We start from the raw sequence: 72,089 nt of genomic DNA, 5'->3' as shown, positions 1-72,089 counted from the left end.
CAATGCCATCCTGGCATTGGGGAGACAATTCCATGATCCCCCGAGCCTCTAGCACAGACCCACTGCCAAACTGCCTTTCCCGGGGTTTCACTGCAGCTGCTGCTGCTGCCAACCCCTCAGACAGGTTTCGGCCCTCCTGGGGTCCAGCCAGGCTTGGCCCAGGAAGGCAGAACAAAGGACTTCCTCAGAGAGAGGGTGTTACACCCTCTCCCTTTGGAAAAAGGTGTCAGGGCTGGGGAGGAGTAGCCTCCCCCAGCCTCTGGAAATGCTTTGATGGGCACAGATGGTGCCCATCTCTGCATAAGCCAGTCTACACCGGTTCAGGGATCCCCCAGCACTGCTCTGGCGCGAAACTGGACAAAGGAAAGGGGAGTGACCACTCCACTGACCTGCACCTCCCAGGGGAGGTGCCCAGAGCTCCTCCATTGTGCTCCAGACCTCTGCCATCTTGGAAACAGAGGTGCTGCTGGCACACTGGACTGCTCGGAGTGGCCAGTGCCAGCAGGTGACATCAGAGACTCCTCCTGATAGGCTCTTACCTGTGTTACTAGCCTATCCTCCTTCCTAGGTAGCCAAACCTCCTTTTCTGGCTATTTAGGGTCTCTGCTTTGGAGAATTATTTAGATAACGAATGCAAGAGCTCATCAGAGTTCCTCTGCATCTCTCTCTTCACCTTCTGCCAAAGGATCGACCGCTGTCTGCTCAGGACGCCTGCAAAACCGCAACAAAGTAGCAAAGACGACTACTGCAACCTTGTATCGCTGATCCTGCCGCCTTCTCGACTGTTTTCCTGGTGGTGCACGCTGTGGGGGTAGTCTGCCTCCTCTCTGCACTAGGAGCTCTGAAGAAATCTCCCATGGGTCGACGGAATCTTCCCCCTGCAACCGCAGGCAACAAAAGACTGCATCACCGGTCCTCTGGGTCCCCTCTCAGCACGACGAGCGTGGTCCCTGGAACTCAGCAACTCTGTCCAAGTGACTCCCACAGTCCAGTGACTCTTCAGTCCAAGGTTGGTGGAGGTAAGTCCTTGCCTCCCCACGCTAGACTGCATTGCTGGGTACCGCGTGATTTGCAGCTGCTCCGGCTCCTGTGCACTCTTCCAGGATTTCCTTCGTGCACAGCCAAGCCTGGGTCCCCGACACTCTAACCTGCAGTACACAACCTCCTGAGTTGTCCTCCGGCGTCGTGGGACTCCCTTTTGTGTCTTCGGGTGAGCTCCAGTTCACTCCTCTTCCAAGTGCCTGTTCCAGTACTTCTGCGCGTGCTGCCTGCTTCTGTGAGGGCTCCCTGTCTTGCTGGGTGCCCCCTCTGTCTCCTCACGCAAGTGGCGACATCCTGGTCCCTCCTGGGCCACAGCAGCATCCAAAAACCCTAACCGCGACCCTTGCAGCTAGCAAGGCTTGTTTGCAGTCTTTCTGCGTGGGAACACCTCTGCAAGCTTCTACACGACGTGGGACATCCATCCTCCAAAGGGGAAGTTTCTAGCCCTCTTCGTTCTTGCAGAATCCACAGCTTCTACCATCCGATGGCAGCTCCTTTGCACCCTCAGCTGGTATTTCGTGGGCATCTGCCCACTCTCGACTTTGTCGCGACTCTTGGACTTGGTCCCCTTGTTCCACAGGTACTCTCGTCCAGAAATCCACTTTGGTTGCATTGCTGGTGTTGGTCTTCCTTGCAGAATTCCCCTATCACGACTTCTGTGCTCTCTGGGGAATATAGCTGCACTTTACACCTACTTTTCAGGGTCTTGGGGTGGGCTATTTTTCTAACCCTCACTGTTTTCTTACGGTCCCAGCGACCCTCTACAAGCTCACATAGGTTTGAGGTCCATACGTTATTCGCATTCCACTTTTCGAGTATATGGTTTGTGTTGCCCCTGTACCTATGTGCTCTTATTGCAATACATTGTAACTTTACACTGCTTGCATTACTTCCTTTTGCTATTACTGCCTATTTTTGGTATTGTGTACATATATCTTGTGTATATTTGGCATCCTCATACTGAGGGTACTCACTGAGATACTTTTGGCATATTGTCATAAAAATAAAGTACCTTTATTTTTTGTATATCTGTGTATTGTGTTTCCTTATGATATTGTGCATATGACACCAGTAGTATAGTAGGAGCTTTGCATGTCTCCTAGTTCAGCCTAAGCTGCTCTGCTATAACTACCTTCTATCAGCCTAAGCTGTTAAAACACCTCTTATACACTAATAAGGGATAACTGACCTGGTACAGAGTGTAAGTACCCCTTGGTACCCACTACAAGCCAGGCCAGCCTCCTACATTGGTCGTGCAGCGGTGGGATAAGTACTTGTAACTACTTACCACTTTGTCATATTGTACTTTTCATAAGAGAAAAATATACAAAACAAGTTCAGTGTATGTAAACCTAACCAAAAAGTTTTGCTTTTCTTCTCTTACTCTAATTGCTAAGTGCTGAAAAGTACCTCTAAACTTTCAAAAAGTTTCTAAAAAGTTTAAAACGTTTTTTTTCTGTTTCCTTAAAAAGTCCAGAAACTTTTTTCTTTCTTTTATCTGTCCCTAAACCTTTTTCTATCATGTCTGGTACAGGTCCTACTCTTGATCTGGCCAGCACTGCTTATGATAACCTTAGCTGGAAAGGGTTGAGGAGTCTCTGCATTGATAGAGGTTTAGGGGTAGGTAAGAATCCCTCTAGAGAATTGTTAAATAACATGCTCATTGAAAATGATACGGCCTTAGCTGGCACATCAGTTGAGAAGTTAGGAGATGGTTCACACTCTGACTCTGGGGCACCCCTAGGGAGAGTGTTAGATGGTATCCTTCCCAACCTGCCCCTTAGTAGACCACCTAGCATAACTGGTACTAATGTGAGCTCTCATCACAGTAGGGATGTCATTCCTGCAGGCCAGGTTGTTAGAGTGCCAACTGTTAGGGACAATTCACCCTCTGTTCCTTCACACCATTCTTCTGTGTCAAAGCATGCCCAACCCACCCACCCTGATGACAGAATGTTAGAAAGGGAGCTCAATAGATTGAGAGTGGAAGAGTCCAGGCTGAAGCTTAAACAGCAACAGCTGGCTCTAGACAGGGAATCTTTAGACTTAGAAAAAGAAAGACAGAGGTTGGGGCTAGGACCCCATGGTGGCAGCAGCAGTATTACAGATAGTAATCCTGTGAAAGAGCATGATTCTAGGAATCTGCACAAGATAGTTCCTCCTTACAAGGAGGGGGATGACATTAACAAGTGGTTTGCTGCACTTGAGAGGGCCTGTGTTGTACAGGGGGTCCCTCAAAGGCAGTGGGCTGCTATCCTATGGCTATCTTTCAGTGGAAAGGGTAGGGATAGGCTCCTTACTGTGAAGGAAAGTGATGCCAATAATTTTACAGTTTTGAAGAATGCACTCTTGGATGGATTTGGCTTAACCACTGAACAATACAGGATTAAGTTCAGAGAAACCAGAAAAGAGTCCTCACAAGACTGGGTAGACTTTGTTGACTATTCAGTGAAGGCCTTGGAGGGGTGGTTACATGGCAGTAAAGTTTCTGACTATGAAAGCTTGTATAATCTGATCCTGAGAGAGCATATTCTGAATAACTGTGTGTCTGATTTGTTACACCAATATCTAGTGGACTCAGATCTGACCTCTCCCCAAGAATTGGGAAAGAAGGCAGACAAATGGGTCAGAACAAGAGTGAACAGAAATGTTCATACAGGGGGTGACAAGGATGTCAAGAAGAAGGATGGTAAGTCTTCAGACAAGGGTGGGGACAAATCTAAAAATGAGTCTTCATCAGGCCCACAAAAACACTCTGGTGGAGGTGGTGGGTCCAAATCCTCTTCTAATCAAGTAAAGAAACCATGGTGCTATTTATGTAAAGTAAAAGGCCATTGGACAACTGATGCCCGTTGTCCAAAGAAAAGCATCAAGCCTCCCACTACCACAACCCCTACTGCTACACCTAGTGCCCCTAGTAATAGCAGTGGTGGTGGAAGCAAACCTACTAATAGCCAATCCAAGGGAGTAGCTGGGCTCACTTTTGGTAATTTAGTTGGGGTTGGTCTTGTTAGGGAGACCACAGAGGCTGTGCTAGTCTCTGAGGGTGCCATTGATTTGGCCACCTTGGTTGCTTGTCCCCTTAATATGGATAAGTACAAGCAACTTCCCCTAATAAATGGTGTTGAGGTTCAGACCTACAGGGACACAGGTGCCAGTGTTACCATGGTAATAGAGAAGCTGGTACACCCTGAACAACACCTACTTGGTCACCAGTACCAAGTGACTGATGCTCATAACAACACTCTTAGCCACCCCATGGCTGTTGTAAATCTCAACGGGGGGGGGTTACTGGTCCAAAGAAAGTTGTGGTTGCCTCAGATTTACCTGTAGACTGTCTACTAGGGAACGATTTAGAGACATCAGCTTGGGCAGAAGTGGAGTTGGAGGCTCATGCAGCAATGCTGGGCATTCCTGGGCATATTTTTGCTTTGACAAGGGCTCAGGCCAAAAAGCAAAAAGGACAGGGTGACTTGGATCCTGGAACAATGGACCAACTGCTCCCTAAAGCTAGGGTTAGTAAAGGTAAATCCCTACCTACTATCCCTCCCTCTACAGATGATTCAACTTCTGAGAAATAAGAATTTCCCCCCTGTGCAGAACCTTCACCAGAGGAGCTTGAAGCAGACACTGCTGAGCTTTTGGGTGGAGGGGGGCCTGCCAGGGAGGAGCTGAGTGTGGCACAGCAAACCTGTCCCACATTAGAGGGTTTAAGACAGCAAGCTGTCAAACAGCAAAATGGGGATGTCAGTGACTCACATAGAGTTTACTGGGAGGACAACCTTTTGTATACAGAGGCAAGGGACCCTAAACCTGGAGCCGCCAGGAGATTGGTCATTCCCCTGCAATACAGAGAGTTCCTCCTAACTCTAGCCCACGACATTCCCTTGGCTGGACATTTAGGGCAAATTAAAACATGGGAAATGCTTGTCCCCCTGTTTCATTGGCCTAGAATGTCAGAGGACACAAAAGATTTTTGTAAGTCCTGTGTCACCTGTCGAGCCAGTGGCAAGACTGGTGGCACCCCAAAGGCTCCCCTTATTCCACTGCCTGTGGTTGGGGTCCCCTTTGAAAGGGTAGGGGTTGACATAGTTGGCCCCCTTGACCCTCCTACTGCTTCAGGCAATAGGTTTATCTTGGTGGTAGTGGACCATGCCACAAGATATCCTGAAGCAATTCCTCTAAGGACCACTACAGCTCCTGCAGTGGCAAAAGCCCTCCTGGGAATCTTTTCCAGGGTGGGCTTCCCAAAAGAGGTGGTATCAGACAGGGGTAGCAACTTTATGTCTGCATACTTGAAGGCCATGTGGAAGGAATGTGGTGTAACATACAAATTCACCACATCTTATCATCCACAAACAAATGGACTGGTAGAGAGGTTTAATAAAACTCTCAAAGGAATGATAATGGGACTCCCTGAAAAACTCAGGAGGAGATGGGATGTCCTATTACCTTGCCTCCTTTTTGCTTACAGCGAGGTACCCCAGAAAGGAGTGGGTTTCAGCCCCTTTGAACTCCTATTTGGACACCCTGTAAGAGGTCCTCTAACACTTGTAAAGGAGGGTTGGGAACAACCTTTAAAAGCTCCTAAGCAAGACATAGTGGACTATGTACTCGGCCTAAGATCCAGAATGGCTAAGTACATGAAAAAGGCCAGTAAAAACCTTCAGGCCAGCCAAGAGCTCCAAAAGCAATGGCATGACCAGAAGGCTGTTCTGATTCAGTACCAACCAGGACAGAAGGTGTGGGTCAAGAGCACTCCAAGACAAATGGAGTGGACCCCACATCATTGTTGAAAAGAAGGGAGAAGTCACCTACTTGGTTGACTTGGGCACTGCCAGGAGTCCCCTTAGGGTGCTCCATGTCAATTGCCTAAAACCCTACTATGACAGGGCTGATCTCACCCTGCTCATGGCAACAGATGAAGGACAGGAAGAAGAGAGTGACCCTCTCCCTGATCTCTTCTCTTCCACAGAACAAGATGCTCTAGTGGAAGGTGTAGTTTTAGCAGACTGTCTTACTGCTGAGCAGAAAGATCACTGCAAAAATCTCCTGGGTCAGTTTTCTGAACTCTTTTCTACTGTGCCAGGCACCACTTCTTGGTGTGAGCACACTATAGATACTGGAGACAGCATGCCTGTCAAAAGTAAGATCTATAGGCATCCTGACCATGTCAGGGACTGCATAAAACAAGAAGTTCAGAAAATGCTTGAACTGGGAGTGGTTGAGCACTCTGAAAGCCCATGGGCCTCTCCTGTGGTGCTTGTACCAAAGCCTCACTCTAAAGATGGGAAAAGAGAAATGAGGTTTTGTGTAGATTACAGAGGTCTCAACCAGGTAACTAAAACTGATGCTCACCCTATACCCAGGGCAGATGAGCTCAAAGATACACTGGCATCTGCCAAGTATCTAAGCACCTTTGATTTGACTGCAGGGTATTGGCAGATCAAGTTATCAAAGGATGCTAAAGCAAAAACTGCATTTTCGACTATTGGAGGGCACTACCAATTCACAGTAATGCCCTTTGGTTTGAAAAATGCACCTGCCACTTTTCAGAGGTTGGTGAATACAGTCCTGCAAGGGTTGGAGGCTTTTAGTGCAGCATATCTAGATGATATAGCTGTCTTTAGCTCCACCTGGGATGATCACCTGGTCCACCTGTGGAAAGTTTTGGAGGCCCTGCAAAAGGCAGGCCTCACTATCAAGGCTTCAAAGTGCCAGATAGGGCAGGGGAAAGTGGTTTATCTGGGACACCTGGTAGGTGGAGACCAGATTGCACCACCACAGGGGAAAATCCAAACTATTATAGATTGGGTTCCCCCTACAACTCAGACCCAGGTGAGAACCTTCTTAGGCCTCACTGGGTATTACAGGAGGTTCATAAAGAACTATGGCTCCATAGCAGCCCCTCTTAATGAACTCACCTCTAAGAAAATTCCAAAAAAGGTATTGTGGACAGCAAGCTGCCAGAAAGCTTTTGAGGAGCTGAAACAGGCCATGTGCACTGCACCTGTCCTAAAAATCCCACGTTACTCCAAGAAATTCATTGTTCAAACTGATGCATCTGAATTAGGGGTAGGGGCAGTCTTATCACAACTCAGTTCTGAGGGCCAGGATCAACCTGTTGCTTTTATCAGCAGGAGGTTGACCCCTAGAGAAAAGCGTTGGTCTGCCATAGAGAGGGAGGCCTTTGCTGTGGTCTGGGCACTGAAGAAGTTGAGGCCATACCTGTTTGGCACTCACTTCATTGCTCAGACAGACCACAAACCTCTACTTTGGCTAAAACAAATGAAAGGTGAAAACCCTAAATTGTTGAGGTGGTCCATATCTCTACAGGAAATGGACTATACAGTGGAACATAGACCTGGGAGTACCCACTCCAATGCAGATGGACTCTCCAGATATTTCCACTTAGACAATGAAAACTCATCAGGTCATGGCTAGCCTTATTGTCCTTCGTTTGGGGGGGGGTGGGGTTGTGTAGGAAATTATCATCTTGCCTGGCATGTTACCCCCATATTTCACTGTATATATGTTGTTTTAGTGTATGTGTCACTGGGACCCTGCCAGCCAGGGCCCCAGTGCTCATAAGTGTGCCCTGTATGTGCTCCCTTTGTGATGACTAACTGTCTCACTGAGGCTCTGATAACCAGAACCTCAGTGGTTATGCTCTCTCTGCTTTCTAAATTGTCACTAACAGGCTAGTGATCAATTTCACCTATTCACATTGGCATACTGGAACCCCCCTATCATTCCCTAGTATATGGTACTAAGGTACCCAGGGTATTGGGGTTCCAGGAGATACCTATGGGCTGCAGCATTTATTTTGCCACCCATAGGGAGCTCTGACAATTCTTACACAGGCCTGCCACAGCTGCCTGAGTGAAATAACATCCACGTTATTTCACAGCCATTTACCACTGCACTTAAGTAACTTATAAGTCACCTATATGTCTAACCTTTACCTGGTAAAGGTTGGGTGCTAAGTTACTTAATGTGTGGGCACCCTGGCACTAGCCAAGGTGCCCCCACATTGTTCAGGGCAAATTCCCCGGACTTTGTGAGTGCGGGGACACCATTACACGCGTGCACTGTACATAGGTCACTACCTATGTACAGCGTCACAATGGTAACTCCGAACATGGCCATGTAACATGTCTAAGATCATGGAATTGTCACCCCAATGCCATCCTGGCATTGGGGAGACAATTCCATGATCCCCCGAGTCTCTAGCACAGACCCGGGTACTGCCAAACTGCCTTTCCCGGGGTTTCACTGCAGCTGCTGCCAACCCCTCAGACAGGTTTCTGCCCTCCTGGGGTCCCTTTGGAAAAAGGTGTCAGGGCTGGGGAGGAGTAGCGTCCCCCAGCCTCTGGAAATGCTTTGATGGGCACAGATGGTGCCCATCTCTGCATAAGCCAGTCTACACCGGTTCAGGGATCCCCCAGCCCTGCTCTGGCACGAAACTGGACAAAGGAAAGGGGAGTGACCACTCCCCTGACCTGCACCTCCCAGGGGAGGTGCCCAGAGCTCCTCCAGTGTGCTCCAGACCTCTGCCATCTTGGAAACAGAGGTGATGCTGGCACACTGGACTGCTCTGAGTGGCCAGTGCCAGCAGGTGACGTCAGAGACTCCTCCTGATAGGCTCTTACCTGTGTTGCTAGCCTATCCTCCTTCCTAGGTAGCCAAACCTCCTTTTCTGGCTATTTAGGGTCTCTGCTTTGGGGAATTCTTTAGATAACGAATGCAAGAGCTCATCAGAGTTCCTCTGCATCTCTCTCTTCACCTTCTGCCAAAGGATCGACCGCTGACTGCTCAGGACGCCTGCAAAACCGCAACAAAGTAGCAAAGACGACTACTGCAACCTTGTATCGCTGATCCTGCCGCCTTCTCAACTGTTTTCCTGGTGGTGCACTCTGTGGGGGTAGTCTGCCTCCTCTCTGCACTAGGGGCTCTGAAGAAATCTCCCGTGGGTCGACGGAATCTTCCCCCTGCAACCGCAGGCAACAAAAGACTGCATCACCGGTCCTCTGGGTCCCCTCTCAGCACGACAAGCGTGGTCCCTGGAACTCAGCAACTCTGTCCAAGTGACTCCCACAGTCCAGTGACTCTTCAGTCCAAGTTTGGTGGAGGTAAGTTCTTGCCTCCCCACGCTAGACTGCATTGCTGGGTACCGCGTGATTTGCAGCTGCTCCGGCTCCTGTGCACTCTTCCAGGATTTCCTTCGTGCACAGCCAAGCCTGGGTCCCCAACACTCTAACCTGCAGTGCACAACCTCCTGAGTTGTCCTCCGGCGTCGTGGGACTCCCTTTTGTCTCTTCGGGTGAGCTCCGGTTCACTCCTCTTCCAAGTGCCTTTTCCGGTACTTCTGCAGGTGCTGCCTGCTTCTTTGAGGGCTCCCTGTCTTGCTGGGCGCCCCCTCTGTCTCCTCACGCAAGTGGCGACATCCTGGTCCCTCCTGGGCCACAGCAGCATCCAAAAACCCTAACCGCGACCCTTGCAGCTAGCACGGCTTGTTTGCGGTCTTTCTGCGTGGGAACACCTCTGCAAGCTTCTACACGACGTGGGACATCCATCCTCCATAGGGGAAGTTTCTAGCCCTCTTCGTTCTTGCAGAATCCACAGCTTCTACCATCTGGTGGCAGCTCCTTTGCACCCTCAGCTGGCATTTCGTGGGCATCTGCCCACTCTCGACTTTGTCGCGACTCTTGGACTTGGTCCCCTTGTTCCACAGGTACTCTCGTCCAGAAATCCACTTTGGTTGCATTGCTGGTGTTGGTCTTCCTTGCAGAATTCCCCTATCACGACTTCTGTGCTCTCTGGGGAATATAGGTGCACTTTACACCTACTTTTCAGGGTCTTGGGGTGGGCTATTTTTCTAACCCTCACTGTTTTCCTACGGTCCCAGCGACCCTCTTCAAGCTCACATAGGTTTGGGGTCCATACATTATTCGCATTCCACTTTTGGAGTATATGGTTTGTGTTGCCCCTATACCTATGTGCTCCTATTGCAATACATTGTAACTTTACACTGCTTGCATTACTTCCTTTTGCTATTACTGCATATTTTTGGTATTGTGTACATATATCTTGTGTATATTTGGCATCCTCATACTGAGGGTACTCACTGAGATACTTTTGACATATTGTCATAAAAATAAAGTACCTTTATTTTTAGTATATCTGTGTATTGTGTTTCCTTATGATATTGTGCATATGACACCAGTAGTATAGTAGGAGCTTTGCATGTCTCCTAGTTCAGCCTAAGCTGCTCTGCTATAGCTACCTTCTATCAGCCTAAGCTGCTAGAAACACCTCTTCTACACTAATAAGGGATAACTGGACCTGGTACAGAGTGTAAGTACCCCTTGGTACCCACTACAAGCCAGGTCAGCCTCCTACAGGCACCCTGTATCTTCAGGGGGGCAGATCGTTGTTGACAGAGTGATAGTAGAGTTAGTGCACTCAACCTCCTTGAAACTGAATCTCTTTTTCTGATATGGGCACAGGAGTGGTAGAAAAACACCGGGGTGCTCCAGCACTTTTCTTGGATAATAATAACTGTTGGCACAATTACTAACACTACTTTACCAAAAAACCAAACTGAGTACCATAACAATAAGTACTGCGACACTAGGGCTGGCTTCACAGAGATTCACTGTTGCACACTACAGTTAGAACTGTGGTTGCACTTATCATGCACAAGAAAGACAAACAAGGGCATTCATTATATCACGAATAGCTTTCCTGCATGCATAGGGTTAAACTAAAAGGAACAAAAACAATCCAAGAAATACAAATGTCCACTCTGTGTTTAAACAGTTAGGGTGGCACAGTTTGGTTTGGTTTGGTTTCACTGTGTGTGTAAAAAACCCTTCAAAAGCAAATTCCTCAAACCTGAAACACAGGCATGAATGACACAATTTAAATCCAAGAGTTATTCTATTAGAGAAAGAAAAGTCATGTAAACGCTCTTTTAAAATTGCATTGCCACTTTTTGTAGTACTTGAGCTCAAGCAGATTTCCTGAAGCACATTTAGGCAAGTCACTACAATAATAATGTAGAATGTTCAGGACTGCATTTGTCTCTTCAAGATAAGCACTCTGCCAAAATACGAGATCTGAAATGCACCAGCTGTTCTAGGAAAGCGCATCGCTCAAAGAACAAACTCCCCAGAGAATACCAGTCACTTAGCTGCAGTCTTTTACGGAGTGCTGAAGGAATGCCTGGTGTCAGCTGGTACAGGACGAAGAAAATAATTGCCTCAAAAGTCCTGAATACGAGGATGACAGCAGTTGCTGGACTGCCAAATCAGATACTGAGCACAGGAAGCAAAACAAAGCCAAACAGGGAGGCATGATTCACTCTGCTATTTATAGCCAATCTGGAAAGCAGTTGAGTTTCCACATGTGGATGAGTCACCACACCCAATTAGAAGCACATGTCTACACCACACCCAGTTAGAAGCACATGTCTACACCTTCTCACATTATCAACAAGCATTGGTAAAACAAGCACTGATAAAACCAATTGTGTAACACAGCATATTATGGCCCTCATTCTGACCTTGGCGGTCTTTTCGCGAGACCGCCGAGTTACCGCCGCGGTGAAGCCCGCCGACCGCGGCGGTATGCCGCTGTGCGCATTCCGACCGCTGGGAGCGTTCCGCCGGGAAACCGCCAGCAGCCACACTGGCGGTCGGCGGAAAAGTGGAGACTGGTCAACCTCCACCGCCACGCCAGCAGAACACCGCCCACAGAATTATGACCCACATATCTGTGTGGCGGTCTTCTGTTGGCGGTGTTCTGTTGGCGGTCACCTCCCCATGGCTCCCGTCGCCTCCCGGAGGACCAACGCACAAGGTAAGTTGACCGTCCGTGAGGGGAGGGGGAGGGGGGGTGTTGTGTGATGTGGGCGTGCATGGGGGTGTGCGTGTGAGTGTGTAGAGGGGGTGTGTGAGTGCGTGTATGCGGGCGGGGGTGCTGCTGTGTCTATGGGTAATGTGTGCTGTTCGGCAGGTGCGCATGTCTGCATGTATGTGTGCGGGTATGTGTCCCCGTTGTGTATGTGTGTGTAGGGGGTGTGTATATGTGCATGTTGGGGGTGTGTGCATGTCGGGGTGCATGTATGTGCATGTCGGGGTGGGGGTGGGGAGGGGGTTCGTACCACCTCTGGGGGGTGGCAGGGGGGTGGAGGGTGTGGGGGGAGGACTCGGGTGGGTAGTGGGGGGTGGGGGAGACCCCTATCAGTGCCAGGGAAGGAATTCGCATGGCGGTTCCCGACCACCAGAAACCGCGGCGGTAGGCAGGGTCATGATACCGTTGGCGGTCTTGGGACGACCACCGGGCCAGAGTGCGCAAACTCCAGCCCGGCGGTCATGACCGCCGTGGCGGTCGGAAGGGGAAAGTGGCGGTCGATCGCGGCGGTGACCGCCGTGGTCAGAATGCCATTTTTCTGACCGCCGGTCTGTTCGCGGTCCGACCGCCGCCTCTCCGCCGACCGCCAAGGTCAGAATGAGGGCCTATGTTTACTTAGAAACATGAAGGTTTAACGAAGAACAGAGATATGATTTAACCCTAATCCCTGGGGATGCTGACAGATAACTCAGGAGGCTCCTACCAGGTACCACAGCAGGTAGGAGCCAAACACTGCCAGCTACACACCAACTGGGACCAGTCAAGCTCTGTCTGACATGGGAAGCCACCTACCTAGCTATCTAATACATGCTTTCCACCCTATTAACCTGAGCTGGACCACACAGCAATATCTGAACTGGCATATTGGGGCATCCACTGACTAGTACCCTGCACCCAAATCCTATGCCAGGCAACAGAGATGGTTGACAAATACACTGTACTCACCCCCTTGTGGCTGCTGTGATGCCCTCAAGCGCTCATCCAGCTCTGGGTAGGCCACCACCAGTATGCCATCAGGGAGGGCATGTTCCGATAGGCACCCCTCCCTCATTGGGCCCAGCTGGGCCTCCGCGGTCTTCTGGGCCCAGAGTCTCAGGTCCCTGGCCCCCTGTGCCTGTGTCTGCTGAACGGTATGCCCAATACCACTGACCCCAGCACCCTCATTGTCTTGCCTGTGAGGTGTGGACTGGGGTCCCGGTACAGGCGGGCACATTGCTGATTGACGAGTCCTGGGGACAGAGATCTGGGGATGTTGGGGGATGTTGGGTGGCTGCTGTGGTGTTAGATACTGAGGGGGGAAGCTCTGTGGTGGACTGGGCGTTGGCTGGGGGTAGCCGACTGACCAGTGGCCAGGGAGTTCATTCAGATCCAGAACTCCAGAGTTGCTGTCATCACTGGAGGCATCTTCTGGTGGGGGACTGGGTAGCCGTGGCGCCTCCTCGCTGCTGATATTGGCTGGGGTACCTGTGGGAATGTAAGTGGTGTGTTATGCTACATGTCTGTGACATATTCTGCATCCCTAGCTTCCCCTATATTGTTGCTGTTGCCTTGCCACCTTTGTTTGTGTATGGTGATGTATTGTGGGATTGTTAGTTCTCCATGCTGTGTATGCATTGGTGGTGGGTGTACATGCAAGGCTGGGAGGGGTGTCCATGCATTTATATGGCATGCAGGGCTTGGCATTGTGGTTAGTCATATGTGTAGGTGCAGTGTGTAGGATAGAGTGGAGTGATTGGAGTGAGGGTGAGGGTGAGGGCCTGGATGTGCCTGCAGTGGGTATGGCATGCAGAGCTTGGCATTTAGGTTTGTTAATTGGGGTGGTGCACTGTGTGGGATGGGGTGGAGTGATGGGTGTCAGGGTGAGGGGTGGTGGTGGTGGTGGCATTTCAGGTATGGAGGTGATGGGTAGTAAATGTTGACTCACCAGTGTCCAGTCCTCCCACAACACCAGTGAGTCCCTCAGGATGCAGGATTGCTAAGACTCGCTACTCCCATGCTGTCAGCCATGGGGGAGGAGGTGGGGGTCCACCGCCAGTCCTCTGGATAGCGAGCTGGTGCCTTGCTGCTATGGAACACACCTTCCCCCGTAGGTCGTTTGATCTTTTTCTGATGTCGTCCCTTGTTCGTGGATGCTGTTCCACGGCATTCACCCTGTCCACGATCCTCCACCATAGCTCCATCTTCCTGGCAATGGATATCTGCTGGATCTGTGCTCCAAACAGATGTGGCTCTACCCTGACCATTTCCTCAACCATGACCCACAACTCCTCATCAAAGAAATGGGGGTGCCTTTGTGGGGACATGGGTGTTGTGTGTGTGTTGTGCAGAGGGTGTTGAGTAATGTGGTGGGGTGTGGGGTGTGCAATGCGTGACGGATGAATGGGTGGTTGTGGTGTGTGTGTGAAGTTGTGTCTGATTTGTGTGGCTAGCTATTGCGGTCTTTTCGTGTTAGCAAAGGATTGTCGGTGATGTAGGTATGTGTTTTATAGTGCTGTTGGTGGGTGTGTGGGGTGTGTGTATTTGTGTCAGGTGTGGGTCTTTTGTTCTGGCGAATGTTGTTTTGTTATGTCTTAGTGTGGTCTTACCACCAATGGTTTACTGCCAATGGTTTACCGCTGTTGAATATCCGCTGTGGTGATTGGTGGGTCAATATTTAGGGGGCATAATATTGGTGGCGTAACGGTATGGGTGGTAGTAACGATAGTTTATCACGTTCAGTGGGTCTGGCTGATTTGCAGTTGTGGGAGTTTTCTGTCGATTTTGTATGTATGTGTCATAATGTGGCAGATGGATGTCCGCCTCCGTGGTGGCATGCTGGCCGCAGTCATCACGGCAGTATTTGGTATTTACCGCCAAGATGATAATGAGCGCCCATGTTTCTCAGATTTGGTTTCCAGAAGAACTAGGGCCTGTAGATGGATGCCATCATAAACTCTCTTTGAAAGGCCTCGAAGATCTTCATTAGGAAGTTACGTGAGGGATGTCCTGTTCACAAGGCAACCTGGAGGGAAAAAGCCACTTCAAACTGTAAGGTGGCTTGATGTGTTATCCTTTGTACATTTGAGGATTTCAAAAAAATATTTTTGGAACCACTAGTGAAGGTGGGGGTTTTGTATTTTGTCACCTTCAACCTGTAATCACCATGTCCTTGTGGAGCATAACCTCTACACAGATTTGCACACCTAATCATGTAAAATGGACACATCAAGTGTGACAGCCACTACATACTTATACATACTTATAGGGGAAGGGAAGGGCCCATTTAAGCTAATTTGCACAAGAAATTGTCAAAGTCCTTCCCCAGTGGTACAGCGAAAACAGTAAAATGCCCACACTGAACCACAGCTCCCCATACTCTGGTGTGGAGTTGTGCCCTATTAGCAACAGAGCCATATACCAAGCTGCTTAAGTATAGAAAAGCTTGGGGAACCCCCCGTGAACTCACTAATTTTGACCATACTGAGTCACAACAACAAGGCAGCCCAGGAAAACAGGCAAGATGAGAAAGCTCCTTGTAACATGGAGTAACATTCATAATTCTAATGTTCCTGTCTTCCAGCAAGGAAAATACTTCCGATTGACAATTTTATTGTCTGCTCATGTGTATTAGAATTTGGTTGGAGAGTGTTTGACCCTCTGTGTCTAATAAACTGCTTGCAATACAGGCACTAACTGAAGCACAGTTGAAATGTAAAGAGTTTATTTATTTCGTATTAGTTCTTCAGTTTCCGTGGTACGTGAAAGTGACAGTTAGTCATACCAGTAGTATAGTCAGTCATACCAACACGTGCTTTATCCTTTAAAGGACTTCGACAAAGCAATGTACTGCTGTTCTTAAGATCAACATGAATATGTTGAGTATTATTTGGCAAACATTTGTCTAGAACTATGCTGCCCAAACATTTTAGAACCACAACACCATTTTCAAAAATGCAAACTTTTGCAACCCACCAACGTTTAATGGATATGAGGCGAGTGATTTTTTGTTTAATGTAACTAAAGCATAATTTAGTAGCACATTTTCATTTACAAACATCACATTTTACTTTGACGTGGGCCCTGAATTTGCACAGACTTACAGTCTTACTGATAAAACTAAATAGCACACAAATAATAATGGGTGGAAATCAGGTTTCTGTGAAAAATATCATTGTTACATTATCAAGTAGAGTGTCTTCATTTGTTTTAATCCTATCTGACATCTGCTTGTAGTAGGGAAGGCCACCTTGAAGTTAATTAAGTTCCTAGGCACAGCCCAACTGGTCATCCTGGCAGAGGAACAGAAACACATCCCCACACCCAAGCCTTTGTCTCTGCTCTGTCTGAGCAGTTTTCACACCTCAGCGTGCTTGAGCATTCAGAGAGCTGCAGCTGAAGGTTAATCCAAATTATCTTCCTGAGGCTTTAGCCAGGGAAAGGTAACTTTCTGAAATGTCCTTAATATTTGTTTTAAATCTGACTTTGCTAGCGAATTGAGTATTTAATAAGTATTATAACAGGTTCTAGAATGATATTTCTAGGTGTTTCTTAGACAAAGATACCATTATTGAATGTAATAGTTTGTCCCCGTATTTCTCTGTGGAACATCAAACACACAAAAGGTTATGGGAGGAATGCTTGTAATTTGTCTAACCATTGGGATTCGCTCAGGGTAGCATTCCAACCCATCATTTTTTTTGCTCACCATGCCACCTCAGTTTGGACCTAGCCATTGCAAATCACCCTTTACCCTGCTTCTCATGGGAGCAGTCTAACCTGAACTGCCAGGCCAGGTCCTCACCAAACCAAAACATAACACAAGCAAACCAGGTCAGTTCCTGCTCTGATAAGGGCTCACCAGCCAGGTATATCTTGGTTCCAGTGGCACAGTGAGCACCGGACCCACGTCTAGGCATACCCTTGCCACTTAGGGTGGCACATCAAAAACACAAAAGGTGATGGAAGGAATGCTTGTAATTGATCTAACCATTGGCAATCGCTCAGGGTAGCATCCCAACCCATCATTTTTTTGCTCACCATGCCACCTCAGTTTGGATACAGCCATATGCAAATCATCATTGACCCTGCTTCTTATGGGGACAGTCTACCCCGAACTGCCAGGCCAGGTCCTCGCCAAATGGGAACACAAGCAACCTTGCACCGTTTTTTTGGCCTGTTAAGGGCTCACTAGCCAGGTATAACTTGGTTCCAGTAGCACAGTGAGCATAGGACCCACATCTGGGCATACCCTTTCCACTTAGGGTGGTACATCAAACACACAAAAGGTGGTGGGAAGAATGCTTGGAATTTTTCTAACCTCTGGCAATTGCTCAGAGTAGCATCCTAACCCATCATTCTTTTGTGCAAAAGTCCACCTCAGTTTGGACCCAGCCATATGCAAATCATCTTTGAGGTTTTATTTTGACAGGTCGATTTGCCGTTTTTAAACTGCTCCACTCAGGCCCCAATGGTGGGCCTGTAGCCGTGTTTACACCACTACATTAGTGGATGGCACAATAGGTGCTGCAGTCCACTGGTGACATTTAATTCACAGGCTCCAGGTGTACCATGTACTAGGGACTTATAAGAACGTTAAATATGCCAATTAGAGTTATGCCAATTCAACAATGTTAAAAGGGGAAGCACAGGCACTTCAATACCAGTTAGCAGGGGTGAAGTGCACAGATTTCTACTGCCAGCATAAGCAGGATTCAGCATAAAGTGAAAAATCCAGGTTAGCCATTTCAGAAAGGTAGATTTCCTGCAACCAGTATCTCCCAACCCTTCATACATGATAACTGTTGTGAAACTGATAAGTGCGGCATTCAGGGCAGTCTGATATATGCTGAAAATTCTCAAAGATACTCCTTCCATTCCCCCTACTCACAACATCTTCTGTAATCAACGGATAGTTGCAGCTGAAGCCATGCACGACGAGTTCCTGCTACTGCTGTCATTCAAAGACAGAAACCACTAAGAGGTGGTGGGGGGAATATGTGGAGTAATCCTCCTGAGAACAGAAGGACACGTTCCTCTCCTGGTGTCCGCTAGGAATGGTAGCGAGAGGCAGTCACCACTATATACCCTGCTGGTTGCTGTGTGTTACCCACAACTGCAGTGGGAGACACACAGAATGCAGTGTGCAGCTCCAGTTATAGCATCAGGGAGAGTACAAGTTCATTGGTAGCCCTTAAGCAAACCTTTGTTTACTTGTCTATAAAAACGGTGCCAAATGATTTTTAAAGCACATGCCTTCCAACTAAGGGTCTGATGTAGATGTTGGCGGTAACTGTCCTGCTGTCAGTTTTCTGACTGAAAACCCGCCCACTGCCATGACGATCTGCCTGCCGGATTTAGATGTTGGTGGTCCTATAGACTTTAACCTGCTTGAGTCCTGCCAACTCCGCCAAGGAATCGCTTCCACCGCCTTGGCACCATGGGAAAGAATGGCTGATGGCAGGACTTCAGCTACACTTACTGTTGAGCAGATTTGGATGTGTCATGCTGCCAAGCAAAAAGTGGTGGTCCGATCTCCACTTCTGACTTGGCGGATTGGGGGCAGAAGCAGGTGAAAAATCACCTTTTGTCCTGATCCAACATCCGTTCCTGGCTGGACACGGCCGTACAGGACCCTCTGTTGCTGCTGCCATGGGCCCTGGAGAAAACACAACCCTGCATTGCTTGGCACAAAGGTAGGCAACCAGCATTGGCTGTGTACATTGGGGGGGTCACTGCAAATGGGTACGGGACCACTGCAGACATGTACATGTCACAGTAATTTTTTTAAATTACTGTGACGTGCATATGTTGGGGACATGGGTGGCCTAGACACAAGTGGGGACACTCTAGTACACAACACATATCATACACAACTGTCATTATAGCGTCATTATTCATTGCCAATAAACTGCTGGCACCACAATGATGGTACATTCACACTTGTCAACTGTGCTGATGTGTGCACATTGCAAAGCGATATGCACCTGACATGTTGTGCTTGAGTTGTGTGTGTCAGTCGGTACATGTATATGTGTTTGCGATACCATTGGCCGCATTAGGTGGAGGGAGGTGTACTGGGTGATGTGTTTTTGTTAGTATGTGTGGCACTTGCTTATGGCGTGGATGTTGTGTATCTTGTGTTGTTTTGCTGCGTGCAGAACTCAGGTGTGTGTTGTTGTGCGGCAGCTGCTGTCGTGATGTGTGTGCATGTGTTTGTGTAGATAAGTGTGTTGGTTGTTGTGGTTGTGTTGCATGTGGGTACAGTGTTACTAATGTGTGTATGTTGTGTGATGGATGCACCTGTGGGTGTGTTTGCGGCATGTGGGTGTTGTTGTGTAATGCAATGGATAATGGAGTGTATGGTCTGTTGTGTCGTGTGATGGAGGGGTACGCATATGTGAAGTGTAGATTGTGTGTGTGTGACTTACCTCTTTTCCACGGCCACTGGCATTGTCCGATGTCCATTGGGTACAGTGATGTCCTCCCTGTCAGCAAACTCCTTCCATTACACTGCCTGTCCAACTGTAGCATCTAAATACGGCTGTCGGGAACCCACCTGCCTGACAGCTAGGGAGAGCATTCCGTCGTGGCGGTCTTGGGCTCATCCCTAGTACATCAAAATATGGAAGGCGGAAGACCGTAAACTTGGTGGTCTTCTTGGGTCCGCTGCCCACGCAGCTTTATGGTGCAACCACTAAGATCTAAATCAGGCACTGAGGCCCTCATTATGACATTGGCAGTAAATCTCACCTGCTGCCATGGTGACTGCCGCCAACCTACCGTCGACGCAGCGGATTACCGCCACCCATATTATGACCCACACATAGGAATTCGTCACTATACAGCCACACACACAAGTCCGCCAGCCCAAAGGTCAGTGATAAACTGGTGGTGCCAAAACCCACACTGTTACGCCAACAGAACAACGCCCACAGCATTATGACCCACAAATCACCGTGGCAGACATTCAATGGCGCTAAACCATTGGCCCGTACATTTCGCCACGCTCAAAGTACACACACTCAAACAAAACTACACCACATTGGACAATTTGAATAACACACACCTGACACCATACACACACCACACCCACACCACTATAAAACACACACATTACCCACAACCCTTTACCATTACAAACAAATGCCACAAGAGAGATCGCAAGACCACAGACAAGCCCACAGACACACACCACCATCACCTATACACCCTCCATGCACCCCACATCACACACCCCAACACAGCACCCCACACACCCTCACCCCTCACACCACTCACACAACATCCGTAGCACCACAACAACACCCCAGGTTCTCTGAGGAGGAGCTAAGGTTCATGGTGGAGGAAATCGTCCGGGTAGAGCCACAGCTATTCTTATCACAGGTGCAGCAGACGTCCATTGCAAGTAAGATGGAACTATGGAGGAAAATCGTGGACAGGGTCAACGCCGTGGGATAGCACCCCAGAACAAGGGATAACATCAGGAAGAGGTGGAACGACCTACAGGGGAAGGTACGTTACACAGCAGCAAGACATCAAATAGCTGTACAGAGGACTGGCGGTGGACCCCCACCTCCTCCCTCACAACTAACAACATGGGAGGAGCAAATCTTGGCGATCATGCATTCTGAGGGCCTGGCAGGAGTAGGAGGAGAACTGGACTCTGGTAAGTCAAATATCTATTACTATCACCCCCCACCTGCATGCCATCACAAACCCAAACCCTACCCTCACTCCCATCACTTCTCCACCTCCCACATACCCCACCATCACAATCCACTCATCCCAATACCAAGCCCTGCATGTAACACCAATGCATGGACACTACTCACACACCTGCATGGACACCTATCACCACTGCATGCACACTGGAGAGAATCACCTAGCCAACCAAATAGCTACTCACTCAAAGGCAAATCCGCCAGGGCAATAACAACCATACAGGGCAACACACCCATGCACAAGATGACACACACAGAAACAATAACACTGCATTTACATCCCCACAGGTCCCCCATCCAACGTCACCGGAGAGGAGGTGCCAGCAACTTCCAGTCCACCCCCAGAAGAGGCCCACAATGATGACAGCAGCTCTGGACGCCTGGATCTGGATGACCAACCTGGCCCATCATGGATCTCCGGACAGTCGGTTACCAAGGCACAGTCCCATACCACCACAGAGCCTCCCCCCTCAGGAAACACCACCACAGTACCCACCCAGTGGGCCCATACCTCTGTCCCCAATACGCGTCAGTCAGCAGTGTGTCCACCACTACAGGGACCCCAGGCCACCCCACAAACACAGGACGATCAGGGACCTGGGGTCAGTGTGCCTTGTGTGCCTTGTGTGCTAGGCGGCAGTATTCACCCTGGTCGTCTTTGCCGGCGTTGCTTCTCGTAATGCAGGAAGAGGTAGACGAGCATGGGGAAAATGTGCAACTCGGGCTCCATGGCGTTGTGGTTGTTCCCTGAGTGTCCAGAGGTGAGTCCTTTGACTTCTGTGTTCAGTTTCTGCCGTGCTTTTGATGTCGTTGGTACCGCCCCGGAAAAGGTGGCAGTTAGGCATGTCTTAATACAGTGAGCGGTACATTGTCTTCCGCCTGGCTGTTGGTGGTTACCGCCGTGGTGCTTGTTGCTACTGCTGTGGCAGTAGGAGTGTTAAAGTTAGCTGTCTGTCTGAGCTGTTTCCACCGTGGTCATAATTCCATTTTTTTTTACTGCCGGCCTGTTGGCGGTATTACCGCCACTTTCTCACTGACCGCCAGGGTTGTAATGAGGGCCTAAATCTCTGCCACCCACAATAGAGCATGCTACTGAGTACTTTTAATTTATCATAGAGTGTAATAAAAGTATATAAATATCGCACCTGCAGCAAGATGTTAATGTTCCAGGGTTTAGAGGTCTGCATGTGTTTACAGAGCATGGGCTGGATGGTCACCTTTTACTCAGAACTTTGGCAGTAATCAATCACTGAAAGAAAGGAATACTTCAGATTTAAAAGAACAGTCTGACCATACTGTTTCCCAGCAACCCAGAAGGGAAGCCAACTAAAATAAATTCAGTTGACATAGCCGCTATGACAAACAATGCATTTGTATTTATTTGAATTCATGCCATTAACAGGCGCGGTTTGGACAAATTCACCCATCCAGTTCACAAAAGTAGTTTTATTTTTCAAATGCCTGGTTTGGCTTTCAGTCTTGTAATCCCAAAAAACAGCGAAACTGTATTTATCCCTTCCTGTTAATCAGAAACACTACTTTAAAAGTGTGTGCATCCTAATTATCTGTGCTTAGTTGTATAAATAAATACAAAAGATATAGGCTTTTAATTCTAATTTACTTTGCGCACAGAAAGGCGACCCACCAAAACTGGCCGTCTCCCAGTGCTGCACTAATTTTGGAAATTTCAATGAGGTGAATAAACTAGTCCCATGCCTGTGTTTGATAGCCTAATAGGGCATGCTTTGTTTTTTTGTATGCTCCTGGGGGAATCCTGTGTGGCCTTCAGCTCATATCCACAGGGTCAGGCTTGTAATTCACAATTTCTGTGTTGAACTGAGACAGTTGTTACTTTTATTTTGCTGTAACTTAACACTTGGTGGATTGTTAGGCTCAGTGCCCTAGGAGGTGTCGTTTAAGTTTAACTTAATTATTTAAGCTGCCTTCATTGTGGCCAAGTTATTTGTGGCTGAGCAAGAAATTAGGTCAGTTGCTCCCATCTCTACCAATGCAGGTCTCACGTCACCTTTTGCTCTGACATATTTCCCAACTGTCCTGTCCTCGTCCTGGGAACATGGCCAGTAAACACAACCATCGAGTGATGTAACCGAGGGAGGACCTGCGTAGGTGTACAGCATTTACACATACATATGCGTGTTTGGACGTGGAGGGTCTTGAAAGGCACAAGAAACACGACAACGTGATCAATACGGGGGCCATTCCGGTTGTGTTTGAGCGCATTCCATCTCTTTCGTAAATCCTAGCAGAGTAACTTACTTATTGAATACATATTTGGCTTTATGCAAGTAGGATTTTGAGGAATGTGAAAAGGAATCCAAGGTTGGAGCATAAAGAAGGGACAATCATGCAATGATTGACTTCACTGTGTATTCATCATGACAGCCAAACATCATGCCTGCTGATACTAGTTTGGGCGATAAAGAAGCAGCCTCTAATCTCATGACAGCTCCTAACGGTGGGAACAGGGAGGTTGTTCCTTATACATGAATTCAGATTGACAATCCACATGATTATGGTATCAGTGACAATAGTAGCGACAAGCATAACGTTTATTATACGATATGACAGGCATAATATTCAGCTCTTGGAGGCTTCTCCGCCACCTCAGAAAAGTTTATTGGGTGGTGCATTGGTCGATCTAGCTTCCGCGTGGTGTGAATCTCTGCCCTCATACAACATGGTCCAAAGCCATCTAGTACCAGCCTTCTGGGTAGTTTAAGGTGGATGTTTCTGAGCTTGTATTGACTCTTAAGAATGAAAATAGTCTGCCCGTTATCCTGGAGATGTTTAATTTTATTACAAGACCAGAGGCTCATAATATGTTACATTTTATTGCTCATTTATTAACAGCAGCCAAAAGAAACATGGATTTTCAATGCAACGTGTCTCGCATTTGTTCGAGTTAGAGCTATTAGCGTTGTAAAGCAACAAAAAAAAAACGCAGTGCGATCGCGCTATGTAAAATGGAGTGCAATCGCGCTGCATGGAAAATAAACAGATAAAGTAGTCCGGACTCCAGGCTGAAAACATCGAGCCTTGTATGTTTTTGGTACTTTACCGGTATGTGTAGGTGGGCTGAACCCCGGAAAAGGCATGACGTATGCATGCCTTTCACAAATGAAAGCAAGCGGATTTTAAAAGGCAAGCCCACGAACCAATGTACGTGACTGACGTGGCATGGGTGTGGTTTGAAGCCCAAAGAGAGATTACAGAATGGACGGAACTCTTTGTGCTCGCCCATAAAAAGCAACATCCTGACCAGCGTCTCGCCTCTGATGCTGTCTTTGGCAGGCATTGTGACTTCATAACTCAACTGTAATAAAGTATTACAATTGATTTGTGGCGTAATTTCTTTATCATCAGCGTCTGGGTATGTCACATGTCGCTGATTAGAAAGCAATTAGAGATGGATTTTTATGCTGGGACTGAAGAATTGCATGCATTATATGAAAAAGGATTTGATTGCAGAGACACAGAGATGAAATGCAGAGACCCAGAGATGGAATTTAGAGACCCAGAGATGGAATGCAGAGACATGACGTGGAAGTGCAGAGACATAGATTTGGAATGCAGAGACACAAAGGTGGAATGCAGAGACACAGATGGAATGCAGAGACACAGATGGGATGCAGAGACCCAGAGTTGGACTGCTGAGGCACAGAGTTGGAATGCAGAGATCCAGAGATGGAATGCAGGGACACAGATGGAATGCAGAGACCTAGAGTTGTTATGCTGAGACACAGAGATGGAATTTAGAGACCCAGAGATGGAATGCAGAGACATGGAGTTGGAATGCAGAGACATGGAGTTGGAATGCAGAGACATAGAGTTGGAATGCAGAGAAATAGAGTTGGAATGCTGAGGCACAGAGTCGGAATGCAGTATCCCAGAGATGGAATGCAGAGACAGGGATGGGATGCAGAGACCCAGAGTTGGGATGCTGAGGCACAGAATTGGAATGCAGATACATAGAATTGGAATGCAGAGGCATAGGGTTGGAATGCTGAGACACAGAATAGAAATGCAGAGACCCGGAGATGGAATACAGAGACATGGATTTGGAATGCAGAGGCACAAATGTGGAATGCAGAGGCCTAGATGGAATTCTGAGACAGAGGTAGGATGCAGAGACCTAGAGATGGAATGCTGAGGCACGTATTTGGAATGCAGAGACATAGAGTTGGAATGCTGAGACACAGATTACGAATGCAGAGACCCAGAGCTGGAATGTAGAGACACGGAGTTGGAATGCTGAGACATGGAGTAGGAATGCAGAGACCCAGAGTTGGAATTCAGAGACCCAGAGTTGGAGTTCAGAGACCCATAGTTGGAATGCTGGGACACAGAGATGAGATGCAGAGACCCAGAGTTGGAATGCAGAGACACAGAGCTGGAATGCTGAGATACAGAGTTGGAATGCTGAGATACAGAGTTGGAATGCAGAGACATAGAGTTGAAATGCTACCACAGAGTAGGAATGCAGAGACACAGAGATGGAATGCAGAGACACAGTGATAGAATGCAGAGACACAGAGCTGGAATGCTGAGATACAGAGTTGGAATGCAGAGACATAGAGTTGAAATGCTACGACAGAGTAGGAATGCAGAGACCCAAAGATGGAATGCAGAGACCTAGAGTTAGAATATTGAGACACAGGGATGGAATGCAGAGACCCAGAGTTGGATTGCAGAGACAAAGAGTTGGAATGCTGAGACACAGAGTAGGAATGCAGAGGCCCAAAGATGGAATGCAGAGACATAGAGTTGGAATGCTGAAACACAGAGTTAGAATGCAGAGACACAGATGGACTGCAGAGACATGGAGTTGGACTGCTGAGACATGGGGATGGGATGCAGAGACACTGAGTTGGAATGCAGAGACAGAGAGTTGGAATGCAGAGACACAGATGGAATGCAGAGACACAGATGGGATGCAGAGACCCAAAGTTGAAAACCAAGAGGCATAGAGTTGGAATGCAGAGCTATAGAGTTGGAATGCAGAGCTATAGAGTTGGAATGCTGAGGCACAGAGTTGGAATGCTGAGGCACAGATTAGGAATGCAGAGACCAAGAGTTGGAATGCAGAGACACGGAGTGGGAATGCTGAGACACAGAGTAGAAATGCAGAGACCCAGAGATGGAATGCAGAGACATAAAGTTGGAATGCTGAGACACAGAGTTGGAATGGAGAGACATAGAGTTGGAATGCAGAGACACAGATGGAATGCTGAGACAGAGATGGGATGCTGAGGCACAGACTAGGAATGCAGGGACCCAGAGATGGAATGCCGAGACATGGAGTGGGAATGCTGAGACACATAGTAGGAATGCAGAGACACAGAGATGAAATGCAGAGACAAGGATGGGATACAGAGACCCAGAGTTGGAATGCAGAGACACAGAGTTGGAATGCAGAGACACAGAGTTGGAATGCTAAGACACAGAGTTGGAATGCTGAGACACAGAGTTGGAATGCTGAGACACAGAGTAGGAATGCTGAGACACAGAGTAGGAATGCTGAGATCCAGAGATAGAATGCAGAGACATGGAGTTGGAATGAAGAGACACAGATTTCGAATGGAGAGATATAGAGTTGGAATGCAGAGACACTGATGGAATGCTGAGACAGAGATGAGAGGCAGAGACCCAGAGATGGGATACTGAGGCAGAGATTAGGAATACAGAGACCCAGAGATGGAATGCAGAGACTCAGAGATGGAATGCAGAGACATAGAGATGGAATGTTGGGGCACAGATGGTATGCTGAGACACAGATGGAATGCAGAGACATGGAATTGGAATGCAAAGACATTGAGTTGGAATCCTGAGACACAGAGTTGGAATGCTGAGACAAAGTATGAATGCAGAAAACCAGAAATGGAAGGCAGAGACATAGAGTTGGAATGCTGAGACACAGAGTTGGATTGCTAAGACACAGATGGAATGCAGAGACATGGAGTTGAAATGCAGAGACCCAGAGATGGAATGCAAAGCCCCAGAGATGGAATTTGGAGACATAGAGATGGAATGCTGAGGCACAGATGGAATGCAGAGGCATGGAGTGGGAATGCTGAGACAGAGTAGGAATGCCGAGACCCTAAGATGGAATGCAGACAGAGATGGGATGCAAAGACCAAGAGTTGGAATGCAGGGACAGAGTTGGAATGCAGAGACAGAGTTGGAATGCTGAGGCACAGATGGAATGCAGTGACCCAGAGTTGGAGTTCAGAGACACGGAGATGGAATGCAGAGACCCAGAGTTACAATGCTGAGAGACAGAGCTGGAACACGTGGTGCACGGTTAGACTGACTGTGCATGGTTAGACTGACTGTCGAGTAGAGATGGAGCCTATTCTGGTATTCTTGGGAATGACATTTGCAGAGTGCAATGAAGTGAAAGCTGCTGTTGCACGATAGCTTGCATGATATGTGCATAGGACTCGTATGTCTGTAATACGGCATCACACCTCTGGACTCACTGCGCTGCAGTGACGTCAGAACAGAGTAATGCGTTGGAAATGAAACACATCATCGCTATATTTTTAAGCAGCAACCACAGGACATCATAAGTGGAATAATTCTAAGACGCATAGGAGAGTGGAATCCCAAACAGGAGCCAAAAATGATTTCTCGACAACCACAGACTGTATTATTCATAGTTTCAAAAAATCCAAAATGCTTTTATCTTGATCTGGCACAGAGGACCTTTTGAAAAACTGCTTGGAAAAGTTCTAGAGGAAAGGTACTTATTCTCAAAGGAATTTGCTCCCTGGCAGTGTTAGGTAGATAGATCAAACATCAAAACGGCTTTATAAAAGCACAGATATGTTGGTGGGCTTTGCAACTGCTTATTCCTGGAGAAAATTGCAAGCTTTTCTTTAGAAGTTGACTAATGGAACACGTGATCTAATATCACACAAGTGTTACATCATTTCTTATGAAAGGGCCAGGTTTAATTTATCTCAAAGCCAATTATTACAGCACAACATGAGAAGGTGCTGTTTTATCATATAAAAAGTTTGCTATTGGGGTTTGTTGAACAAAACAAACAGCAACGAAGCACGAGCTGGCGCAAAGCGGACAGCCAAAGAGGGTGAAGTCTGGTTGCAAAGCAAACCACAAGCATTTTCAATGCAACGGGTCTCGCCTTTGCTCTAGTTAGAGCTATTAGCGGAGTAAAGAAAAAAAAACGCAGTGCGATCGCACTATGTAAAATGCAGCGCAATGGCGCTGCGTGGAAAATAAACATATAAAGTAGTCCGGACCCCAGACTCAAAACATCAAGCCTCGTATGTTTCTAGTAGTGTAGCACTGCTGTGTAGGTGGGCTAAACACCGGAAAAGGCATGACCTATGCATGCCTTTCACAAATTAAAGCACTCAGATTTTAAAAGGCAAGCCCACAAACTAATATAAGTGACTGACATGATATGGGCATGGTTTGAAGCCCAAAGAGAGATTACTGAATGGACTGAGCGCTTTGCGCTCACCCATAAAAACTACTATATCCAGGAAACCTTGTGAAAGAACTACAACCATGACATAATCACCACAACCAATGAGACGTTGAGCAGCACAATATCTTGACTGAGAGCAACAAATCCTTTTTTCTTGCTGCTCTCAGTCAAGATTAGTATAAAGTTTGATTGTCTTTCATTATTGTAATTAGTTACAGTATTTGAGCTTATTTGACAGGTTTATCCTGTTGTTTACTCACATTATTGTAATTTGACTTGCACCCACACATGTGATCGCAGTGATGCTCTGCTCTGCCTCGACCGTATTTACTGTTAGAAACATTCCGATCTTTCTCGCTTATCAGATCATTTCCCTTAGTGTTTCTGCTTACATAGTTTTTTCCCATTCAGAGGGGCTAATTTAATACATTACGCTGGGGTAACTTTTATCTCCAATCGAGCTCCCTTCATCAAAGGACTCTTTGACAGCAAGTAAACCCCTTCCTGTTCATATGGCCCTTTTTCCTCAGGTTTCCTCTCCTTTAAGGGTTGACTAGATTAACCCTTCAGGTTCAGTTTTGTTCAGTATTTTTCATTTCCTTTGTAGAGATATATAGACATTACGGGTGAAACCAGGTTCACTTTTATTGAGAGCAAGCGGTACATATGTTCTCTTCTTCCCAGTCTTCAACCGCCCACACCGCACCACTCACATTCCACCCCGAATCTCCCCACCTCGCTGCGAAGTTACAACAAATACGTAATTTGCAAAGCCAGATACCACATCGTTTGGGTTGAATTCGTTTTGAGGGTTTTGTGCGTTTTCAGTGAGGAATATTATCCCTCTCAGATTTTTCCTTTGTTAAAAATGGTTGAGGAGGAAAAATCTCAGGTATTTAAAGATAATTTGAAATCTTTTATAAAGTGTTAGACTTTTCATCTTTAGTGTGGTCTCCCTTAACTTTTTGCCTCTGTTCCACAGGTTGATGTGTGCTGGACTCTGATTTTGCTGTTTTTGTTACTCTGGGCACTTTACCACTGCTAACCAGTGCTAAAGTGCAAGTGCTCCTTTACAAAATGTGTATGTAATTGGCTTATCCATGAATGGCATATTTGATTTACTAGTAAGTCCCTAGTAAAGTGCACTGGACGTGCCAGGGCATGTAAATCAAATGCTACCTTCAAATATGATTAAAGTGTAGGTTCCTTTTGGGAGCAGATGGACATGTGGAGTTTGGGGTCTCTGAGCTCACAATTTAAAAATACATCTTTTAGTAAAGTTGATTTTAAGATTGTGTTTTTGAAAATGCCACTTTTAGAAAGTGAGCATTTTCTTGCTTATACCATTTCTGTGACTGCCTGTTTGTGGATTCCCTGTCTGGGTCAGTTTGACAGTTGGGCTGGTTGCACCTCACCCTAGACAGTGACACAAAGGGAGCTGGGGTGTAGCCTGCATGTCCTGATGAGCCATCTGTGCTAGGAGGGAGGGGAGGAGTGGTCACTCACACCTGAAAGGGCTGTGCCTGCCCTCACACAATGCAGTTTCCAACCCCCGGGTGAGTGTCTGGGGCCTGGCCTGGGCAAGGCGGGATTTCACATTAACAAGAGACTTTGCTTTGAAGTAGGCCTACTTCAAAGGAGAAATTGGGTATAAGAAGGGCACCCAAAAACACAGACTTTAGAACACTTCTGGAAACAAGAGGAACCTCTGTGTGGAGAAGAGCTGAGTAAGAAGAGCTGCCCTGCCTGTGACTGTGCTTTGTGGAGCTATCCTGCAGTGCTGCTTCTGCCACAGTAAGAAGGCAAAGACTGGACTTCCATCTTGTGAAGAAATCTCCAAGGGCTTGATTTAGAGCTTGCCTCCTGTTGTTTGAAGTCTCAGGGACAGCAAAGACTTCTCTCTGCCAGCACCTGGAGTCTCTGGAGAGACTCCTGCTCTGACAAGTGGTACCCTATCCAGTCCCTGGGCCCTTGAAAGGAAAGCTGGTGAAAATCCAAGGAAATCGACTTCGGACGACTTCAGACCGACGCTGCTGCTGAATCCGGTGACGCCGCCTGCAACCGACTCCGGGATCTTCGCTGGAATGCGCCGAACTTTGCAGGCCCGACATCGCTGCAGCCCCGCCAAAGTCCGCGACTCCGTGGAAGTCGCCGCACCACGTCGTGACCGACGCTGCTCAAAGTGCACAGATTCAAGATTTCGCACAGACGCCGCAAACCCCGACTTCGCTCATTGGCTCGTTTTCATTTCTTTACCAAGGTACTGTACCTGGGGGTCTAGGCGACCCGTGTCCGGCACCTCTGGTGTCAGATTGTTAGGAACGACTCTGTTACGATGCTGTGTTAACACCTCATCGAAGCATTTTGTGTTTCTAAGCGCTATTTTTTAGTTTAATCTTTAAAAATTCATAACTTGACTTGTGTATGTCGGAATTTTGTCGTTTTGGTCTTGTTTTGTTTAGATAAATATTTCCTATTGTTCTGGTGTTGTGTCATTTTGTAGTGTTTTCATTAAGTTACTGTGTGTCTTGGTACAAATACTTTACACCTAGCACTCTGAAGTTAAGCCTACTGCTCTGCCAAGCTACCATGGGGGTAAGCAGGGGTTAGCTGAGGGTGATTCTCTTTTACCCTGACTAGAGTGAGGGTCCTTGCTTTAACAGTGGGTAACCTGGCTGTCAACCAAAGACCCCATTTCTAACATAAAGGATTCTGTGCAGCAAGCAGTCTCTGTCTCTATGTTGGATGTGTCGACAACAGTAGAGGCCTCTATTTCAAACATGCTGTCTTCCCCTCCTGAATTCCCCTAAAAAAAGGGTAAGAAACATGTGGCAGCCCCTTGTGGGTTTATTAAAGGTGTTTCATTGAAAACTGATCCTTCCAACAGAAAGGTTTATTTTTCAGGGCGCCCTTCTTGTTCTCTTCAGATTACTCATTTAAACGACACTGACAATGATGGTGATGATGTCTTAAGTGACATGCACAATTTGGATGGAGAAATGGCAGACAATTTCCCCTTATGATGGTGGTGATTCTCACCCACTGTCTAATGAGTTAGATGACCATATTGGAATGGTTCCCTTCTGAGCATGTGGCTGAGTATGTCTTTTTTTTATCTTCACCATGCATTAGATAAATCAACTAGGAATAAGTTGAAATATGAATGTCCCTGTCCTTCCCTTTCTAATAACATTACAGCTACTCTGGTCATTGTCCACAATATGTTGATGTTTTTACCAAATTTGGGAAAGACCTGAAGAAAGGGGTGGGTAGGGCATGGTCCAACTGCCAGGACAGGATTTTGGACTTGGTGGGTGCCCTTACCAGAATTTTGAATTTGGCCGAGGAGGCTAGAATAAAGGGCTTGCAAATGGGTCCAGATACCCTTTCTAAATGAGCCCAATGGGCTATATGCATTTTGGACAATGCCAATGGTCACATTTCACAAGAGAGGCAAAAAGGTTTGTTATTAAAAATAGATCTCAAGCTTAGCAGTCTCTCCAGCAAGGAAGAAGGTCCACTGGCCTAAGGCCTCCTCTTTGGGGATACCTTCATGAAGGAACTCAGCAGATATGTTTGCATGTTTGCCACAATGAACAAGGCTCAGCTCTCCCTGAAGAAAAGTTTTCTTCTTGGCTTTTTGCCAGGGCGGGCAAAGGTAGGAGTCGCTTTGCAGGCTGTTACCCCTCAGTGGGTCAACACATTAATAGAGGCTCCTTTGATCGAGGCTCTGTTACGATTCTGTCGTCCCATCTCTAGGGGGCGCTATAAGGGGACTGACAGTAGCCTTGGAATCACCTTGAACACTTATCTAGAGTCCCTCGCTGACTCCCGTTTGTTTCTGTTTTCGCCGTGTATGCTTTTGTAGTATTACATTTGCTTCCTGGGACTGCAAATCCCATAATGTACAGCCTGGTAGTAAGGAAAGCCTGGATTCTGTTATACATTGTTTTCTATGGGAAAAGTCCTGTTGCTCCTTTTCACCAGATCCTCTCCTCCAAGACTTGCGAGTGTCTGAGACTACACACACACCTGAGACCTCTCCTGTGTAGCCCAGTCATGTGATTCCACCTGGGGTTTTCTGCAGCTTGGAACTGCTTATAAGCAGCCAGTTCCTCAAGATCCTCGTCGTGCATTGGAGTTTGATTCCTTTGTGTTACTGACCCCTTATCGGATGGTGTGCCAGTCTTGTTCCTGTTCTGTTCCAGCTTGAACCTGTTTACTGTTTCTCTGTCCTGTTCCTACCTTGTTTTAGCCTGCACCTGCTCTCTGTTTCCCAGTCCTGTTTACTGCTTGTTCCTACTCCCTGTATTCCCACCATGTCCTTGCTTGTTCCAGCCAGAGCCTGCTCTCTGTTTCCCATTCCGGTCTCTGTTTGTTCCAGCCAGAGGCTTGCACCCTGTTTTCCAGTTCTAGTCCTGCCTTTGCTTCAGCCTGAGCCTGTTCCCAGTTCCTGCATCTGCCTCTTAGTTTGTTCCTTCTGTTTCTGTTTCCTCTCAGTATTTGTGTCTGGTAAGTGTTCTCTCAGGCTTCACCAGGGTATAAGTGTTTTCCTTTGTTATGGTATTGGCTCCTGGGTTCCAGGAGGCAATTCCAGCCCCCATCCTTTGTCTAGTGTTATACGTTGTCTTTAGTGCCTAACAGTGACAGTCTGCTATTGCTGTTTTCCCAGGAATTGCCACTGTGTTTCCAGCTGGACCCACATGAGCTTGTCTTGTGTATGTAAGTACTATCCCTGTTTGTGCTCTACGGGTCCAGAGACAGAAGCACTTCTGCTGCCTCCTTTCTATGGGGCTCGTGGGCTGATATCTGTAAGAGCAAACTGCACAGAGACATTGACATTCCCTTTTGCTGTGGGAGGTTCTGTGCCCTATCCTGTGTAGAACCCCTGTGTTTTTGTCCGTTAGTAATCCGTTTCCTGTTTGTTCACACAAGGGTTGCTCTGCTTATACTTTCCTGTTTCCTGTGCCTGTCCATAGCTGTCCTTTCCCGTGTATGCCTTTTGCTGCTCTTCTGCCCCAGTACAACACCTGTTTGGGATATTCTGTGACCTCAATGGGTGCCCCAACCAGAGTCCTGATCAGACCCGCCCGAATCCGTGACAGGCTCCCAAGGAGACAACTACTCAGGCTACAAACCTCAATTCTATCCCCATCATTCCAGAGGCTTCCGTTCCACGGGATATAGGAATAAAGGAGATTGGTACTCTGTTAAGAGTTTCCAGTTCTGGCCTTCCTCCCGTAGGAGGCAGGTTAGCTCTCTGTAAGAATGCTTGGCTTTCGCTCACCACAGATCTCTGAGTGAAACAAGCAGTTCAAGAGTATTACATACAACTCTACGAATCCACAGAACAATTACAACTTCCCCGTCCTCTACAGTTTTCACAGAAACAATTCCCTATGGTCGAACACCCAATTCAGTCTTGTCTTACAAAACAAGCTAGAGAACCAACGGAACACGACCCCACAGTATTCCTCAGTACCATCTTCTTGGTACAGAAAAAGAACAAAAGGTTTCATCCTGTAATAAACTTAAGTTTTCAACAACTTTGTAGTGTAGATGTATTCTTCATCTCAGAGATATTCTGCTTCAAGACAATTGGTTGGTAAGATTGGATCTTCAGCATGCTTACTTTACAGTTCTGGTTCACTCCTCGCACAGAAAACATCTCCAGTTTCAATGGTGTCCTTCTTTTTTCTGTTTCAAATATCTTTCTTTTGGTCCATCCTCAGCTCTTTGGTGTTTTACCAAGGTTCTCAAACCAATGTTAGCCTTTCTCAGGGCACAGGGGATCAGACTAATCATGTACTTCGATGATTTTCTGACCGTGGCCCAGGTCAGAAATATTCTCTTTCATTTACATCTTTGCTAGGATCTGCTACGTCCCCTGGGCTTCCTCATCAATATCCAGAAGTTGTCTCTCATTCTTTCTCAGCGTCTGGAGATCCTTAGGGTTTCTCATAGATACCTTTTGGTCTATCCTCCAACTACCTCAACACAAATTTTCCCTAATAAAAAATGAGATCTGACATTCCTCAACCCTTTCTCATTTCTCACTCAGATCTCTGGCTTGCCATTTGGGTCTTCTGGCTTCTTCGATTCAGGCCAACTTTCTTGGTCCGCTTCATTATAGTGCCCTTCAAAGATTGAAAATACGACAACTCCACAGAGGCCTAGCATATTCATATCTCAATTTCCTAAATCCGGAATCCAAAGAATAACTTATTCGGTGGCTGCTTCATTTGGATGCTTGGAACACAAGTAAGAGTTTCTCTGCTGCCCCAAATCTTGTCTTAGAACCCGATGCAAGTCAGTCAGACTTGTTGGGACAAAACACGTGTTGTCTGAATTCTTCATTTGACCAAGATCGTCAACACATTTGTGATTTTGTTTATGCTGCTAAAAAGACCATACAAATTTGTTTATGGTTTATTTGGGAGTTAAGTAAAGAATGTTTTTCTAGTACAATCTTTGAATTTCTTCTATTAATTATTTGCACTGCAGATACTAGCTATTGGTATTAATCATATTGATGTATGTTCTTGGACCATAATGTATTAACTATGCAAGATCACAGATAAAAGTGCTCTGCTTCTTTTTGTATAGATTGGGGTGCAAGATGTGGTCCATTCTCGATGGAGGTACATGTCTCATCAGGAGTCTTTCTTGCACATGAGCACTTTAGAGATGCTTGCAGGTTCCTTTGCCATTGTTCTGTGTGAGCCACTCACCTGACTTCCAAGAATTCTGATGTGGCGATGACAATTCCCCAATCCTGGTGAGAACTAACGTGACTGAGATAAAGAGTACATTGCCCTCGCACACGTCCTCAATGGCAAGGGAGGTTTGGGAAGAGAAAAAGGGAAAATACCAGCTTCTGCTTCATGGACTGCAGAATCGGGCTGCTGGACCCTGGACTGCGTGTGAGGTGGGCGTCAGGACTTCTGATTTCTCAAAATACTGGGTTATTGTTTTTTTTAGGATTCTGGGATGCAAAAGAATTACTTCATTAATACATTGAACTTGCATAAACTATTGTACATTGCATAATGTCAGTTATTGTTGACACATTGTGCATACGTTTCTATAAGGTTGAACAAGTCTCTTCCTCTTTTTACAATACTTTCAGAGTCTCTGAAACAATGTCCAAACTCAAAAATAATCAACTTGACTAAAGGGCTTCTTTGTATTCTGGCATAATCTCTTGCCAATAATAGTTCTGATAACCTTGCTCTATTTTCAATTTCCTAATTCTCAAGGAAGCATTTGTTACAGGAAATACGTCTTTCCTTAATGTCTGTTTAGCGGTATCTTGGATTCCCACCCAAATGATAAATCAGGCTAGTTCTTATAGTCATAAACTATTTCAAAGACAGCTCTGTTTTGTTTCAGTTAAGCAATTCATCTTTCTTTACCTTGAAATGATGATACTTGCTTGATATTTTCAGGAGAACCAAGAAATGTATTTTTTCACCTTTCTTATTGTCTCTCTTTTATAGGAAATACTGGATTCTCAGCAGAAGACAGAAGAGAAGAGCCGGGTCTGCGCAGGAAGCCAACCAGAGAGCGAGGATTGCCAGAACTCAACTGGAAGCTCTCCGGAGGATGAGAAATGCTGGAAGTTGACTGGAAGTTGGTCGCAGAATGATGAACACTGAAACTCGACTGAGGCAGGCTGGAGAATAAGGAACTTGACTTGCACTGGAACTAGACTGGAGGTAGGCTTGAGGGCAAAGAACTCGACTTGACAGGAAACAGGTGAGCAGATCAATAGATATGAAGCCAAGCAAGGCCTCAGACTCACAAGCATCCTTAAATAATAAAATGCACGCATGCGCCTTTTGGCATTTGATTGCTTGTTGAGGAAATGAACAGTTATCCTCCTGATTGTGGCACATGTTCAGTACAGATCACATTGTGAAGAGCACATGTTTGGCAGTTACAGTTGGAACAGGTGGACAAATTACCCTCCTGATTGTGGCACATGTTCAAAACAGATCACATTGTGAAGAGCACATGTTTTGGCAGTTACAGTTGGAGCAGATGGAATACAATGTGCATAATCAAAAAGTATTGGTTATAATAAATGAGACATTTAACAAGCATTGGTTATTGCAAACGTGATATTCAAGGATGTAATGATTATACCCAAATAAGTCTGAATGTTGCAAGCAACAGCATCTTACTGTAATCGAGCTCTTGGATGTGCTAGTGTGCCCACAACAGTTGCCCCCCTCCAACGGCTGACTTGGTGGGAGTGGTTTCATAGGATGTAACAGATTAAATTATCGCACCATATGAGGGGCATGCACGAAAGAACACTCAGAAGGATCATATCCTTTCCAGTCTATCAGGTAATGCAATTTACCATGGATTCGCTTAGGGTCTAAAATGTGACGTACCTCATATTCCTGATGCCCATTGACAGTGACTGGAGGGGTTGGTGAGTCAAGTCTGGTGTTTGGGTGGTAGGGTTTTAACAGAGATACATGAAATACTGGGTGTATTGTATATTCTGGAGGTAGTTGCAGCTTCATCGTAACTGGTCTTAAGACTTGTGATCTTAAATGGTCCTAGATAACGTGGTTGTAGTTTTCTGTGACCTGCTAAGGTAATGTTATGAGCTGATAGCCATACTAAATCTCCAATTTGGTACATGGGTTCAGGGCTTCTGTGTTTGTCAGCTTGTAATTTCATATGGGTCCTGTGTTTAGCTAGCTTGTTTTTGGCTTTCCATTGGATGTCCTGTAAAATATTTAATCGTTCAGTGATGGAGGGGATTGAAGGGGTTAAGTCTAGGAGGGTTACCAGGAGATTACCACGAATGGTACCGGTGAGAAAATAAAATGGTCCACACCCTAACCCTGAGTGGATCGAGTTATTTTATGTGAATTCTGCCAATGGTAGGGCTTAGTCCCAAGTCCCTGTTAGTGAGGACAGGGGGCACCTGAATATTTTTTTTTAATATCCGGTTAACTTTCTCCATGTGATCATCCATTTGAGGGTGGTAAGCAGTGGAGAGGGCTATTTATATGCCAAGTGAAGAACAAAAGGCCTTCCAGAATCTTGATATGAATTGACATCCATGATCACAGATAATTTTCATGGGTAAGCCATAGAGTTTGAATATATAGTGTAGGAACAGAACGCTAAGCTCAGTAGCCATTGGCAAGTTCTTGAGTGGCACAAAATTTGCCATTTTTGACAAGAGGTCTACTACAACTAACACAGTAGGATGTTTGTTAGATTCTGGTAAGTCTGTAATAAAATCTATGTGTGCCATAATTTAGGGGTAATTAAGGGTTGGAGAAGACCTGTGGGAGCGAGGAATGGGGATTTATTCTGAGCACATGTTGAGCATGAATTTACATGGTCATAAACATCTTAGTGCATGGTTTTCCACCAAACGTCTGTTGTATACCTGGGGGTCCAGCCAGATTGGAATCATTATTCCAGACTAGTACTTGATGTTGCAATTCCTGCGGTGGAATGTACAATTTCCCGGCAGATAAGTAATAGTCCTGTCGGTACTATTATATGGTTTTCTGAGCCACTGTACAGTGGGGAGGTCATGAGATGCTGTCTTGACATTATCCAAGAAGGTATCTATTGTGGTTAGAGCTAGTACTTTGTCTGCAGGTATTCTACCGGGAGGGTTACAAGAACTAGCATCCTCTGGGCACCCTATACATGACAAGATATCTGACCTAAGCTGTTTAGTCCCTGGCATGTATGGGATAAAAAAATCAAAATCGCTGAAGAAGTGAAGACACTGGTGGTCATTACAACCCTGGCGGTCGGTGTTAAATCGGCGGTAAGACCGCCAACAGGCCGGCGGTAAAAAAAATGGAATTACGACCGTGGCGGAAACCGCCAGCATAGACAGCCACTTTAACACTCTGACCGCCACGGCAGTACAAAAAAACAGTGTGGCGGTCACTGCCAACAGACAGGCGGAAGACAATGTACCGCCCACAGTATCACAGCCTACCAATCCGCTACCTTTTCCGGGGCGGATTCACCGCAAACAAAATTACGGCGGAAACAGGTCATGGAAGGGAAAACGCTCACCTCTACACACCCCACGAGGAACCAGGACGCCATGGAACCAGAGCTTCACATTTTCCCAGCTTTCATCTTCTTGCTCTTCTACCAGGAGCACGAACGCCGGCGGCAAAGACCACGGTGAGTACTGCACCTACGACACAGGGGAGGGGGGAGGGAAAAAACAGGGACACACACACGCAACACCCCCACCCTCACCCATGACAACACACACACTAATACATATTGATACATCACAGTTACACCCCCAACACCCCCGGAAGAATGCAAAGACAAAAGGAAAAGAGTGTAACCATTGTAATCTATTAAAATTCAGTACGCAAAAATATATATACACTATTAACAAATATATACACCAAGAATAGAAGTCCAGGTATTGCTCTATTTAAGTCCGTGGAACACTGGGCCCACACTGCATGGGCGAGGCCCACACAAGGTACCCAAACATGACGGAGACAACACTGCGTGGGCATCAGGTAGAAATAAAACAGGCACCTCAGGGGGAAGGGAAAGGGGGGGGCACCTCAGCCGGATGAGTGCACAACGCCAAATCCACGAGGGGGCCACATGCCCACTGTTCAGTCCTGGGGAGTGCAAAGCCACAGTCTGTCAAGTCTCTACAGTGGGTGGTTTGCCCACTGTTCAATCTTGGGGAGTGAAAAGCCACAGTCTCTCAAGTCTCTACAGTGGGTGGGTTGCCCACTGTTCAATCCTGGGGAGTGCAAAGCCACAATCTCTCAAGTCTCTACAGTGGGTGGTTTGCCCACTGTTCAATCCTGTTAGTGCAAAGCCACAGTCTCTCAAGTCTCTACAGTGGGTGGGTTGCCCACTGTTCAATCCTGGGGCCCAGGGTGCTTCATCCTGCCAAGGACAGAGGTAGTGGATGCCTGTCTCCACTGGTTCTGGAGGGGGCTTAGTGCCCAGAGTGCTTCATCCTGCCAAGGACAGAGGTAGTGGATGTAAATCTCCACTGGTTCTGGAGGGGGCTTTGTGCCCAGAGTGCTTCATCCTGCCAAGGACAGAGGCAGTGGATGTAAATCTCCACTGGTTCTGGAGGGGTCTTTGTGCCCAGAGTGCTTCATCCTGCTTGTGGCGGACTCAGTAGCGTCAGTGCTCTTGGCGCTCATGGGCCAGCGGTGCTTGTGGTGGCAGTGTCCATCGTAGCGGTGCTTGTGGCAGCGGTGTCCATTGCAGCGGTGCTTGTGGCGGCGGTGTCCTTGACAGCGGTGCTTGTGGCGGGCGTGTCCATTGCAGCGGTGCTTGTGGCAGCGGTGTCCATTGCAGCGGTGCTTGTGGCAGCGGTGTCGTTGGCAGCAACTCAGTTGCTGGCGGTCCTGTCTGGGCCTGCGGGGCTGCTGCTGGCGGTCTTGTCTGGGCCTGCGGGGCTGGCGGTCCTGTCTGGGCCTGCGGGGCTGGTGCTGGCGGTCCTGTCTGGTCCTGCGGGGCTGCTGCTGACGGTCCTGTCTGGGCCTGCGGGGCTGGTGCTGGCGGTCCTGTCTGGGCCAGTGGGGCTGCTGCTGGTGGTCACATCCTGGCCAGCGGAGCTGGTGCTGGCGGTCCTGTCTGGGCCAGCGGGGCTGCTGCTGGCGGTCGCCTCCTGGGCAGCGGGGCTGATGGCGGTCTTCTCCGCCGTGCCAATCTTCCCAGACTTGCTGGGTTTCTTGTGCCCCTTCCCCACCTTGGAAGGTGTCGCAGCTGACTCCATACTCCCACCTGTACCCCTGGGAGCGGCTTTAGTGGCTGGTGTCTTCCCCCTCTCCCGCCGGGCACTGGCCAACTTTTGATGCTTGACAGGAGGGGACTGTCCGTGCTGTGGCTTCTTGCCACACTGGCTGCCCTGCTGCCTGGTGCACTCCAGAATCCGGTGACTACTGGCACCACTGATCCCACTGATGTCGTGGCTGAGGTGCTAGGTTGGGACCTGGAGAGTCGGGCCCTAGGGGACTGACGAGGTGGGGTAGGTGAGGGAAAGAGGTCAACGGTGGACAGGAAAAGTTTCTTGGGAACACTGGGACGGGTAGCTGGAGGGGGTTTGGGAGTGGAGGAAGAGGTTGTGGTTGTAGGAGGTGTACGTTTGGTGACTTTGGGTGACTTTGCATGTGCTGGAGGCTGTCGTGAGGTGGATGTCTGTTGGGTGGGTGTGTGCCTGCGTTTGTGTCCCTTGGGAGGTGGCGTCACAGACACACTGGGAGAGGACACAGGGGATGTGTGAATTGTAGTGGGGGTGGTGACTGCACGTGAGCGGGGTGTGGTGGTGATGGAAGTAGTGACTGTAGATGTAGTGCATGCAGGTGTGAGTGGAGACGAGACTGGGAGGGAGGGGGGAGACGAGGAGGAGGGGGACACAGTGGAGGCAGGGGATGTTGCTATGTCTGCATGTGTGTGATGTTTGCGTGAGTGCCTGTGGGATGTGTGGTGCTTATGTTTGCCTGAGCTTCCTTTGTGTGTTGGGGTGTGTGCATGCTGATCTGATGGTGTGCTTGGGGTAGGCTGAGGTACAGGGGTGTGGGTCTGGGTAGAGGAAGTTAGAGGGGGGAGGCTAGAGACAGGGACAATGGCTGCCATCAGTGCTGATGCCAGAGTCTGAAAAGCTCGCTGAAGGGCTCCCTGACCAGAATGAATGCCCTCCAGGAATGCATTTGTCTGTTGCAACTGCCTCTCTACACCCTGGATGGCATTCAAAATGGTAGACTGCCCAACAGTGAGGGACCTGAGGAGGTCAATGGCCTCCTCACTGAGGGCAGCAGGGGTGACTGGGGCAGGGCCTGAGGTGCCTGGGGCGAAGGTGATGCCCAACCTCCTGGGTGAGCAGGCACGGGGCAAAGGCTGAGGGGCTGCTGGGAGGGCGGTGCTGAAAGGGGGGGGTGGCGGCTGTACCTGTAGATGGGGGGGCACAGATGGGCCCGCCACCACAAGGGAGCTCCCATCAGAGGACGCGTCCGTATCACTGGTCTCAGCTCCTGTCCCCGCCATGGAGCTCCCCTCGCCCTCCGTCCCACTGGTGAAATCCGACTCCGTAGTGCCACCCTCCAGGGCCATGTGGGATGCAGCTCCCTCCTGCTCCGGTGCCACTGCTCCTCCGCCTGATGATGCTAATGCACACAAGAACAGGGAGAACACAAAAAGGGGGGGACGACAGAAGAAAGACATGTTGAGTGCATGCATTACTGCTACCGTTGGCGGACACGACAGACACAGAAGCCCCCTGCACTACGCCACGCACTTGGGGTCCACTATTCAATCCCTGGGACATGGCCTACAAGGCTATGGCTGACATCTGCACACATGGATGTCACAGGAGCCTGACTAGGTGTAGTTGGCACTTTACCCAGGTGGGGTGGGGTGCCACAGGGCCTGCCTGAAAAAGGAGACCTAACTAGCACACTCGCCCTGGCCTAGGGGAACCCACAGCCCACCTCCCCCACCCAGACACCTCCACTGCACGCTGAATCAGCAGAATGAGAGTGTACTCACCCCCTTGTTGCTGAGGTGATGCCCTCAAGCGCCCATCCAACTCCGGGTACGCCACTGCCAGGATCCTGAACATCAGGGCATCAGGGGGGTCATGGTGCGACGGGCACCCCTCCCACGTTGGGAGGCCATCCCCAGCTGGGCCTCCTCCGTCTTCTTGCTCCAGCAGCGAATGTCCTCCCATCTCTTACGGCAGTGGGTGCTCCGTCTGTGATAGAACCCCAGGGTCCAGACGTCCTTGGTGATGGCACGCCAAATATCCTTCTTCTGGTGGGTGCTGACCTACAGGAATTGTACGGGGGAAAAAGAGAAGTTATTTCCAACTGCACCGTCACAGTCATTGGCCCGCATCCCTACCCTTGCCATGTGGCACATGCGCTCACCGTCGTTTCATGCACGCCTCATTCTCTCCCCCCATCTTTCATCCACCCTACTCCACGCAGGCATAGCCCATACAGCATGCTCCCAGTGTACTTACCTGTTTGTCTGGAGGACCGTAGAGTAGCGTGTACTGGGGGAGGAACCCATCCACGAGTTTCTCCAACTCCTCCGATGTGAAGGCAGGGGCCCTTTCCCCAGACGCATGAGCCATTGTCTCTTCCAGACTGAGGTCACAGCAGCACTTGCAGTGTAGGTCCTCCCCTGTCGAAGATCAGGTATAGAGTGATTGAATAGATAGAAAATGGCGGTCATGTCCGCGGCGGTGTATACCTTCACCGCCGGCGTACATCGTCATTGGCTCCTGGGACCCATAGGGTCCAATGTTAACCAATGCAGAATTGCGCTGCGGTCTTCAACAGCCTACCACGACGGTGTACAACGCCAGCGCAGTTACCTCATATCCCATTGTCCCACTTTACAGGTCAGGCAGCCGCCATTTCAGGGGCCCACATGGCTCTATTTTTAACTGCGTCACACATAACTAGGCCTTGCCTCAACACTCATACATGCTTATTTCGGATTATGAATCGTGTTCTGTGTAAGTTGTGTGTACGTACCTCTGAGTTGGTTGACTCTGTGCTCGCTGTTGTCCTTCATAGGCACCGTCCGCTGGGACATGTGAGGGTATGGCGGCATCCTCCGGTGTACAGATCGCTGGTGGACCTGTCGACAATGGAGGAAAGACATGTAATCATCACATACAGGTTAGATCGTGCCACAATCCTGGAACTGTGTGCCCAGTTGGAGCCAGACCTGATGTCAGCTATCCGCCATCCCACAGGAATCCCCCCTCAAGTGCAGGTGCTGTCAGTGCTCCATTTCCTTGCAAGTGGGTCATTTCAAACAACAGTGGCCATAGCATCAGGGATGTTCCAGCCTATGTTTTCCAACGTGTTGTCCAGATTATTGTCTGCCCTGCTGAAACACATGCAGTGCTATATAAGTTTCCCCTCAGGTGGAGGATTTGCCTACAGTGAAAGGTGACTTCTATGCCCTGTGACATATCCCCAACATCATAGGGGCCATTTATGGGACACATGTGGCCGTGGTCCCCCTCTGCAGGAGTGAACAGGTGTATAGAAACCGGAAGAGTTATCATTCGATGAATGTGCAGATGTTGTGTTTGGCCGACCAGTACATCTCCCATGTGAATGCCAAATTCCCTGGCTCAGTGCATGACGCTTGCATCCTGCGGAAAAGCAGCATCCCTTATGTGATGGGGCAACTCCAGAGGCAGCGGGTGTGGCTATTAGGTGAGCACATGGAACCAAATCAGTGGGAATAGTTATCTGGGTCTGGGGATATCCCTACAGGTTAGTGTGTGTCTAACAGTTGTCCCTCGCCTTTTTCAGGTGACTCTGGTTACCCCAACCTGTCATGGCTACTGACCCCAGTGAGAAATCCCAGGACAAGGGTAGAGGAACGCTACAATGAGGCCCATGGGCGAACCATGAGGATTATACAGTGGACCTTCGGCCTCCTGAAGGACAGGTTCAGGTGCCTCCATATGACAGGTGGTTCCCTATTCTACTGACCAAAGAAGGTGTGCCAGATCATCGTGGCCTGCTGTATGCTTCACAACTTAGTTTTGCGATGACAGGTGCCTTTTCTGCAGGAGGATGGTTCAGATGGAGGTGTTGTGGCAGCTGTGGAGCCTGTGGACAGTAAAGACGAGGAAGCAGAAGAAGAGGACATAGACAACAGGAACACGGTGATCCACCAATACTTCCAGTGAGACACAGGTAAGAAGACAACACTGCCTGCTACATCTGATTTAATTCTACTACCTCTCATCTGTCTATCCTTTTCACCCAGTGTATGGTCACTGAGTTGTCACTTTCCCTTACGATTTCACAGATGTGGGTCCCACTGTGTGACATCTGCTTTGTTTCCTCATGGACTAGAGCTGTATGACATAGGTATGTTGACATTACAATTGTAAGAGCATTTTGTCACTGTAATTGCTAATACACTATTTTGAAATCACAGACAGACTCCAGATTGTTTTGTGCCTTAAGGGTGTTTATTTAAGTGCTCAATATTGGACGGTGCTGTAAAATGGGGAAGGGTGATGGTGGAGGAATGTCCATGGCAGAGTCCAGTCTATCAGTCTCACAGGTGCATTGTCCAAAGGGGCAGAGGAAGTGGAGCTGGGGCAGTTTGAGGATGGACAGGGTGACAAGGTGGGACAAAAGGATGGCATTCAGGGCGGTATCATTTCTTGGCGGGGGTCTTGGCTTCATTCTCTGTCTTTGTCCTGGATCTCAGGGACCGTTTGCGGGGTGGTTCTGCTTCTGCAGGGGGTAGGGTGCTGGTGTGGTGGTCCTGTGGCGGTGCCTCCTGTCCACTAGCGCCGGCGGAGGTGGTGGGCAGTTCATCGTCCAGGCTAGTGTCAGGGGCCCCTTGTTGTGCCACTGTGTCCCCCCTGGTGTTGAGGACTTCCTTCAGCACCCCTACGACGGTGCCCAGGGTGGAGTTGATGGATCTGAGTTCCTCCCTGAAGCCCAAATACTGTTCCTCCCTACAGCCGCTGGGTCTCCTAAAACTTGGCCATCGCCTCCTGGGAATGATGGTACGCTCCCATGATGTTCGAGAGGGCCTCGTGGAGAGTGGGTTCCCTGGGCCTGTCCTCCCCCTGTTGCACAGCATCCCTCCCAGTTCCCCTGTTTCCTTGGGCCTCTGTCCCCTGAACGGTGTGCCCACTGCCACTGCCCCAGGTCCCTGTTGTTGTTGGGGTGGTGGGTTAGCCTGGGTTCCCTGTAGTGGTGGACACACTGCTGATTGAAGTGTCCTGGGGACAGAGGTATGGGCCAGCTGGGTGGGTGCTGTGCTGGTGTTTTCAGAGGGGGGAAGCTCTGTGGTGGCCTGTGAATGTGTGAGGAGAACCGACTGTCCCGAGGTCCCAGATGGGCCGGGCTGGTCGTCTAGATCCAGTTGGACAGAGCTGCTGTCATCACTGTGGGCCTCTTCTGTTGGTGGTGTGGACATGTGTGGACCCTCCTGTGCGGTGATGTTGGGTAGGGGTCCTGCAGGGGTATAAAAGCATGATTATTGCATCTGTGTGTACGATGGTGTGCAATGGGTGGGTGACCCTGTACCCCAGTGCTTGCATTCCTGTGTAGGACCTTGTGTTATAATGGTTTAGGGGGGTGTATGGGTATGTGCAGTGGACATGCTTTGGTGATGGGTGTCCATGCTTTGGTGTTGCATGCAGGGCTTGGTGTTGGGATGTGTGGTTTGTGATAGTGGGACATGTGTGAGGAGTTGGAGTGATGGGGTGAGGGTGGGGGTATGTGATGGCATGCAGGTAGGGGTGGGGGTTGTAATAGTTAAGGTTTGACTTACCAGAGTCCATTCCTCCACCTACTCCTTTGAGGCCCTCAGGATGCAGAATCGCCAAGACTTGCTCCTCCCATGTTGTTAGTTGTGGGGGAGGAGGTGGGGGTCCGCCGCCAGTCCTCTACCGCAAGTTGGTGTCTGGATACCACGGAACGCACCTTCCCCCGTAGGTCGTTCCACCTCTTCCTGATGTCATACCTATTTCTTGGGTGCTATCCCACTGCGTTAACCCTGTCCACTATTCTGCGCCATAGCTCCATCTTCCTAGCTATGAAGGTGTGCAGCACCCTGTGATCCGAATAGCTGCGGCTCTACCCTGATGATTTCCTCCACCATGACCCTGAGCTCCTCCTCAGAGAACCTGGGGTGTCTTTGCCGTGCCATGGGGTGGTGTGGGTGGTGTGTGGGGTGGTGTGTGTTATGATATGTGGGGTGATATTTAGTGGTGTGTTGTGTGGGGTGCGTGGATGTTATGTGGGTGATGGTGTTGTGTGCCTGTGGATGCCTGGTTATAGATTGTGGTGTCTCTCTCTGGCCTTCTGTCGCAATTCTGGTCGTAAGGGTTTGTGGGTGATGTGGGTGTGTGTTTAATATTGTATTGGGTGTGTGGTGTGTGAATGTGTATCAGGTGTGTGTATTTTGAATTGTCCAATGTGGCTGTGTTTTGTATATGTGTGTGTATTTTGAGCATGGCGGTGTGTACCACCAATGGAATACCGCATTTGAAAGATCGCTGCGTGGATTCGTTGGTCGTGATAGTGTGGGCGTATTTCTTTTTGCGTGACGGTGGGGGTTTTGTTTTCGCCAGTTTATCACTGACCTTTTGTGTGGCGGACTTGTGTGGGTGTCTGAATTTTGGCAGATTCCGAGCTGTGAGTCATAATAGCTGTGGCGGATTTCCACGGCCACGGCGGTGTGTTGGCTGTATTCGGCATGGTGGTAAGCGGCTTTTACCGCCAATGTTGTAATGACCCCAAATGTATTTTTCTATGGGTCAAAGCCTTAACTGAACTAAGAATTGCAAATTGTTATGGTCGGTGTAGATGGTTACAGTGTGCTTTGCTCCCAGAAAATGATGTTGCTACTCAGTAAATGCTGTTTTAATAGCTAATACTTCTATTTGAGCAATGGTATAATTTTGTTCAGCTGGATGGAGTTTTTTTTAGAATAAAAGGCTACAGGATGGAGATGCCCTGTTTGTGGATCTTTTTGCAATAACACACCTCCCAGAGTGAATTGAGAAGTATCAGCTTCAACATAAAATTGCAGCTCAGAATCTGGCTGGCTTAAAATGAGAGCAGAGGTGAAACTTCTTATGGGAGTTGTGAAGGCCTGTTCCACTGCTCAAGACCATATAAATGGTTGTCCCTTCTTTAATACGACGGTTATAGGGACGACTATTTGTGAGAATTGTGGGATGAAGCGTCTATAAAAATTGGCAAAACCAATAATCTTTTGGACATTCTTATCAGATGTAGGGTTGGCCATGAAATAATAGTGTCTACCTTTTTGGGGTCCATGGTGATGCCGTTGGGTGATATGTGATATCCAAGGAACTCTACTGAGTCAATGTTAAAAGTACATTTTTCTAATCTGGCGTACAGGGAGTGTTCACGTTGATTTTGCAGAATGGCCCTAGTGTGCTCAGTGTGTTCCTGCTTATTTTTAGAGAAAAAAAAACCTTGGGCAAAGCAAAATAGGGTAGTAAGGGTGAAAGGCGCCGCACATCTAGGCAGTAAAACAATAATTTTAGACAAGTATCAAAGTAACCGCAGAGTCTGGTGCAACCTGGCCCAGTGCCTTACTACCCGGTAGGCACCAAAACGGGTATCAGAATACCCAAAGACAAAATTGGACAAAATGGCCACAGCACACAGAAAGTATAGTCCAATAGTAAGGCAGGGATAGGTTCCCTGGTCAGTACTCGATCAGACAACCTGGTGCCACACGTCCCTTCGCCTTTTCAGGTTCCGACCACAGGCTTATCAGGGCCTGCCAACCTGCCTTTTCATACTTGTCATTTTTCTCACTCAACCATACTACTGATAGGTCTACTCCAAGAAGTTACCACTGGCGTTCCAAAGCCCATTCAATTGGTCACAAGGCTCCCTCATTACTCACCTTTGTTACGCACCATCCTGGCCGGACGGCCCAGCCTTGATAAAGTCACTGGTGTGACGAAACACGTGTTGGCTGTATCTCGCTGATGGCACAATGATTTCTAGTATCTACAAATAAAAGACACCATCTACAAACAGGACTTGAGACTCCATTCAACTTTGCACCTCAGCAACATACTACCAGGGATACCTATCCCTGCCTTACTATTGGACTATACTTTCTGTGTGCTGTGGCCATTTTGTCCAATTTTATTTTTAGAGAATATCAAGATATCATCTATATAGATGACAGCGCAGACATCTAGGAACTCATGTAATACATCATTGATAAAGTATTGAAATGCTGCTGGGGCTTTGCAAAACACAAAGAGCACCACGGTGTATTCAAACAAACCAAACTTTGTCCGAAAGGTGGTCTTCCATTAATCTCCTTCCTTGACACGGATCATGTGATATGCACCGTGCAAGTCTAGCTTGCTGTAAATGATGGACCCCCAGACTTTGTCCAATAGGACTGGTATCAGAGGCAAGGCGTAACGATTTTTGATGGTTGCTTTACTAACCATTCTGTAATCAATACAAGCCTGCAAATCTCCAGATTTTTTTGCCACAAAGAAAAGACGCGACCAAATGGGATAAGTAGAATGTCTTGTAAACCCCCAATCCAACAACTCAACCAAGTACTTGCACAGATATTGATTCTCGGGTTCTGTTAATGCATATATTCTACTACAAGGAAGGACTGCTCCAGAAACTAGGTCTATCTTCCATCATAAACCTTATGGGGTGACAACTGAGTTTCTTTGACTAGTTTAAAGATGTCTTGGAAATCCTGACATTCTTCTGATAGAATAGTGAGGGAAGGGTCATTGGTTGTGGCACAATGTAGGGGTGACACAGGACAGTAGGCTTCTTGATAGCATGTCGTCATGCAGAAGGGGGAGTCCAAGGTGATTGTTCGAGAAACCCAGTCAGTTTTAGGATTATGGCGTTCCAGCCAGGGAATAACAAAAATAACACCAAAGGTGGAGGTATCAATTAAGTCGAAGGTTCTATCTGTTGTATGACCATTGACACTTACTATAGTTAACAGATTAGTGTGAAACCGAAAAAGACCAGAGGACAAGGCTGAGCCATCAACTGCCTTAACTGGTTTGCCTACTGCCTTGGTAACATGTGACACTCTCAGTTTGGCCACTAGGGCCAGATCAAGGATTTTACCTGTATCACCTGAGTCTGTGCGCACTGACAGACTTTGTCTATTCCGAGGGGCTAGAATGAGGGTTACTCTAATGTCCAGGTGTCTAGGTAGAGGGTTTAGGACATTAGTCAAGTATTGGGAGATCTGGTAAAGGGATCCCCTCGGAGAGGCGATCTCAGTTCTCTCCGAGAGCATTCGTTTTCCTGCTGCAGTTCGGAAACACTCAAACCAGCGACATCATTTTTTTTTTAGGGTTAACTGTGCAGTTCTATATAAAGTGACCAGATTTACCACAATATAAGCACAGATTGTCCTTACGGCGCCGTTCCTTCTTTTCAATAGATAAAGGACCTCTAAGTCCCCCAATTTGCATGGGTTCTGGTTGTAGGGAAGTACCCTCTTTCTGGCATGGTTACCCCAACTTTTTGCCTGTTGTCAGTATATTCTGAACGTGTTCACTGGGATCCTGCTAAACAGGACACCAGTGACTATGATCTCTCCCTTTAAATTTGGTTGCTTGGACCACACACACCCCACATTTGGCATTCTGGTGACCCCTTGAGAGTCCCTAGTATATAGCACCCAGGAACCCAGGGCACTGGGGCATCAGGGGTCCCCCATGGGCTGCAGCATGTAGTATGCCACCCATGGATAGCTTATGCAAAGTGTATCTGCAGACCTGCCATTGCAGCCTGTGTGAAAGGGTGCATGCACCCTTTTCACTACAGGTCACTGCACCACGTCACTGTAAGTCACCTCTAAGGCAGGCCCTCCTAGCCCAGAGGGCAGAGTGCAGGTACCTGTGTATGAGGGCACCCCTGCATGAGAGGTGCCCCCACGAACTCCAGCTCCTTTTTCATGGACTTCGTGAGTGCGGGATGCCATTTTACACGTGTACTGGAGATAGGTCACTCCCTATGTCCAGCTACATAATGGTAACTCCGAACTTAGGCATGTTTGGTATCAAACATGTCAGAATCATACCCTAATACTGTTGCGAGTATTAGAAGTATGATTCCATGCACTCTGGGGTCTCCTTAGAGGACCTCCAGCATTGCTCCTACCAGCCTTCTGTGGTTTTCCGGGCAGCCCAAACTGCTGCCACCTTTCAGACAGGTTTCTGCCCTCCTGCTGCTTCACCTCAAGCCCAGGAAAGCAGAACAAAGGATTTCCTTTGGGAGAGGTGGGTAACACCCTCTCCCTTTGGAAATAGGAGTTACGTGGCTTGGGAGGGGTAGCCTCACCAAGCCACTGGTATGCTTTGAAGGGCACATTTGATGCCCTCCTTGCATAAACCAGTCTGCACCAGTTCAGGGACCTCCAGTCCATGCTCTGGCACGAAACTGGACAATGGAAATGGGAGTGACCACTCCCCTGTCCATCACCACCCCAGGGGTGGTGCCCAGAGCTCGGCTAGAGGGTACCTTGAATCTGCCATCTTGAATGCAAGGCGGACAGAGGCCTCTGGGAGTATCTGAGTGGCCAGGTCAGGCAGGTGACATCAGAGCCCCCTCCTGATAGGTGGTCACCTGGCAAGGTGACCATTCCCCCTTCCAGGGCTAGTCAGGGTCTCACTCTTGTGTGAGTTCTCAGATTTGTCTTGCAAGATTCCAGCAGAACTACTCTGCAATCTCTACTTCGACTTATGGAACTGCGACTGGACCCTCTAGGAACCGAAAATCTGCACCCACGACAAAGTCTCTGCTTGCAACATTGTTTCCACAGCTCCCTTCAGCTTTTACAACATTTCCCCGGCTGTGCATCCTCTGAGGGTGGCAAGTCTTCAGTCTGTATGAGAAGGAGGAAGGAATCTCCTTTGGAGTGAAGGAGTCACTCCCCTGCATCCGCAGTCACCAACTGCAACAACGATTGGCTGCGTGGATCTCCTCTCCTCCTGAGCTGTGTGGATCCTGCATCACGGGTGGTGGTCTGGATTGGTCCTCTTGGTCCTTTCTGACAGCTGTCTAACTTTGGTGAAGGTAAGCCCTTGCCTTCCCATGCAGGACATTACCCGCTTGCACCGCGTCTCTTGCAGCTACGAAAGCTTGTTGTCATCTCCTCCAAAGGATCTTCAGACTCTGTGTAGCCCCAGAATCCAGCACTTTTCCCGGCGATGCACAGCCCTCTGCGTGCTTCTCCTGCGGCATGGGACCTTTCTTCAGTAGTGCTGCATGGGCTCCTCTGGGACTCCTGAGTCCGCTTCCAGTGGGTCTCCTGGGGGGCACAGACAGACTGCAATCTTCCATCCTGCGTGGGACTCCAACTGCATCCTCCAGGAACTCTTCACTGACTCCAGGGCTGCATTGCTGATCGTCTTCGTCCTACCGTCAATCAACTCCTGCAACCACAGACGGGTGGGTAATGGGTCCTGCACCACCGGAAACTCCTTCCCAGGAATCCTCGTTCTACTGGTTTCTTGCAGTCTTGTGTACGTGTTGCATTATCCTTATTTTCAGTCCTTCTGGTAGTTTGGTGAAAATCCAGTAACTTACACCTTTCTTCCTGGTCGCTGGAGGCCACTGTGGTACTTACCTTTGGGGTTTCTTAGTTCCTTCAGCTCCCCTCTGCAGATTCTACTTACCTGGGTGGGTGTTCTGCATTCATATTCCATTTTTTTAGTATATGGTTTGGGCTCCCCCTAGGGTCACTGTTGCCTGTTGCTATTGCTTGGTTTTCTATTGCTGTTATGTCTAATTCTGATTACTAGTGTACATATTTGGGCCCTCATTACGACCCTGGCGGTCGGTGATAAAGCGGCGGTAATACCGCCAACAGGCCTGCGGTAAAAAAAAATTGAATTATGACCATGGCAGAAACCGCCCACATAGACAGCCACATTAACACACCGACCGCCACTGCGGTAGCAACAAGCACTGCGGCGGTAACCGCCAACAGCCAGGCTGAAGACAATGTTCCCTATTAAAACAAGCCAATCCGCCAGCTTTCCGGGGCGGTACCAACCCCATCAAAAGCACGGCGGAAACAGTGCACAGAAGGGAAACAACTCACCTCTGGACACTCAAGGAAGAACCACGATGCCATGGAGTCCAAACTACAGGTGTTACCCAAGCTGGTATACCTCCTCCTACACCAGGAACACGAACGGCGACGAAGACAACCGCACCTAGCACACAAAGGAGGGTGGGAGGAAAAAGAGAGTGACACAAACATGCAGCACCCCCAGCCCCAACACCATACACACAAACAGATGCAACAACATTACATATCCATCCCATACCCCTCAGGAATAATGCAAGGACAAAAGGAAGCGAGTAAAGTCAGTGTAATAATATACATTTCGAGAAATATGTCCTCAAAGCACAAAACAGTATCTACAATATATACAAATGGAGCCCAGTCCAAAATGTCCATGGCCCACAGGGCCACATCATATAGGCCAAGGCCCCACTTGACTCCTGCCTCAACACAGGCACCTCAGGGGAAAGGGGAAGTGGGGGGCACCTCAGCCGTAAGATGGTACAACGCCACTGCTCCTGGAGGGGGCTACATGCCCTCTGTGATATCCTGGGGAGTGCAACGCCACAGTCTCTCAAGTGAGTGGTTTGCCCACTGCTTGGTCCTTGGGAGTGCAAAGCCACAGTCTCTCTAGTGGATGCCTTCTTCCACTGGCTCTGTAGGGGGCCTTGTGCCCAGTGTGCTTCATCCTGGCAAGGAGGGGGTGAGTCGATGGCTTCTTCCACTGGTTCTGGAGGGGGTCTTGTGCCCAGTGTCCTTCATCCTGGCAAGGAGGGGGTGAGTGGATGCCTTCTTCCACTGGTTCTGGAGGGGACCTTGTGTCCAGTGTGCTTCATCCTGGCAAGGAGGGGGGTGAGTGGATGCCTTCTTCCACTGGTTCTGGAGTGGGCCTAGTGCCCTGTGATGCAGATCTTGGAGGGTACAAGGTCACAGTCTCTCACCTGGGTGTCACACCTACAGTTTTTTCTGGGGCCAGGATGCACTACAGCCCATGGAGGCAAGACTACACACAACCCGCCGGCGGTGACGGCTGCTCAGTGGTGGCAGTGGCGGGGCTGGCAGTGGTCCTGGCGGTGGTCCTGGTGGCGATGCTGCCTGTGGTGGGGGGAGGCTCCAGCCCTTCCCTCGCGGCCTCGGACTGCTGCCCACTGGGGCTGCTGCTGCTGGCAGTGGTGCTGGTGGCGGTGCAGGTGGCGGTGCTGGCGGCAGTGCAAGCGGCAGTGGGGGGAGGCTCCAGCCCTTCCCCCACAGACTTAGATTGCTGCCCACTGTGGCTGCTGCTGCTGGCAGTGGTGCTGGTGCAGGCGGCGGTGCAGCCTGTGGGGGGAGGCTCCAGCCCTTCCCCCGCAGCCTCGGATGGCTGCCCACTGGGGCTGCTGCTGCCGGCAGTGGTGCTGGCAGTGGTGCTGGCAGTGCTGCTGGTGCAGGTGGCGGTGCAGGTGGTGGTGCTGGTGGCGGTGCTGGCTGAGGTGCTGGCTGCGGTGCTGGTGGCGGTGCTGCCTGTGGTGGGGGAGGCTCCAGCCTTGGACGGCTGAAGTGCCATGGCTGGTGTAGTTTGCCCAGATGCTGCTCCAGCACCAGGCTCCATATCCATCCTGCCTGCGGCATCTGTGCCTTTGTCATTGCCCTTGGCAGCTGGTGTTCCCTTCCTGCCCTTGGCAGCTGGTGGAGCCTCTTTGCTTCTGCAAGCTGGTGGTGCCTCCTTCCTTCTGCCAGCTGGTGGTGCCTCCTAGCGTTTGGCAGCTGGTGGTGCCTCCTTGCATGTGCCAGCTGGTGGTGATTCCTTGCATTTGCCAGCTGGTGCTCCCTTTTTGCCCTTGGCAGCTGGTGCAGGCACACTGGCTGTGTGGACGGGTGTCTTCACGGTGCCTCTCACAGCTGCAGTGGCTGAAAAAACGACAGTGGCCATGGACTGGGCTGAGGTGCTAGCCTGGGTCCAGACCACCCATGCCCGAAGTGAAGGATTGGGGAGGGGGTGAGGGGCAGGGAATAGGTCAAGCGTGGAGAGGAAAAGCTTTTTTAGGGACACTGGGGCTGAAAGAGGGTGAAGGTTTGGGAATGGAGGAAGAGGGAGTGGTGGTAGGAGGTGACTGTCTGCTGTGTTGGGGTGCAGGTGCATGGGCTTGATGCTGTCGTGAGGTGGATGGCTGTTGGAGTGCTTGCGTTTGTGTACTTTGGAAGGAGGGGGCACAGACACAGCGGGAGAGGACACATAGGACGTGTGCATGGATGTCGGGGTGGTGACTGCCAGTGAGGGGCGTGTAGTGATAGCCGTGATGGTGATGGAGGTTGTGGATGAGGATGTAGTGCAGGCAGGTGGGAGTAGAGGCGCTACTGGGAGGGAGGTGGACAACGAGGAGGGGGACACAGTGGAGGCAGTGGATGTTGGTGTGTCTGCATCTGGACGGTGCTTGTGTGAGTGCCTGTGGGATGAAGTGTGGTGCTTGTGTGTTGCCTGAGCCACTTCTGTGTGTTAATTTGGGTGCATGCTGGTCTGAAGGTGTGCTTTGGATAGGCTGGGGTTGAGGGAAATGGGACTGGGTAGAGGAAGTTGGAGGGGGGAGGCTAGAGACAGGGACAATGGCTGCCATCAGGGAGTTGACCAGAGCCTGGAATGATCTCTGTTGGGCTGCCAAAGTGAATGCCCTCCAGGAATGCATTTGTTTGTTGCAAATGCCCTGCCAGTCCCTGAATGGCATTCACTATGGTTGACTGCCCAACAGAGATGGATCGCAGTAGGTCAATAGACTCCTCACTGAGGGAAGCAGGGCTGACTGGAGCAGGGCCTGAGGTGCCTGTGGTGAAGGAACTGCCCACCCTCCTGGGTAAGCGGGCACGGGAAACACGCTGAGGGGCTGTTGGGAGGGCGGTGCTGGTACAGGGTGGTGGCTGTACCTGTAGTTGGGGTGGCCACAGAGGTGTCCGCCACCACCAGGGACATTCCATCGGAGGAGGTGTCGCTGTCCGAACAGTGCCCCTCCAGTATCCGCCATGGTGCTCCCCTCGCCCGCCGTCCCGCTTGTGGCCTCACCGTCTGTGGATTCGCCATCATGGGCCATGTGAGATGCCGATCCCTCAGTCGCCGGTGCCTCTGCTCCAGATGACGCTAATGCACACAAGGACAGGGTGACAAAACAAAAAGGGGGGTGGAAGAGACCGAGGATACACTTTGTCAAAGCCAGCAACAACACCACTGTTGGCGTACACAACACACAGGGAACAGGCCTATGCACTAGGCCATGCACTATCAGTTACAATGCTAGTAACCAGGCCATGGAGTACAATGCCTAACGCCAATAGCAGCACAGCTGAAACCCACAGGACCCTGCCCAGTAGTAGATGCCCACTAGCATATTTGGGGTTGGAGTGCATCAGACCCTGCCCATCATGGAACCTACCCTGCCATGTTCGTCCTGGCCTAGGGGCACCCATAGACCCACATCCCCCACCCAGATAACACCTCAACACGTGCAATTTTCTGATTCTGAAACTGTACTCAACCCCTTGTGGCTGCTGTGATGCCTTCAAGCACCCATCCAACTCCGTATAGGCCACCGCCAAGATGCGGAACATCAGGGGGATCATGGAACGACGGGCACCCCTTCCTCGTTTGGAAGCCATTCCCAGCTGGGCCTCCGCTGTCTTCCTTTCCGAGCGGCGTAGGTCTACCCACCGTTTGTGACAGTGGGTGCTCTACCTGTCAGAGACCCCCAGGGTCCGCACGTCCTTGGCGATGGCACACCAAATACCCTTTTTCTGATGGGCACTGACCTGCAGAAAAAGATACATAGAAAAAGGTACTAGTCATACCGTCCGGCCTGTTACACTCATGGCCCACCATATCCCTCCCATCCCCTTACGCACAGCCATTGACCACCATACATGCAGCACTCTGCCCAGGACCCCTCAGCCACCCGCCCCCCTTACACGAGGCTTACACACACAGCACTCCATGCATTCATGCCCCATGCATCGTTCTCACAGTGTACTCACCTGTTGGTCTGGAGGACCATAAAGTAAACGGTACTGGGGTAGGACCCCATCCACCAGTCTCTACAACTCCTCCGAAGTGAAGGCAGGGGCCCTTTCCCCAGACACTCGAGCCATGGTCGCTTCCAGACACATGTCACAGCAGCACTTGCAGTGTAGGTCCTCTCCTGCTGGAGGTCAGGTAGCAAGTGAGTGAACAGACAGAAAATGGTGGTCACTGCTGAAGAAAATGGTAGTCGCGTCCGCAGCGGTGCATACCGTCACCGCAAGCATACATCACCATTGGCTACTGGAACCCATAGGGCCCAATGATAACCAATGAGGTGTTGCCTCCAGCAACGGCGCACAACGTCAGCTGAATTACTTCATTTCCACTTGTCCCTCCACACAGGTCAGGCAGCCGCCATTTCAGGAAGACATACCCCTGTGTACAGACCCCTGGTGGACCTGGCAACAATGGAGGTCAGGCACATTATACTCACCTACAGACTTAATAGGGCCACAATCCAAGAGCTGTGTGCCCAATTGGAGCCAGACCTGATCGCAGCTATCCGTCACCTAACTGGGATCCCCCCTCTTTTGCAAGTCCTATCAGTGCTCCATTTCTTGGCAAGTGGCTCCTTCCAAACGACAGTGGCCATGGCAGCAGGGATGTCACAACCTATGCTCTCAAACGTGCTGACCAGAGTGTTGTCTGCCCTGATGAAACACATGCGCAGCTACATTGTATTCCCCCAGGTGGAGGATTTGACCACGGTGATGGCTAACTTCTATGCACTGGGACATATCCCCAACATCATTGGTGCTATTGATGGTACACATATTGCCTTTAAACCACCCCCCCCACCGGAGAAATGAACAGGTGTTCAGAAATCGAAAGAGCTTTCACTCTATGAATGTGCATATAGTGTGCCTGGCGGACCAGTACATCTACCATGTGAATGCAAAGTATCCTAGGTTTGTGCATGATGCCTTTACCTGAGGAATAGTAGCATCCCATGTGTGATGTCTCAACTCCAGAGGCACAGGGTGTGGCTAATAGGTGAGCCCATGGTCCCCACCCAGTGTCTGTTGGTATATGGGTGTGGGGTTGGCCCTAAGGGTAAGTGTCTGGCTAACAGGTATCCCTCAATATTTATAGGTGAATCTAGTTACCCCAACCTCTCATGGCTACTGACCCCAGTGAGGAATGCCAGGACAAGGGCAGGGGAACGTTACATGGGCGAACAAGGAGTATCATTGAGCGCACCTTCGGCCTCCTGAAGGCCCGGTTCAGGTGCCTCCGTCTGACAGGTGGATCACTGTGCTACTCACCCAAGAAGGTCTGCCATATCATTGTTGCATGTTGCATGTTGCACAACCTAGCCTTGAGACGCCAGGTGCCTTTTTTCAGAATGATGAGGCTGGAGATGGTCGTGTGGCAGCGGTGGAGCCTGTGGACAGTGACGAAGAGGATGCAAAGGAAGAGGATGTGGACAACAGAACAACTATAATACAACAGTACTTCCAGTGACACACAGGTAAGACACTGTAACCTTACCTTCCATTGCTGTTTTGTGAAGTGAATTTTCTCTGGCAGGCTGCTGTTCCCACTACAAAGGCTACTTATTGTACCCTTTAACTTGCCTATTTGCAGATATTTGTGCCCTCCTGTGGCTCCTGGTGCATTGACTGCAGCACATTACAGGTCATAACTATGTATACATCACTGTACAGTCTATTTGCAATGTCTACTGATTATTAAACAACTACATCCTTAAATCATTTGACATACTCTATACTTGTTTTTTCCAAGGATGTTTATTTCACTGCTGAGAAGTATATCGGGAGGGGCAATGGGCTTGGGTGATAGTGGAGGAAAGTCCAGGATAGGGTCCAGTCTATTGGTATCACAGGTGCATTGTCCAATAGGGCATAGGAAGGGGAGCAATGTCAGTTCAAGGTGGACAGGGTGACAGAGTGGGACACAAGGGTTACAATCAGGGGAGTCTTATTTCCTGGCGGTGGTCTTGGCAATGTTCTCTGGCTTCTTCCTGGATCGCAGGGACCTTTTGCGGGATGGTTCTCCTTCTGCAGGGAGTGGGGTGCTGGTGGCCTGTTGTTCCTGAGGTGGGGCCACCAGTCCACTAGCGGCAGCGGAGGTGGAAGGCTGTTCATCGGGTTGGCCAGTGGTAGGGGCCCGTGGTGTGCCACTGACTCCCTCATGGAGTTGGCCATGTCTGCCAGCACCCCTGCAATGGTTACCAGGGTGGTGTTTATGTCCTTCAAGTCCTCCCTGATCCCCAGGTACTGTCCCTCCTGCAGCCGCTGGGTCTCCTGCAACTTAGCCAGTATCTGGCCCATGGTCTCCTGGGAATGGTAGTATGCTCCCACGATGTTGGTGAGTGCCTCATGGAGAGTCGGTTCCCTGGGCCTGTCCTCCCCCTGTCGCACAGCAGTCCTTCCAGCTTCCCTGTTGTCCAGTGCCTCTGTCCCCTGAACTGTGTACCCACTGTCACTGACCCCAGGTCCCTGATCGTCCTGTGTTTGTGGGGTTGCCTGGGGTCTCTGTAGTGGTGGACACACTGCTGATTGACATGTCCTGGGGACAGTGGTATGGGCCCGCTGGGTGGGTGCTGTGCTGGTGTCTCCTGAGGGGGGGGCTTTGTGATGGGATGGGACTGTGCCTGGGTAACCGACTGTCCAGAGGTCCCTGATGGGCCAGGTTGGTGGAGATGGGGATCCACCGCCAGTCCTCTGTACTGCTATCTGGTGTCTTGCAACCACAGAATGCATCTTCCCCCGTAGGTCATTCCACCTCTTCCTGATGTCATCCCTGGTTCTTGGCTGCTGTCCCACGGTATTGACCTTGTCCACGACTCTCCGCCATAGCTCCATCTTCCTAGCAATGGATGTCTACTGCACCTGTGATATGAATAGCTGTGGCTGTACCCGGATGATTTCCTCCACCATGACTCTTAGCTCCTCCTCAGAGAATCTGGGGTGTCTTTGTGGTGCCATGGGTGTAGTGTGTGTGGTGTGTGTGAGGGTGTGTGGGGTGATGTGTTGGGGTGTGTGCTGTGGATGGTGTATGGGTGATGGTGTTCTGTGGCTCTGGTTTGTGCTCCTGGCGTGTCTCTCTCTCTCTGTTGTAAATTGTTTGTAGTGGTAAAGGGTTGTGGGTAATATGGGTGTGTGTTTTATATTGGTGAAGGTGTGTGGGTGTGGTGTGTGAATGTGTGTCAGGTGTGTGTAGTTTGTATTGACCAGTGTGGTGTTATTTTGTATGTGTGTGTATTTTGAGAGCGGCGGTATGTACCGTTAATTGTTTACTGCGGTTGAATGTCCGCTGCGGTGATTCGTGGGTCATAATGCTGTGGACATATTTCTGTTGGCGTAACGGTGTGGGTTTTGGTACCGCCATTTTATCATTGACATTTGGTGTGGGTGGCGGACTTGTGTGTGTGTCTGTATAGTGGCGGATTTCTATGTGTGGGTCATAATACACATAGCGGTATACCGCCGCAGTTGCGGTATGTTGGCGGCAGTCTGCATGGCAGTAAGCGGCACTTACCACCAATGTCCTAATGAGGGCCTTAGTGTGTTTTCTTATCTCCTGTTTAGGTAATTGCCCATCTAGTATTTTTGGTAATTGTGTTGTATATCTATTTTTGTAACACTGAGTGTTTATTTCAAGTGTGGAAGTGCTGTGTGACTACAGTGGTATTGCATGAGCTTTGCATGTCTCCTAGATAAGCCTCAGCTGCTCATCCACTGCTACTTCTAGAGAGCCTGTCCTTTAGATACTGCCTACACTTCACTGATAGAGGAACCATGGACCTGGTATAAGGTGTAAGTACCATAGGTACCCACCACACACCAGGCCAGCTTCCTACATTGGTGGTATAGAGGTGGCATAAGCACTTGCAATTGCCTTACCTCTCTGTCACTTAGCACTTTCCACAGGAAAGACCACTTACCGAGTAGGGGTACTCACTGTGCTTAGTATCAGGGACTTAGGCCCTCATTATGAACCTCGTAGCAAACATCGCAGACAGCCGTGCTGACGGCCAACAAAAGACCGCCAGTGGTGGTGGATTGCACACCGCCGTATAATGATGCCAAATTTGACACCCACTGCCAGAGCCAATGACGGCGGAAATGCAGTACACATCACCCCGCCACTGCCAAGCATACAAACCCCTCCACCCACCAAATAATGATGCACAAATCAGCGCGCGTCAGTGAATGTCAAAAGACCATTGGTGGTACTGACCACCATGGTCAGCAATGGGAACCACCAACAACAATGCACACATTAGCACATTTGAAAAGCACACACCTGACACACATCCACACCACCATAAAACAAACACATACACACCCCACAATTCTTTGCAACACCAATACCACAACAGAAACTGACACCACAACATGCATACACTGAACTAACCATCACACAAGTCAGACACACAAAACCACCACCAAAACTCATACACTGCACACCCACCATCACAAACCACACTCCAACCACACAACAGGGGAAACACCCGGAACAACGAGTTGTGAACCACGAAGTTGTGGAAAACAAAAGCGAAACAACGCTTTTGTTTTCCACAACTTCCTTGTTTTAGGGCGTTAACCATGCATGTGTGAACCACGTACATGCGTTGGTAAGGCACAGAAGAAGGGAGTCGACGCGATCAAGGAGGAGGTAAGTTGGGCTGGGACTGGGGCTGTTTTTTGGGGGTTGGGGGGCTCGTGGTGATTAGGGGTGGGGGGTCAGGGTTTAGGTTTTAGGGGTGGGTTGGGGGTTTGGGGTGCTTTAGGTTTTAGGGGCGGGTGGGGACTCAGGGTATTTTTAGTTTTTGGGGATTGGGTGGGGGCTCGGGTGATTAGGGTTTAGGGGCAGGGAGGGGGGGATTCAGGGTTTAGGTTTTAGGGGTGGGTTGGGGGTTTGGGGTGCTTTAGGTTTTAGTGGAGGGGTGCGGACCCAGGTATTTTTAGTTTTCGGGGTGGGATGGGGGCTCGGGTGATTAGGGTTTAAGGGCGGGGAGGGTGGTCAGGGTTCAGGTTTTAGGGGTGGGTTGGGGTGCTTTAGGTTTTAGGGGAGGGGGTTGGGGTTGTGGTAATTTTGGGGGTGGGGGTTGAGATAGTGGTGGGGGTGGGGAGGTTGTGGTAATTGTTAGGGGTGGGGGGCGCATGCTGGAACCAGGAATGACTTTACAACAAAAAATCAGTGTTAAGGCATTCGTGGTAAAGGCATTAGTGATAACAACGAGGTCGTTGTTCTGACCTCATTGTTCAGGCATGGGTGGTTGAAGCACTAGTTGTTTCAACATATAACCACACAACAGCACCGTCACCAACTCGCCTACAACACACCACCCACTACACACACAATGGCACCCCCTAAGCACCCTCGCTTCACCAACAGGGAGCTAAAGGCCATGGTGTACGAAATACTCAGGGCCGAGATACAGCTGTTTGGGTCACAGGTGCTGCAGACACCCTTGGCCAAGAAGATGGAGCTATGGCAGAAGATAGTCATCAAGGTCAACGGGGTGGAAAATCATCCACGCATAAGGGATGACATCAAGAAGAGATGGAATGGCCTTCAGGGGAAGGTGTGTTCTATGGCATCACGACGCAACATCCTGGTACAGAAGACTGGCAGTGGTCCCCCACCTCCTCACCCGCATGGACTGACTGGGAGGAGAGGGTTTTGGCTATCCTGCACCAGGAGGGCCTCACTGGACTCCCTGGAGGACTGGAATCCATAAGTCAACTACAATACTCTAACAGTCACCACACCTGTAATGCATGTATAACCCCATCCCTCTCACTACCACCATGCCCCCATCCAGTACCCAGCCCACAACACCCAGAGACTCTTATCCATGTTTCCTGCATGCCCACAACCCCCCATACAAATTGCTATCCAGCCCCCTGTGCACAGTCACCAACCCATGCATGTAATGTCAGGAGTACTACAACACCCAGAATACACCACCACCCCCTCACTAAATGCATCAAAAAACCCACAAAGGGACCCTACATGTTGCTACAGCAGTGCTGCAAAAGACAAGAGAGTGCAGGACACCCACATCTCTATTCTCTCACATACAGGCACCACCACCCATGCCACCCGGACGAGATGTCAAGGAATGCCAGTTCTCCACCTGAAGATGAAGCCGCGCTCAGGAGAGTGCAGAGGGATGTCTGGACACAGAGGAAATCCCTGGGCCATCCCACAGTCCTGGACAGTCACCCTCCAGAAGCCCCACCCAGAACACTACTGACACCCCTTCCACTCTGCCACCACCATCAGCTCTGGACCAACGCCCCCAAACCAGTGTCTCCAGGCCACAGACTGGCTGCCCACATGTACAGATGCCTGAGCCTCCACCCACCACCAAGGAGGATGATGAAGGGCCCAGTGAAAGTGGGACTGCCAGACCTTTGCAGGTGACACAGGCACAGGGGCCTAGGGTCATTGGGAGGGTATCAGTGGCCCAGGGGGTGGCCCAAGGAGGGATGCTGCTGCCCAAGAAGTCATTGCTGAGGAGAGTATAGCTGGATTAGCTGGGTTCTGGAGTTGATGTCTTTCCCCTCTTCTTTTCCATCACTCTCATCCATCCTCTGAGGTGGCAGGGGTGGTTGGACAGCATCCCCCTCTTCCAGAAGTGGGATAGCTTTCCTCCCAGCCAAGTTGTGCAGCATGCAGCAGGCCACCACTTTCTGACACACCTTGTCAGGGACATAGCACAGGGATCCTGCAGAGAGATGCAGGCAACAAACTCTTGCCTTCAGGAGTCCTATGGTCCACTCAATCACCCTCCTGGTGCGACCATGTGCCTTATTATAATGGATTTTTGCATCTGCCCTGGGATTTCTCACAGGTGTCAGGAGCCATTGCATGTTTGGGTAGCCAGAATCCCCTGGAAAAGTGGGTGAAAGAAGGTTAAAACACAATTTCTACTTGCTTACAGCCTGCCTGTCAGGTGTGTAACTAATACAATGTCATACACACTCATCTATGAGCCAAGCTCTGTCCTTCTGTAGTTGTCCCATCATGTGTGGCACACTGCTGTTTCTCAGGACAAAGGAATCATGGACTGATCCTGGGAACCTCACATTGACATGAGAAATGGACTGATCAGCAGAACACACCAATTGGACATTCATGGAGTGAAAGTATTTACGATTCCTGAACACCTTTTCATTTATTCTTGGGTTTATGAGGGCTATGTGGGTACCATCAATGGCACCTATCACATGGGGGATATTTGCAAAAGCATAGATTCCTGTTTTGATGGTGGTGAGATTAGCACTTTGTGGAATCTGGACATAACTTTGCAGATGTTGCACAAATGAATTAAAAAAATTAGATAGGATGTGGCTGAACACTGGCTGAGATACACCAGCTGTCATGCCCACTGTCACTTGGATTGAGCCTGTGGCCAAGAAATATAGCACAGATAGAACCTGCACAGTTGTAGGTATGGCATGGGGATTCCTATTAGCTGGCATCAGAACAGGCTCCATTTGTGCACAGAGTTCCAGGATTGTTGCTCGATTCAGGCGGTAATTGATGATGATGATGATGTGACGTTCCTCCATGGTGGCCAGATCTACCAGGGGTCTGTAAAAAGATGGGGCCCTCCCTCGCCACATGGGTCTGTACCTGTGGAGGAGGAAGAGAGACACATTGAGTTGGGGGATACACTTCCATAACAAGTTTCCACTATTCACGTTGTACATGCAACACAATTTTCCCTCACACAGACACAAAGAACGTGGTAATACTATCAGAGTAATGTGTGGTGTGGTGTGTATGTTTTATGCCATCACAGTGTAGGCACACTTCCCACCATGATTCTATGAGGAGGACCAGTATTCATAACAGTACTTGACGAAGGGGAGAGGGAATGGAGCCATGGACTAGGACCCCGGCCAGACTATGAAGGCGTGGTGGATGCAAAATGGCAGCCCCCTGCCCTTCAGGTAGTGTAGTGTAGGAAGTGACCTCATTCCGCAGGCGTTAGTCGTCATAGCGGTAGGTGGTGTTCACTGCTGTGCACCCAGGGTACAGGATAAAGTTCAGGGAGACCAGGAAAGAGTCCTCTCAAGATAGACTTTGTGAATTGTTCTGTGAAATCTCTGGAAGGCTTGTTGCATGGGAGCAAAGTCATTGATTATCAGGCCTTAAACACCTTAATTCTGGTAGAGCATATTTTGAAAAACTCTGTGTCTGACTTGGTGCATCAGAACCTGGTGGACTCTGATCTGACTTCTCCCCAAGTATTGGGACAGAAGTCAGTCATATGGTTCCAGACCAGGGTGAACAGAAAGGCTCATATAGGGGGTGACCACAAGAAAAAGGAAGCAGGTAAGTATCAGGACAAAGGTGAGAACAAAGAAAAAAGTAAAGAGTCTTCTACAGGCCCACAAAACTTCAAAAAACGTTGGTGCTATGTTTGTAAAAACAAAGGGCATAGGCCAGGAGATAGCTCCTGTAATATGAAAAGCACCAGTCCAGCCCCCACTACTAATCCCACTCCTAGTGCCCCTAGCAATAGCACAAGTGGTGGGACTACTAACAGTAGTCAGTCCAAGGGTGTAACTGGGCTCACTTTAGGGACTGTAGTAGGGTCTGGGTTGGTTAGAGAGACCACTGAAGCAGTGTTAGTCTTTGATGGGGGCATTGACTTTGCTACCCTTGCTGCCTGTCCCCTTAACATGGGTACGTACAGGCAGCATCCTTTGATAAATGGTGTTGAGGCTGAGCCCTACAGGGACACAGGGGCCAGTGTCACCATAGTGACTGAAAAACTGGTGTCCCCTGAGCAGCACCCACTTGGTCACCAGTACCAGGTGACTGATGCTCATAACAACACTGTTTGCCACCCGATGGCAGTTGTTGATTTCAGCCTGGGATGTGAGGGTTACTGGTCCTAAAAAAGTTGTGATGTCCACATCCCTACCTGTAGAGTGTCTACTAGGCAACGACTTGGAGACTTCAGCTTGGGCTGAAGTGGAGTTAGAGACTCAGACAGCAATGCTGGGCAGCCCAGGGCATATCTTTGCCTTGACTAGAGCATAGGCGATTAAAGAAAAAGATCAGGGAAACTTGGAGCCTGGAACAATGTCTCAAGAACTTCCCAAACCTAATGGTAGGAAGGGCACAAAGGTGCCCCATACTCCCACCTCCAGTGAGAATTCAACCCCAGAGGGGGAAGAATCCACTCCTGTGGCAGAACCTACATCAAAGGAGCAATAAGCTGACACAGCTGAGCTCTTGGGTGCAGGGTTGCCTACCAGGGAGGAGGTCAGAGGGGCACACAAGACTTGTCCCACACTGGAGGACTTGAAGCAGCAAGCTGTCACTAAAGAGGCACGGGATGTCAGTGGCACCCACAAGGTGTATTGGGAAAACAAACCTCTTGTACTCAGAACCAAGGAAACCCAAAGCTGGTGCCACTAGAAGGTTGATGGTCCCTCTGCAGTATAGAGAATGTTTGTTAACCCTAGCACATGACAGTCCCTGGCAGGTCACCTGGGACAAAGAAAAACTTGGTACAGACTTGTCACTCACTTTCAATGGACCCATATGTCAGAAGGCACAAATGAGTTTTGTCTCTCCTGTGTCGCCTGTCATGCCCGTAGCAAGACAGATGGCACCCCAAAAGCCCCCTTAATTTCATTTCCAGTGGTTGGGGTACCCTTTGAGAGGGTTGGGGTGGATATCTTTGGCCCCCTAGACCCTCCCACAGCCTCTGGGAACAGATTAATTCTGGTGGTGGTGGGACATGCCACCAGGTATCAAAAAGCTATTCCTCTGAGGACCACTACAGCTCCTGCTGAGGCCAAAGCCCTTCCTGAAATATTTTCAAGAGTGGGTTTTCCTAAAGAGGTGGTGTCAGACAGAGGTGCAAACTTCATGTCAGCATATCTGAAAGCATTGTGGAAGGAATGTGTTGTTACTTATAAGTTCACCGTGCCCAAACCAATGGTTTGGTAGAGAGGTTTATTATAATTCACAAATGCATGATCATGGGACTCTCTGAAGAACTCAGGAGGAGATGAAATGTCCTACTGCCATGCCTCCTCTTCACCCTCAGAAGGGGTGGGCTACAGCTCATTTGAACTTCTGTTTGGGCACCCTGGTAGGGGTCCTCTTGCTATTGTAAGAGAAGGATGGGAACAACCTCTCAAGCCTCCCAAGCAAGATATAGTGGACTATGTACTTGGCCCTCAGATCAAGTATGGCTGAGTACATGAAGAAGGACACTAAAAACCTTCAGGCCAACCAGGAGCTGCAAAAGCAGTGGCATGACCAGAAGCCTGTACTGACTGTATATCAGCCAGGTCAGAAATTATGGGTCATGGAGCCTGTGGCTTCCAGGGCACTCCAGGAGAAGTGGAGTGGTCCCCACACAATAGTGGAGTAAAAGGGTGAGGTTACGTACCTCGTAGACCTAGGCACTCCCAAAAGCCCCCTCAGGGTGCTTCATGTCAACCGCCTAAAGCCCTACTATAACAGGGCTAATATGACCCTGCTCATGGCCACTGATGAGGGACAGGAGGAGGAAGAGAGTGACTCTCTCCCTGACCTCTTCTTCCACACTGAAGCTGATGGCTAAGTTGATGGGGTAGTCCTTGCTGACTGCCTCTCTGAGTCACAGGAAGAAGACTGCAGGAATCTCCTGGGACAGTTCTCGGAACTGTTCTCACTGACACCTGGTCTAACCACTTGGTGTGAATACACCACTGACATATGGGACAGTTTGTCAATAAAAAGTAAAATCTACAGGCAACCTAACCATGTCAAATGCACCTGCCACATTTCAGAGGCTGGCAAATACAGTCCTCCAGGGATTGGAAGCCTATAGTGCAGCTTATCTGGATGATATAGCTGTCTTTAGCTCCACCTGGGAGGATCACCTGGCCCACCTGTGTAATGATTTGGAGGCTCTGCAAAAAGAAGGCCTCACTATCAAGGCAACTAAGTGCCAGATAGGGCAAGGGAAGGTTATATATCTGGGTCACTTGATAGGTGGAGATCAGATTCAACCACTGCAGGGGGCGATTCAGACCATTTTGGATTGGACTCCCCCTACTACTCAGACTCAGGTGAGAGCCTTTTTAGGCTACACTGGGTATTACAGGAGTATCATTAAGAACTATAGCTCCATTGGACCCCCTCTTAATGATCTCACCTCAAAAAGAATGCCCAAGAATTCCAGGTCACTGTAAGTCACTCCTACGGCAGGCCCTCCTAGCCCAGAGGGCAGGGTGCAGGTACCTGTGTGTGAGTGCACCCCTGCATGAGCAGAGTCACCCCCACGAACTCCAGCTCCATTTTCATGGACTTCATGAGTGCGGGGATGCCATTTTACGCGTGTACTGGATATAGGTCACTACCTATGTCCAGCTACATAATGGTAACTCCAAACCTAGGCATGTATGGTATCAAACATGTCAGAATCATACGCCAATATTGACTCTGGGGTCTCCTTAGAGGACTCCCAGCATTTCTGCTACCAGCTATCTGGGGGTTTCCGGGCAGCCCAAGCTGCTGCCATCTTTCAGACAGGTTTTCTGCCCTCCTGCTGCTTGATCAACTCAAGCCCAGGAAGGCAGAACAAAGGATTTCCTTTGGGAGAGGGGGGTAATACCCTCTCCCTTTGGAAAGAGGTGTTACATGGCTTGCGAGAGATAGCCTTTGAAGGGCACATTTGGTGCTCTCCTTGCATAAACCAGTCTGCACCGGTTCAGGGACCTCCAGTCACTGCTCTGGCGTAAAACTGGACATTGGAAAGGGGAGTGACCATTCCCCAGTCCATCACCACCCCAGGGGTGGTGCCCAGGGCTCCTCAAGAGGGTCCTTTGATTCTGCCATCTGGAATTGAAGGTGGGCAGAGGCCCCTGGGAGCATCTGATTGGCCAGGCCAGGAAGGTGACTTCAGAGTCCGCTCCTGATAGGTGGTCACCAGGCTATGTGACCAATCCCCCTTCCAGGGCTATTTAGGGGTCCCCTCCTGGGTGTATCCTTAGATTCGGCTTGCAAGATTCCAGCAGGACTACTCTGCAACCTCTAGTTCGACTTCTGGCCACTGGAACTGCGACTGGACCCTCCAGGAACTGACAATCTGCACAACGAAGAATCTGCTTGCAACATTGTTTCCACGGCTCCTTCCAGCTTCTGCAACATTTTCTCAGCTGTGCATCCTCTGAGGGCTGCGCGTCTTCGGTCTGCATGAGAAGGAAGAAGGAATCTCCCTTGGAGAGGAGTCACTACCCTGCATCTACATGCACCAAGTACAACGGCGACCGGCTGCGTGGATCTCCTCTCCTTCTCAGCTGCATGGATCCTGCATCTTGGGTGGTGGTCTGGAGTGGTCCCATTGGTCCTCTCTGGCACCTTTCCAACTTTGGTGAAGGTAAGCCCTTGCCTTCCCACTCAGAACAGTACCCCAGTGCACTGTGTCTCTTGCAGCTACCAAGCCTTGTTGGCATCTCCTCCAAAGGATCTTCAGGCTCCATGTAGCCCCAGCTCCCAGCGCTCTTCCCTGCAACACACAGCCCTCTGCATGCTTCTCCTGCGGCGTGTGACCTTTCTTCAGTTGTGCTGCGTGGGCTCCTCTGTGACTCTTGGGTCCTCTTCCAGTGGGTCTCCTGTGGGGCCTACCTTTTCATCTGTGGACTCTCTGCCTTGCTGAGGGTATCCCGAGACTCCCCCCATGGGTTAAGTCCTCCTGGACCTTGCTTGTCCCTGGCAGCTCCACATTTCCTCTAGTGCAACTCTTGCCTTTGCCAAGACGTGCTGGTGACTTTTCCACACCACAGAAAGACTGCAATCTTTCATCCGGTGTGGGGTACTGACTGCATCCTCCAGGAACTCTTCACCGACTCCAGGGTTGCATTGCTGACCATCTTCTTCCTACCATCGACCAACTCCTGCAACCACAGACCGATGAGTAGTGGCTCCTGCCAGCTCCGGACACTCCTGTGACTTCTGGACCTGGTCCCCTTCTTTCGCAGGTCTTCCTCTCCAGGAATCCACCTCTGATTTCTTGCAGTCTTGTATGGGTGTAGCATTATCCTTATTTTCAGTCCTTTTGGTAGTTTGGGGAAAATCCTGTAAATTACTCCTTTCTTCCTGGTTGCTGGGGGACACTGTGGTACTTACCTTTGGGGTTTCCTAGTTCCTCCAGCTCCCCTCTACAGATTCCACTTACCCATTTTTTTAGGACATGGTTTGGGCTCCCCCTGGGTCACTATTGTCTATTGCTATTGAACTGTTTTACATTGCTATTTATGCCTATTTCTGATTACTAGTGTACATATTTAGGGGGTCATTCTGACCGCGGCGGTCACCGCCCGCCAAGCGGTTCCCGCCGAAAGACCGCGGCGGCCATTTCGGCTTTCCCGCTGGGCCAGCGGGCGACCGCCAGAAGACCGCCGGCCGTCCCAGCGGGACAGCCCCTTCAACAATGAAGCCGGCTCGGAATGGAGCCGGCGAAGTTGAAGGGGTGCGACGGGTGCAGTGGCACCCGTCGCGATTTTCACTGTATGCACAGCAGACAGTGAAAATCTTTGTGTGGCCCTGTTAGGGGGCCCCTGCACTGCCCATGCCAGTGGCATGGGCAGTGCAGGGGCCCCCAGGGGCCCCACGGCAGCTGTTCCCGCCATCCTGGTTCCAGCGGTGGACACCGCCAGAAACAGGCTGGCGGGAAGGCGCTCGGAATCCCCATGGCGGTACTGCAAGCAGCGCCGCCATGGCGGATTCCCTGGGCCAGCGGGAAACCGGCAGGAAACCACCGGCTCCCCTTTTCTGACCGCAGCGGTCAGAATCGCCCAGGAAGCACCGCCAGCCTGTTGGCGGTGCTTCCGCCGCCCTCCGCCATGGCGGTCATGGACCGCCAAGGTCAGAATGACCCCCTTAGTGTGTTTACTTGGAGGTATCCTGTTGGGGTAATTGCCCATCTAGCATTTTTGGTAATTGTGTCACTAAAATAAAGTACCTTTATTTTTGTAACACTGAGGCTCTCGTTACGAGTGGCGATCATACTGCCGCGGACCCGCCGATAAAGACTGCTGCATTACAAATTGTGGGGTTTGGCAAAAACCAAACCTCCAAAACGCAGCATGGACCACTGGTGCAGTTGCACCGACGTGGCTGGCAGTGAGCACCTCCAGCCCGGCAGCAGGTCTCAGCCTGCCAGCCAGATTACAACGCTGCATACTGCCAGGCTTTCCGTGGCGGTCACCCCGCCAGAAAAACCCTGGCGGTAACGCGCCCAGCGACAGGAATCCTCATTCCTCTCACCGGCACACACATGCACACATGTCCCCACACCTCCATGCACCCCTCCCACCTGTCCACACACTTACAAACACCCCCTCCTCCCCACACACAGACAAACACCCCAAACCGTACACATTTATCCAAACCCCCACCTGCTCTCACACTAACATACACACACCCCCACTCCGCAAACATTCATACACCCCTCCCTCCTGCACAGCATATATACACTCACCCGCTTGCCCCGTTCACTCACACAAACACATGCAAATGCACACACGCATCCACAAATACCCCCAACCCCATCCACAAACACTCACTCACCCCCATCCACAGACAATCGCTTACACATGTGCCCCCATCAACAATCATTCAAACCCGACCCCCTCCGCATTCATGCACACCCTCACCCCCTCCACACACGCATACATTCACACATTCCCCCTCCGCATAGGCACACTTGCACACATGCACCCCCCTTCGCAGACATACATACACTCCGACACCCACATTTGCACACACACCACACACATGCACCCAACACTCCCCCCCCCTTTCGGACAATCACCTTACCTTTTCCGGTGAGCTGGTCATCCGGGAGGGGATAGGTCCTGGCTGTTTTGCACCGCCAGCACCACCACTCGTAATACGGCGGGTGAAGTCTTGCTGGTGTGGTGGTGCTGGTGATGCACCCACCTCTTCAACCCCCTCAGCCAGGCAGACGGAGTTGAACTTCCGCCCATGGGTGGAAGTCCTCGCACAACTCCAAATTTGGTGGTCATCAGACCGCCAGTGTTGGCTGCAGCTGCTTTCTGAAGCCGTAATGAGGGCCTAAGTGTTTTCTTTAATGTGTGTAAGTGCTGTGTGACTAGAGTGGTATTGCATGAGTTTTGCATGTCTCCTAGATAAGCCTTGGCTACTCAATCACAGCTACCTCTAGTGAGCCTGGCTTCTAGACATTGGCTACACTTCACTGATAGGGAAACCCTGGACCTGGTAAAAGGTGTAAGTACCATAGGCACCCACCACACACCAGGCCAGCTTCCTACACTGGTTCCTGTGCTTTTTCTACGATTTCTTTTTTATCTGTTTTTAAAACAACTACCCTGGATTCACTACGAGGACATTGATATTTCCTTTCTTATAACCAATGAACTAGTCTCACTACTAAATTAATAAATTCAGCGCAATCTTCTGGTAATTCAACAATAAGGGATAAACTATCTTTTAAATCATCCCTCCGGCCTCTATAAAAATAGTGTGGTACTTTTTTCCATCTAGTCTCAGTAATTAACCAGTTGAAAGTAGTAGTGTAAATGAGGAGGTTCTTGGACCCTTTTTGTAAATGTAATAATTAGTTATCACAAGACTAGAAGAAAACATGTTTCACAAACAATCATGTAAGGCCTGCCGTAAAGGCGGCAAAACTATATAGGATGGGATCATTGTTTTCAATAAGTGGAACAGATCAATTGCCAGCAATGCCACCAAGATAGGAAACTACAAAAGCTACTTTAGCAGCATCAGATGTAAATATTTGAGGTTTACACAAAAAATGCAATTGGCATGTTCTCATGAAAGCAACACAGCGAGAACTAACTTAATCACATTGAGGTGTCCTCGCCAGGAAAAGTGGAGAGGGCTCCACCGTTGGATGTTTTCAAGGATTGCTCTGCGACAACGGGACCAATTAGCCTTTGTCCATGTGTTAAGGGTGTAGGTAATGGTAAGGCCTAAATATTGGATGGAATGTGTGGCCCACTGGAATTGGGCAAGGGTCTGGAATTATGGGAGATGGCCCCCTGGGACAGTGACGTTGAGGGCCTGTGATTTGGACATATTGACTTTCTAACCTGATACCAATTTAAAGGCCTGAAGAGCCCTACCACTGCAGGAAGGGAAGACTCAGGCCTTGGCAAGGCGAGGAGTAAATTGTCAGCAAACAATAGGACTTTGTGGTCCAGCCCTCCAAACGAGATGCCCGTGATATTGCTGTTTTGCCAGAGACGGAGGGCTAGGGGCTCAATGGCCAAGGCAAAAAGGGGGACAAGAGACAACT

This window comes from Pleurodeles waltl, chromosome 2_1 (genome assembly GCF_031143425.1).
Source record: "Pleurodeles waltl isolate 20211129_DDA chromosome 2_1, aPleWal1.hap1.20221129, whole genome shotgun sequence".
Classification (NCBI taxonomy): Eukaryota; Metazoa; Chordata; class Amphibia; order Caudata; family Salamandridae; genus Pleurodeles; species Pleurodeles waltl.
This window is presented reverse-complemented; position numbering follows the sequence as displayed.